This window comes from Budorcas taxicolor, chromosome 7, assembly GCF_023091745.1.
Source record: "Budorcas taxicolor isolate Tak-1 chromosome 7, Takin1.1, whole genome shotgun sequence".
Lineage (NCBI taxonomy): Eukaryota > Metazoa > Chordata > Mammalia > Artiodactyla > Bovidae > Budorcas > Budorcas taxicolor.
The window spans coordinates 41,273,850-41,345,938 of NC_068916.1; the positions used below are offsets into that span (position 1 = coordinate 41,273,850).

The following is a 72,089-nucleotide window of genomic DNA, read 5'->3' on the forward strand; positions in this document are numbered from 1 at the left end:
ATACATGACCACAGGAAAAACCATAGCCTTGACTAGACGGACCTTAGTCGGCAAAGTAATGTCTCTGCTTTTGAATATACTATCTAGGTTGGTCATAACTTTTTTTCCAAGGAGTAAGCGTTTTTTAATTTCATGGCTGCAATCACCATCTGCAGTGATTTTGGAGCCCCCAAAAATAAAGTCTGACACTGTTTCCACTGTTTCCCCATCCATTTCCCATGAAGTGATGGGACCGGATGCCATGATCTTCATTTTCTGAATGTTGAGCTTTAAGCCAACTTTTTCACTCTCCACTTTCACTTTCATCAAGAGGCTTTTTAGTTCCTCTTCACTTTCTGCCATAAGGGTAGTGTCATCTGCATATCTGAGGTTAGAACATTACAAAAGTAAAAAAATTCTTAATGAATTCAATAGATGTTTCTCATAATATTAGCAGTCCTTTCAAACTAAAAAAGAATGACACGTCATATTTTAATAGGTTTTTATTATAAAAATGTTTTGCTATTTATATCTTCAAAAACCAATCAATTAATGCAGCAATTACCTATTGGATGAGAAAATTATATTATTGGATGCAGAAAACAGTTAAAAACATACTACATTCTACAATGTATATATATGTCAAATTATTAAATTGCACATGTTAAATATAATATGTATAAAACTTTTGTCAATTATACTTCAATAAAACTTAAAAGAAGCTAGTTGTCATGTGGAAGGGGATTTGGGATAAGGAACTTTGTATGATGCAAATTAAGAGTGCCCAAGCCTTTCCCAAGTCCTTTTTCTAAAGTAACCATGAATGTTCATATTCAGCCATGAAACCAGTGAGAAATAAAAAGTACATCCACCCTTATTTAAGGGAAACCTTCAGTGGCTAAGTGGTAAAGAATCATTCTGTAATGAAGAAGACTTGTAGGAGATGTGGGTTCGATTCTGGGTTGAGAAGATCCCCTGGAGGAGGAAATGGCAACCCACTCCAGTATTCTTGCTTGGATAATCCTATGGACAGAGGACCCTGGCAGGATACAGTCCATGGTGCTACAAAGTCAGACATGATAGCAGCTGAGTACACATGCACATAAATTAATTAAGGAAATATCAATATTACTGCAGTATTCCACAATAATGAAATAAGCTTATGATTCACATTTCAACTTTGTTATGTCAATTCAGTTCAGTCACTCAGTCATGTCCAACTCTTTGCAACACCATGACCCTCAGGATGCCAGGCCTCCCTGTCCATCACCAACGCCCAGAGTCCACCCAAACTCATGTCCACTGAGTTGGTGATGCCATCCAACCATCTCATTTTCTGTTGTCCACTTCTCCTCCTCCCCTCAATCTTTCCCAGCATCAGGGTCTTTCCAAATGGGTCATCTCTTAGCATCAGGTCATCAAAATATTGGAGTTTCAGCTTCAACATCAGTCCTTCCAATGAACTCCCAGGACTGATCTCCTTTAGGATGAACTGGTTGGATCTTCTTGCAGTCCAACTTTGTTACGTTGCTTTATCCAAATCAAGTTTCCTATCTTAGTGACATACCTAGGTGTAACTTGATATATTAAAAACATAATGTAGTAAGAACATATATAGTCATTTTCTTATGTTACAGTTACTTTTTAAAGAATTAAAAATTTAAAGTTAGTAGCAAGAAAGAAATTACAAAGATCAGAGCAAAAAGAAAAAGAAAAAGAAATGAAGGAAACAATAATAAAGATAAATAAAACTAAAAGCTGATTGCTGGGGTCCAGCCCCCACAGGATCCAGGGAAATCCGAAGGAGAAACGGCATCAGAGATTGATTTAGAGAGAGAGATAAGGAAAGAATGTTGTAGATAAGAAAATAGAGGAGAGAAAGAGACTGATATTCCTTGGTTTACATAGAGAACCAATAGAACTCCAAGACAAGAAGTTTGCCCTGTTCACGGAGGCCGCAGGTGCCCTCCCGGTCTCCCGAGGGAGTGAAGATGCAGAACGTCTTCCCATTCAGGTCTTAGAAACCCGGGCAGATAAGTGAATGCAAGGAGCCTCTATGCTCCAAGGGATCAGCCTGAAAAAGAGACGGAGGGGGAGAGACAGAGAATGATTGACATGGGGAGACCAAGCTATTTCGGTAAGTGAGGCCCAATAGCTTTATTTTCAAAAGGTACTTATATACTTTTTTGTACATAGAGGGAAATGAAAGATGCAAGGTCATACAGAGTCAGCCCAAACATTCCACCAGTTTTGCCCTTATCGAAACCAGGATTTTTTCCTGCATACCTTTCCCACAAATGATGTTGTGTACAGTATCTTCTGGCCTTGGAGGCCTGTGAACATTTTATGACCCTCTCTTGATAAAGGCTGCTCAACCAGAAAACTTATTTTCCCTCAAAGTGTTTTTTCTTTATATTTCTTATCCATGTCAGCCACAGAAAATGCCAAACAGAGTTACATTTTTCACAGAGTAAGGGTGTAGTGAGCTACAAAAAAGAACCAATTAGCTCAAAGATCTGATGTGGTTAAATTCAAGGCTACACTTGTATTTCTTACATTCTCACTATGTTAACTAATGCATTCCCAGGTGCACGGTGGTAAGAGATATGGGAACTTAGCAACAAGCATTGGCCCAATAATGAAATCCTACACCAGCACTACTCTAATTACTTTTAACTCTTTCAAAGGCTCTATGTTTTAGGCTTTCTGTGCCTCTCACAGTTGGGAGGCTGTAAATAATCACATGCATAGCTGTAAGAGTCTGGATATACCTGCTGAGCAAGCTAGAATGCTAACAGAGGGGGTTTGATTTGAAATATTCCTTTCATGTCCAGGAGACTTATTAGCTATAGCCCTAAGTTGATTTTCTCCAGAGAAAGGTGCTCAGGGTTAGCCCCCTGTTAATGTCAGAGGAGTTGGTGAAAGTCATGAAATAGTAAAACAGACAGATTATGGTTTTGGGGTAGATGCTCAAGAAAGCCTAGGGAGCCCCTTGAGTTCTGAAGCCTTGATTAACAGTTCTCTTCCACATGACCTTGTCATGGGTGGGATCTCCCATGGTGGCTCCTGGCAACAGATTCTTTGAGAAGATAAACAAAATTGACAAACCATTAACCAGATTCATTAAGAAAAAAGAGAAAAGGATCAAAATCACAAAATTAGAAATGAAAAAGGAGAGGTTACAACAGACAAGACAGAAATGCAAAGAATCATAGAGATGATTATGAGCAACTATATGGCAATAAAATGGATAACCTGGAAGAAATGAACAGTTCAACCTTCCAAGACTGAATCAGGAAGAAATAGAAATTATGAACAAGCCAATTGCAAGTCCTGGAATTGAAGCTGTGGGGGAAAAAAAAAAAAAAAAAAAACACCTCCCAAAATACAAAAGCCCAGGGCAGATGGCTTCACAGGTGACTTCTATCAAGCATTTAGAGAAGAAGTAATGCCTATCCTTCTGAAATTATTCCAAAAAAATTGCAGAGAAAGAAACACTTCCAAACTTATTCTATGAGGCCAACATCACCCCTATACCTAAAAAAGATAAAGACATCACAAAAAAAGAAAAACATAGGCCAATATCGCTGATGAACACAGATGCAAAAACCTCAGCAAAATTTTAGCAAACAGAATTCAGCAGCACATTAAAAAGATTATACACCATGATCACATTGGCTTTATCCCAGGGCTGAAGGATTCTTCAATATATGCAAATCAATGAATGCAATACACCATATTAACAAACTGAAAATTAAAGGCATGTGATAATCTCAAGAGATGCAGAAAAACATTTTAACAAAATTTGGCAATAATTATGAAAAGAACTCTCCAAAAAATGGGCATAGAAAACCCTACCTCAACATAATGAAGGCCATACATGATAAACTCACAGCAAGCATTATTCTCAATGGTAAAAAACTGAAAGCATTTCCTCTATAATCACACCCACTCTATTATTTAACATATTTTTGGAAGCCTTACCTATGATGATTAGAGGAAAAAAGAAATAAAAAGGAAACTGGATTGGTTAGGAAGAAGTGAAACAAACATCCTGTACTAATGTGTATAATCATGAAGATGTGATCATTGACATGACATTTCTTTTTGGGGCCTCCACAATCACTGCAGATGGTGACTGTAGCCATGAAATTAAAAGAAAGCTGTGGTACATATACACAATGGAGTATTACTCAGCTGTTAAAAAGAATACATTTGAATCAGTTCTGATGAGATGGATGAAACTGGAGCCAATTATACAGAGTGAAGTAAGCCAGAAAGAAAAACACCAATACAGTATACTAACACATATATATGGAATTTAGAAAGATGGCAATGACGACCCTGTATGCAAGACAACAAAAAAAGACACAGATGTGTATAACGGAATTTTGGACTCAGAGGGAGAGGGAGAGGGTGGGATGATTTGGGAGAATGGCATTGAAACATGAATACTATCATGTAAGAATCGAATCGCCAGTCTGTGTCCGACGCAGGATACAGCATGCTTGGGGCTGGTGCATGGGGATGACCCAGAGAGATGTTATGGGGAGGGAGGTGGGAGGGGGGTTCATGTTTGGGAAAGCATGTACACCCGTGGTGGATTCAAGTCGATGTATGGCAAAACCAATACAGTACTGTAAAGTAAAATAAAGTAAAAATAAAAAAAATTTAAAAAAAAAAAGGAAAGAAAGAAATTAAAAGATGCTTACTCCTTGGAAGAAAAGTTATGACCAACCTAGATAGCATATTCAAAAGCAGAGACATTACTTTGCCAACAAAGATCCATCTAGTCAAGGCTATGGTTTTTCCAGTGGTTGTGTATGGATGTGAGAGTTGGACTGTGAAGAAAGCTGAGCGCCAAAGAATTGATGCTTTTGAACTGTGATGTTGGAGAAGACTCTTGAGAGTCCCTTGGACTGCAAGGAGATCCAACCAGTCCATTCTGAAGGAGATCAGCCCTGGGATTTCTTTGGAAGGAATGATGTTAAAGCTGAAACTCCAATACTTTGGCCACCTCATGCGAAGAGTTGACTCATTGGAAAAGACTCTGATGCTGGGAGGGATTTGGGGAAGGAAGAGAAGGGGACGACAGAGAATGAGATGGCTGGATGGCATCACTGACTGTATGGACATGAGTCTGAGTGAACCCCGGGAGTTGGTGATGGACAGGGAGGCCTGGCGTGCTGCGATTCATGCGGTCACAAAGAGTCGGATACGACTGAGAGACTGAAATGAACTGAACTGAACTGATGCCATAAATAAGCTAAACAACAAAATTATTTGTCATATTACTGTGCTGAAACAGTCACCCAAGTTTAGTCAAACTTGTTTTCTTCAGCTAATTATTTTGGTTTTATTTAGTAAAAATCTAGCTGATGTTCTTGGTGTTAACAGCCCTACATGAAAGTACTTCTCTGGGGAATCTCTCTTTCTTCCAGGAATTCTCCCCAAGAGCTTTCCAAATAAATTCAGAGTACTTATTTCTCCTGGCAGTTCTATCATCTCAAACAATAAACAGGATGACTTCTATTTTCATATTCTCTTCACCTTAGGCCACAAGAGGGTATGATTTTACTTTATCAACTAGTTCTATAAAGTTTGTCAGAAATCATATATCTATAAAGGAATTACCACACTATCAACATATTTGGAAAGTTCAATTCATATTTAAGAATTAGAAAAGAATCACCAAGAGGATGATGATTCACACTAAATTAAATGCTAGTTCTCTTCTTAAAAAGCACACACACATTACATCACCTATCTTTAGAGAATGTACTTATAAGATGGATCTTGTTTAATAAACAATATTGACTATGTTTCTGAAAAGTAAATGCAAATTAATAAAAAATTGAACAATTTAGAAATGTATATTTTTATGGATTTTTCCTCTGAGATGAGAATGTATTTGTAGTCTCTACTTAGTCCCTTTCATATTATACTGTATGTATTTGGGTTTTGTAATTTCCTTAGAAGAGATACCTAATGTCTCGTCTGTACCAGTACCCAGTGTTTTTCATTTTTCTTTTCCTCTTTTAAAATTTTTATCCTGGCCAAGTTGTTCTAACTTCTATTTCTATTTTTGAGAAGCAGATGCACTTTTCTGTAGATAGGAAGTAGACAATGAAAACTGTTATGAAACTTTTCACTCCTACAGGAGAAAATAGACTTTAATTCAACTGTTATGAATAAAAGTGATAGTTTTAATATATTATTTTTTAAAAGTTTCTCATTAGGCCAAATGAAACACTGAAGAAATATCAACAAATATCTACGTTAATAAACTGAGTGGACATAATTTCCAAAGGAGTTATCTACCCTACAATTGTATATATTACTAATGGAAGACATCAGTAAGTTCAGTCTACTGTTGTGCATCTGTTCTTCCCTCAGATGTGTGGATGTTTTGAAAATAAAGGTTATGCTTAACTTGTGTACACAGGTTTAAATATGAGCCTACTGTGAATAAAAAAATATATAAAACTGTACAAAGAAGCTGAATAACATTACCTGGACAAAAAAGTTTATCTAACTAAATTGTTAGTTTATTGCATGGCTTGATGATGCTTTGAATTATTAATTTTATCAATTGATACAACCTGCTTCAGAGTTAGATACAATGTTCTCAAAGTCTGCAGCAGAAATGTCACATTTATTCAGAAAGAACACATCATATTTTAAACTCTGAAAAATACAGCGAAGTACCTCCTGAACAAAGCATGTATGTTTTAGGTTAATTCCACAAACCAATATCATAATTTTATAACTCAGATTTCTGAAAATCAATAGTACTGATTTATAGAAGTTTGAGAGTGTTGGAAACATAAAAGAGTATTTGTACGTATGCATTTATCTTAGTAATGATTCTAAAGCTCTGGAATATATATTGTATATTTTATTCAAAATATTCTGTTTAGTGGAAGGTAACAGTTTTAGATGCTCAAAATTCTCCAAGCCAGGCTTCAGCAATATGTGAACTGTGAACTTCCTGATGTTCAAGCAGGGCTTCTAGCCGCCGCATTTCACCAGATCATCCGCTTCTTGGTCAGTAGCTCTCTGCAGGACACAGGTGCCCAGGGCCGAACTCCAGCGAGCGCCTGGAGCCGCCGCCGACTAAGGTCCGTCTAGTCAAGGCTATGGTTTTTCCAATGGTCATGTATGGATGTGAGAGTTGGACTGTGAAGAAGGCTGAGCGCCAAAGAGCTGATGCTTTTGAACTGTGGTGTTGCAGAAGACTCTTGAGAGTCCCTTGGACTGCAAGGAGATCCAACGAGTCCATTCCGAAGGAGATCAATCCTGGGACTTCTTTGGAAGGAATGATGCTAAAGCTGAAACTCCAGTACTTTGGCCACCTCATGCGAAGAGTTGAGTGTTGGAAAAGACTCTGATGCTGGGAGGGATTTGGGGTAGGAGGAGAAGGGGACGACAGAGGATGAGATGGCTGGATGGCAACACGGAGGCGATGGACGTGAATCTGAGTTAACTCCGGGAGTTGATGATGGACAGGGAGGCCTGGCGTGCTGCAATTCATGGGGTCGCAAAGAGTTGGACACGACTGAGTGACTGAACTGAACTGAACTTACTGAACAGTTTTAGATATATGTTTATTTTGTATAAAACCTTTTGTCTTTGTTGTATATTGGTTTTGATTATTTAGCTATTAAAATATCTTTTAAAATTCAATTACTCCTCTCCATTGTTAAGAAAAATTAGAACAAAAGAATTTGCAGTAGCAGTGCTTGAACTAGTTGAGGATTTAAGCAAAATCAGTGACTGTACAGACTCCATTTATACTCTGATTGCTAATTATATTGCAAAGATTCATGAATCCATTAAACAAGGAAGTATCAACCCCAGCATCTATGCTACATAAATATATGATTTGAAGCAATTTTTATTGACTCAACATGTTACTGTCAAAATTATACTAGTGATGCTATAAATTAATTTTCAAATTTGATCTGTGTATTTACCATGGTGAGTAAAGTTTTGTCCTTCTGCCTAATTCTACAGTTCATTTAATTCTATCAGTAATACTTTTCATTAAAGAAATTTATTAAGAAAAATTTATATTTTTAGAAATGTCAATATGATATGAATATTGAATTTACTCAAATCATAATTATATGACTATGACTAACATCCAGGGTTTTTATTCCAGGAAGTATCCTATAATGGATGTAGGAAGAAGAAATAAAGTCATAGTTTTTAAAAAGGTAGCATGTTAATTCCAATAGTACAGATATATTAAAAACATTGGAAGCCAAAGGAGATTAGTTAATAACTTTGAGTGGGGTTGTAAGAAAAGTACCCAGATGTGCTGAAATATTTAGTCTCAAATTTTAAGGGATGTGTAGTCTTGTTTGATATAGATAAGAAAATTAAAAGAGTAGGCAGTGTATAGTGAGGAGTGATTTCTGAAGGGTCCTGAATTTTTTTGATAAAGACAATAGTTATTTGTTTGAGACACATAGTTAATTTGGGACTTAGTTGCTCATGACCAGAAAAGAATATTAGAACCAGATGCTGAGAATAACTTTCTGATATCACCTGGAGTGTGTAATAAAAAGCAGAGGATTTACATATTAGGTAAGTTTCTCACTGTAGATCATTTCAGTTTAGTTCAGTTGCTCAGTCGTGTCAGACTCTTTGTGACCCCCTGGGCTGCAGCACACCAGACCTCCCTGTCCATCACCAACTCTCAGAGTTTACTAACTCATGTCCATTGAATCAGTGATGCCATCCAACCATCTCTTTCTCTGTCGTCCCCTTCTCCTCCTGCCTTCAATCTTTCCCAGCATCAAGGTCTCTTCCGATGAGTCAGCTCTTCGTATCAGATGGCCAAAGTATTGGAGTTTCAGCCAAGTTTAAACCAACTTTTTCACTCTCCTCTTCCACTTTCATCAAGAGGCTCTTTAGTTCTTCTTTGCTTTCTGCCATAAGGGTGGTCTCATCCGTATTTCTGAGGTTATTGGTATTTCTCCCAGCAATCCTGATTCCAGCTTGTGCTTCATCCAGCCCAGCATTTGTAGATAAGAGCAATGTATAATGGTACAACTATTTTAATCAATTAAATAGTAATAGAAATTATTGTCTGAATAATGTGCCCTTCATAGTTAAAAGAAAACTTGCATTGTCAGCATAACCAGGATGCTATGGGGATGTTATCTGTATGAGACAAATCTAGTTACTCATGCCTAGGGTTGCCTGTGCCTGGATTCATTCCAGAGGTCCAGTGACTCAATGAATCTGATCCTTCATTGGGTTAGAAATCCCTATTTCTGCATCAATCAACCTCCTATTAGTGAGGTTTACCAGTAAATATGGAGGAAAGTAGAATCATCTCCCACAAATAGGGCACAAGAGAGTCATTTCTATCTAAGAACCTTCTCCAACTCATGTCCATTAGAGAAAACAAAATGGCAGCTACACTTCATGATCAACATAAAGTCTGAAGATAAATTATAAGTCATTACAATTTTGCAAGATAATTAGGACTTTAAAGGAAAACTGTTTACTAAAAATGGACAGAATAGATGAGAGTTGAAAAATATTTTTATATAATTTATTTATTTCAATTGGAGAATAATTGCTTTACAATATTGTATTGGTTACTGCCATACATCAATATGAATTAGCCATAGGTATGCATATGTCCCCTTCCTCTTGAACCTCCCACTCTATCCCACCCCTCTACATTGTCACAGAGCACCATATTTGAATCATACAGCAAATTCTCACTGGTTATTTTACATATGGCAATGTATAAGTTTCAACGCTACTCTCCCAGTTTGTTGCATCCTCTTTTTCCCTCACTGTGTCTACAATTCTGTTCACTGTACCTGTGTATCCAGTACTGTCTAGCATATAGGTTTACCAGCACCATCTTTCTAAATTCCATATATATATGAGTTAATATAGGATATTTGTTTTTCTCTTCCTGACTTACTTAACTCTTTATAATAGGCTCTAGGTTCATCCACCTCACTAGAACTGTCTCAAGTGTGTTCATTTTTACAGCTGAGTAATATTCCATTGTGTATATGTACCACAACTTCTTTATCCACTCATCTCCTGATGGATATCTAGGCTGCCTCCATGTACTAGCTACTGTAAATAGTGCTGTAGTAAACACTTGGGTACTTTTTCAATTATGGTTTTCTCAGGGTATATGCCCTCATGTGAAGAGTTGACTCATTGGAAAAGACCCTGATGCTGGGAGGGAGTTGGGGAGACAGGGGATGACAGAGGATGAGATGGCTGGATGGCATCACTGACTTGATGGACATGGATTTGGACGAACTCCGGGAGTTGGTGATGGACAGGGAGGCCTAGCGTGCTGCAATTTATGGGGCCACAAAGAGTCGGACACTACTGAGCAACTGAACTGACTGATTGAGATTACTCGGTCATACGGTAGTTTCAGAGAAACATTTTTGAAGTCGTTTTATTAAAAAGTGATCATTGGTTGAATGTAGACGTTCAAGATATAACCAGAGGAAAATGGTTGGAGATGTCTATCAACAAATTAGGGTCATGATGGGATATGCAATAGACCAGCAACAAAAATAAAGAAAGAAGAATAGGGCAGCCTGTCAAAATGCACTCTGTCCATTTAAATGCGGTAAATCTCCTAGTGTAAAAGAGACTGGGTCATAGATCTGGAACTCCAAAGATTAAAATAGGAGAGTTTGGTAAACTTGAAACCTTGAGAGGAGATAAAATTATTCACAGAAAGCATTAACAAAACCATGAGAACAAAATGTATGATTTTCCATTTTAAAAGATAGTTTGGATTATGTATGTGATTTATATAAAAGGCATACAAATAGACAGTTTTTTGTTTGGCAACCTTGTGTCAACACTTACTATTGAAGCTAAAAGTCTTTCTAAACCTGGAAGAAAATGGTCTAGAGGCAATATTGATTTCCTTTTCTGCAGATAATGTTTTCACTGGGCAATCACCTTTAGCAACAAAACTACAACTGTGATGAAATTCATCCTCCTTGGTTTTCACATTACCTGGGGCATGAAGATCTTGCTCTTCTTTACATTCATGACTGTGTATGTGACAGTTTTAAGTAATGCTATGATCATCCTACTGGTGTGGAGTTATAATTGCCTTCACTCACCCATGTATTTGTTCCTTTTAAACCTCTCACTTTTAGAAATCATGCTCACTTCGGTGAACACCTAAGATGTTGGCCATTACAATTTCACAAATAAACACCATATCCCTTGAAGGCTGTATCACTCAGTCTTTCTTCTATTTTCTCTTTGGGACAGTAGAGTTCTTCATCTTGGCAATTATGGCACTTGACTGCTATGTTGTCGTCAGTATCCCTTTGAGATACCTAACCATTAGGAGAATCCAGATTTGCCTGAAGATGATCATAGCCTCTTGGGTGAGAGGATTATTGTATAATCTATTGCCTTCCATTGCAACCATAAAATTACCATTCTGTGGTCCCAATATTATGGATCACTTTTTTTGTGACACTGCCCCCATGTTGCAACTGGTATATAGTGATCTCCAATTGGTAGAAATGGAGAATGGTTCATTTTATCTGTTCTGCAGTTCTCCTTCTGAATTCTCTCTTCTTTACTCTAACTCCTTATATCTTCATTGTCTTTTTGAAAAATTGCTTAAAAAAAAAAAAACAAAAAAACCCTCTCCCATGCCCTAATTTTGAGGAAGCCACTGATCTGCTTGAGCCATGCAATGAATGGTGTACTTCAGACCCTATGCACAGCCATGGAAAAAGTGTTTGTGCAGTATACAACATTTGCAAGTGTGCTTACTCACTTCAGTATCATCTGACTCTTTGTGACCCTATGGACTGTAGCCCACCAGGCTCCTCTGTACATGGGATTCTCCAGGCAAGAATACTGGAGTGGGTTGCCATGCCCTACTCCAGGGGATCTTCCCAATCCAGGGATTTAACCTGTGTCTCCTGAGACTTCTGCACTGCAGGCTAATTCTTTACCACTGAGTCACCAAGGAACCCCAATACACAACATACTCAATCATAAACAGCAGTCTAGATACACTATAGGATTTAGCACTTTAGATTTCTGTCTGTGGGGGAAAAAAAAACTTTCCATCTATTTGCCATCTATTTTCCCTTCTATTTGCCATGAAGTGATGGGACCAGATGCCATGATCTTCGTTTTCTGAATGCTGAGCTTTCACTTTCATCAAAAGGCTCTTTAGGTCTTCTTCACTTTCTGCCATAAGGGTGGTGTCATCTGTATATCTGAGGTTATTGATATTTCTCCTGGCAATCTTGATTCCCTGAGCTTCATCCAGCTCAGGGCTTCTCATGATGTACTCTGCATAGAAGTTAAATAAGCATGGTGACAATGTACAGCCTTGACGTACTCCTTTCCCTATTTGGAACCAGTCTGTTGTTCCATGTCCAGTTCTAACTGCTGCTTCCTGTCCTGCATACAGATCTCTCAAGAGTCAGGTCAGGTGGTCTGGTATTCCCATGTCTTTCAATATTTTCCATAGTTTATTGTGATCCACACAGTCAAAGGCTTTGGCATAGTCAATAAAGCAGAAATAAATGTTTTTCTCGAACTCTCTTGCTAACTCCATTAACCACAGTAAAATTTAAAGAAAGCGTTAGTAAAAGTTTTAATTTTGGAGAGTTGACCACTTTAAGTATCTAAAAAACTAATAAATAAATTCATTTTGATTTCTACATTCCAGCAGCTGGTATTGGTTGAAGTGAGCAATCCACTGTCAAGAGTTAACCATGCAAATTTAGATTCAGCACCTGCTTGTATGTCCCCTGATGATTTCAAGCTAAGTCTTTGTGCTAATTGGATGGTAGCTCAAATATATAGTGCATGCCCATTTTTCTGAAAGTGAAAATCAGTTACAAAATTAAATTATGAAGTAATTACTTAAAGAGGTCTATTTATTTGCTACATTGCTTAAAATAATTACTTTACAAGTAATCAAGGACGTATATAGACAGGATGTCAATACATTGTAGTTACTGCCTTTTCATCATTTGTGTTCTGAAATAGAAATACAAGGTTAATAAAGACTACATTAGGAAAGTTGATTTTTATATACATTCTAATTATTAGAAACTGGTTTTTATATATTCTTATCTGAAGATTATAAGAAAAAAGGAACTCATATTTTTCAATCATGTAGTTTATTCTTGTGAAGAGGAAGCATAAGTAAAATGACCTAAACTCCATATAAATGAAAATATTGAGTTTTAATTATTGGCAAATCCTGTTTCTTCCTTTTTCTTGACTTGTTTTAGAGAATCCTTACTGAGAATGGACAGGGAGAACTGACCTTGATGACAGAGATCAGCCTTACAGGGATCCCAACCACAAGAGCCTTTGGGAATTTGCTGTTCTTGCTCTTTCTTTTGGTCTACTTGGAAATACTCTCATTATTACCTTGATTCTGATGGATTGCAGGCTTCACTCACCCATGTATTTTTCCCTCAGCAATCTCTCTTTCAGTGAAATATTAACCACAACTTGTGCTGTTCCACAATGCTGCCGAATTTCCTGTTAGGTAGAAAGAGCATCTCAGTTGGTGGATGCTTTGCCCATATGTATTTCTACTTCCTGTCTGGATACACTGAGTTTATCCTTTTTGCTGTCATGTCCTATGACTGCAAATGTGGCCATTTGCAGCCCCCTTCAGTACCCTGTGATTATGACCAGTTTACACTGTGTTTGTCTTGTCATCCTCTCCTGGGTGGGTGGCTTTCTCCTTATCCTCCCATCCATCATCCTTAAGGCACGACTGCCATACTGCGGCCTCAATGTGGTTGATCACCTTTTCTGTGACAGTGGCCCCTGTGCTGTCACACACACTTGGCCTGTGCTGATATCCATATCATTGAGCTGTTGGATTTCTTCACTTCCCTTGTCCTGCTCCTCAGCTACCTTTCTCTTACAGTGGTCTCCTATGTTTACATCATCTCCACCATACTGAAGATATAATCAGGCCAAGGTCATCACAAAGCCTTTGCCATCTCTGCCACCTATTTCACTGTGGTCTCCATGGTCTATGGGGTCTGTATATTTGTCTATGTCTGCCCCTCACAAAAGGGCACCCTGCACCTCAACAAGGTATCTTGTCCTCTTCAGTGTCTTCACACCACTCCTGAATCCGTTCATTTTCAGTCTATGAAATGAAACCATGAAAGAAGCTCTGAAGGACTCATTAGTCAAATGCCAGAACTCTGTTAAGGGACTCAGGTTCAAGTGACAGGATATTTGAATATGATCTCAAACCTGAGTGTTTTTGGCTTTACAGAAAATGAGTTCATGAAAATGGGGTAAGAATTTGTTATCTTTTTTGTATTATTTGCACTCATAAAAGTATAGCTAAACTGAATTTATGTACAATTTACTTTTCAAGTTGGCTGAATAAGTTTTTTCTTTTCTTTTTTTTTTTTTTTTTACTTTATTTTACTTTACAATACTGTATTGGTTTTGCCATACATCAACATGAATCCACCATGGGTGTACATGAGTTCCCAATCTTGAACCCCCCTCCCACCTCCCTCCCCATACCATCTCTCTGGATCATCCCAGTGCACCAGCCCAAGCATCCTGTATCCTGCATTAAACCTAGACTGGAGATTCATTTCTTACATGATATTATACATGTTTCAATGCCATTCTCCCAAATCATCCCACCCTCTCCTTCTCCCACAGAGTCCAAAAGTCTGTTCTAAACATTTGTGTCTCTTTTGCTGTCTCACATACAGGGTTATTGTTATCATCTTTCTAAATTCCATATATATTCGTTAGTATACTGTATTGGTGTTTTTCTTTCTGGCTTACTTCACTCTGTATAATCAGCTCCAGTTTCATCCACCTCATTAGAACTGATTCAAATGTATTCTTTTTAATGTCTGAGTAATACTCCACTGTGTATCTGTACCACAGCTTTCTTATCCATTCATCTGCTGATGGACATCTAGGTTGTTTCCATGTCCTGGCTATTATAAACAGTGCTGCGATGAACATTGGGGTACACATGTCTCTTTCAATTCTGGTTTCCTAGGTGTGTATGCCCAGCAGTGGGATTGCTGGGTCATAAGGCAGTTCTATGTGCGATTTTTTAAGGAATCTCCACACTGTTCTCCATAGTGGTTGTACTAGTTTGCATTCCCACCAACAATGTAAGAGGGTGCCCTTTTCTCCACACCCTCTCCAGCAATTATTGCTTGTAGACTTTTGGATCACAGCCATTCTGCCTGGTGTGAAATGGTACCTCATTGTGGTTTTGATTTGCATTTCTCTAATAATGAGTGATGTTGAGCATCTTTTCATGTGTTTGTTAGCCATCTGTATGTCTTCTTTTGAGAAATGTCTATTTAGTTCTTTGGCCCATTTTTTGATTGGGTCGTTTATTTTTCTGGAATTGAGCAGCATGAGTTGCTTGTATATTTTTGAGATTAACTGTTTGTCAGTTGCTTCATCTGCTATTATTTTCTCCCATTCCGAAGGCTGCACCAGAAAATTACTAGAGCTAATCAATGAATATAGTAAAGTTGCAGGATATAAAATTAACACACAGAAATTTCTTGCATTCCTATACACTAATAATGAGAAAGTAGAAAAAGAAATAAAGGAAACAATTCCATTCACCATTGCAACGAAAAGAATAAAATACTTAGGAATATATCTACCTAAAGAAACTAAAGACTTAAATATAGAAAACTATAAAATACTGGTGAAGGAAATCAAAGAGGACACTAATAGATGGAGAAATATACCATGTTCATGGATCAGAAGAATCAATATAGTGAAAAGGAGTATACTACCCAAAGCAATCTACAGATTCAATGCAATCCCTATCAAGCTACCAGCGGTATTTCTCACAGAGCTAGAACAAATAATTTCACAATTTGTATGGAAATACAAAAAACCTCGAATAGCCAAAGCAATCTTGAGAAAGAAGAATGGAACTGGAGGAATCAACCTGCCTGACTTCAGGCTCTACTACAAAGCCACAGTCATCAAGACAGTATGGTACTGGCACAAAGACAGAAATATAGATCAATGGAACAAAATAGAAAGCTGAATAAATACTGAAACTCATAATTTGGTAATGAAGATAATGGTGCTTATAGTACTGCATGTTGCACTAAATCGTCATGTGGTGATGTTACCGTCAGTAAAGATGATCAAGGTAATTAATACTAGTGTAGTAAAGAAGGTTTCTATGTGTATATTACTTTATACGAAATCAGGAAAATGAAACTGTTTAAATCTCTGAGGAAGAAGGCACATGCACACACAGATATATGATTAATAAAAGAATAATTTCTGAGATATTTAAGCTTCAACTGTAATCTTGCATTAACTAACATTACCAACTTCGGATTTTTATCATTTTGTTAAATCAGGTTTTGTCTCTGCACGAGGTCTTCTTTGTAAACCTCGTAGAATTACTTCATTGATAGATAAGCAACAAAATCAAATTCACTTCTTGAATTTGGTTGCATTGAACAATAAAGAGAGGTTGAACTAGCTCAAGTTTGAAATATCCCAGATATTCAATTTTATTTTTTACCTTTAGCCATATTTCTTGATCAGTTCAGCTCAGTCACTCAGTCATGTCTGACTCTTTGTGATCCCATGGACAGCATCACACTAGACCTCCCTGTCCATCACCAACTCCTGGAGTTTACTCAAACTCATGTCCATTGAGTCAGTGATGCCATCCAACCATCTCATCCTCTGCCATCCAACCATCTCATCCTCTGTCATCCCCTTCTCCTCCCACCTTCAATATTTCCCAGCATCAGGGTCTTTTCAAATGAGTCAATTCTTCACATCAGGTTTCCAAAGTATTGGAGTTTCAGCCTCAGCACCAGTCCTTTCAATGAATGTTCAGGACTGATTTCATTAAGATGGAATGGTTGGATCTCCTTGCAGTCCAAGGGACTCTCAAGAGTCTTCTCCAACACCACCGTTCAAAAGCATCAATTCTTTGGTGCTCAGCTTTCTTTATAGTCCAACTCTCGCATCCATACATGACTGCTGGAAAAACCATAGCTATGACTAGACAGACCTTTGTTGGCAAAGTAATGTCTCTGCTTTATAATATGCTGTCTAGGTTGGTCATCACTTTTCTTCCAAGGAGCAAGTGTCTTTTAATTTCATGGCTGCAGTCACCCTCTGCAGTGCTTTTGGAGCCCCCCAAAATAAAGTCTGTCACTGTTTCCATTGTTTCCCCATCTATTTGCTATGAAGTGATGGGACCAGAAGCTCAACATTCAGAAAACTAAGATCAGGGCATCTGGCCCCATCACTTCATGGGGAATAGATGGGGAAACAGTGGAAACAGTGTCAGACTTAATTTTGGGGGGCTCCAAAATCACTGCAGGTGGTGATTGCAGCCATGAAATTAAAAGATGCTTCCTCCTTGGAAGGAAAGTGATGACCAACCTAGATAGCATATTGGACTTCCCTGGTGGCTCAGACGGTAAATCATCTATCTACGATGCAGGAGACCTGGGTTCGATCCCTGGGTCAGGAAGATTCCCTGGAGAAGGCAATGACAACCCACTCCTGTACTCTTGCCTGGAAAATCCCATGGGTGGAGGAGCTTGGTGCAGGCTACTGTCCATGGGATCACAAAGAGTCGGGCATGACTGAGCAACTTCACTTTCACTTTCACTTTCAGATAGCATATTCAAAAGTAGAGACATTACTTTGCCAACAAAGGTCCATCTAGTCAGTTCAGTTCAGTTCAGTTCTGTCGCTGTCATGTCCGACTCTTTGCGACCCCATGAATCGCAGCACACCAGGCCTCTCTGTCCATCACCAACTCCTGGAGTTCACTCAGATTCACGTCCATCGAGTCAGTGATGCCATCTAGCCATCTCATCCTCTGTCATCCCCTTCTCTTCCTGCCCCCAATCCCTCCCAACATCAAAGTCTTTTCCAAAAGTCTTTTCCAACACTCAACTCTTCGCATGAGGTGGCCAAAGTATTGGAGTTTCAGCTTTAGCATCATTCTTTCCAAAGAAATCCCCGGGCTGATCTGGCTATGGTTTTTCCAGTGGTCATGTATGGATGTGAGAGTTGGACTGTGAAGAATGCTAAGGGCTGTAGAATTGATGCTTTTGAACTGTGGTGTTGGATAAGACTCCTGAGAGTCTCTTAGACTGCAAGGAGATCCAACTAATTCATTCTAAAGGTGATCCGTCCTGGGTGTTCTTTGGAAGGATTGATGCTGAAGCTGAAACTCCAGTACTTTGGCCACCTCATGGAAAGAGTCGACTCATTGGAAAAGACTCTGATGCTGGGAGGGATTGGGGGCAGGAGGAGAAGGGGACGACAGAGGATGAGATGGCTGGATGGCATCAAACTCGATGTACATGAGTTTAAATAAACTCTGGGTGTTGGTGATGGACAGGGAGGCCTGGTGTACTGCGATCCATGGGGTCACAATCAGATATGACTGAGTGACTGAACTGAACTGAACTGAACTGAACTGAGGGATTATGCCTGCACCTCTTGTGTCTCCTGCATTGGCAGGCAGATTCTTGACCTCAGTTCCCCCTTGCCAGTGTATATTCATGGTCATCAAGTATTTTATTTCCTTCACTCGGTGATGGTTTTAACATCTGTAAAGGAGATACTTTTGAGAGGAGCTAAAGCAAAGGATATAGGGGAGGGGATGACTTTGGAAGGCCTCATAAGATGCTGAAGGAACAGTGGGTTCAATTGTGAGGACTGTTCCTGTTTAATCACCAGCCCTGGAGTCATCAGAATCTCCTTTGCTCACCATATGGTTCACCAAAATGTTCAGTTCAGTTCAGTTCAGTTGCTCAGTTGTGTCCGACTCTTTACGACCCCATGAATCATTTTAGCATGCCAGGCCTCCCTGTCCATCACCAACTCCTGGAGTTCATTCAAACTCATGTCCATAGAGTTGGTGATGCCATCTAGCCATCTCATCCTCTGTCATCCCCTTCTTCTCCTGCCTCCAATCCCTTCCAGCATCAGGGTCTTTTCCAATGAGTCAACTCTGTATGAGGTGGCCAAAGTATTGGAGTTTCAGCTTTAGCATCGGTCTTTGCAATGAACAACCAGGACTGATCTCCTTTAGAATGAACTAGTTGGATCTCCTTGCAGTCCAAGAGACTCTCAAGAGTATTCTCCAACACCACATTTCAAAAGCATCAATTATTCAGCACTCAGCTTTCTTCACAGTCCAATTCTCACATCCATACATGACAACTGGAAAAATCATAGCCTTGACTAGACGGACCTTTGTCGGCAAAGTAATATCTCTGCTTTTCAATATGCTGTCTAGGTTGGTCATAACTTTCCTTCCAAGGAGTAAGCATCTTTTAATTTCATGGCTGCAATCACCATCTGCAGTGATTTTGGAGCCAAAGTAAGTAGACTTCTAGCTTTTTCTCCAGCAAAACTGCGTTTATTTGGGATCAGTAGAGACTTGCATTTCAGGGTCTGCAACCATAATAATGTTACTGAAAGGTGTGGGCTCCACTTGCTTGTCACTCAAACTCCAATAAACAGGCCAGGTTGGTGGAAAGGAAAATTTGCTTTGTTTCAGATCCGGCATCTGAAGGGGAGGGCAGGCATCTGTCCAAAAGTTGACTCCCTCGACAGACAATCAGTGGATAAGAGCTTTTATAGTCAGGGGAAGGGAAGAAGGAGTTGATAGGTTACATGCAGAAAGAGCATAGTCAGCTCTGACAGTCATCTTCAAATTGGTCATCAGTGGTCTGATCTAGTATCATCATGGTTGTTTTTAGTAAAGTTAATATTCAGTTCCAGGGTCAGTTATTTCCAGTTCTTGGAATTGTGGCAGCTTATGTCATGGATATAGTCTAGTTATCATGTAGTTAACTTCTCCACGTGAGGTTTCAGTATCTATAAAACATCTCACTGGATATGTCTCAGAATATTATCTACAGCCCTTAGAAGGAGTACAGCCCTAAAGGTCATTGTCTATGCTTATTGACTACATTATTATAATTTGGTCTCCTTTAACTGCTTTCCTTTATTTCTGCATGCTATTGTTTCTGTGATTAAACATTCTTTGACTAAAGTTTTCCACGGACAAAAAGCAGGCAGAGGACATGGGGAGGTAAAGACCATAGGGTCCTGCTCCATTTCAATGAGGCACATGCAAGTGCCCACACAGCAAGAGAAGGAGAACTCCTTTACAGAGGGGAAAAGGAATTTGTGAGGGTTATATAATAAATGAAGAGTCCATGGCTTTTCACTGACTGAGTTGTTGCCAGGAAAGAAGAGGAGGCCATTCTTATTGGGCACTGCTATTGTCACAGGACGTGAGAGTTCCACTTTCTAGTCTCTTGACCCTATTTAATTGAGACTCTGCTTATTGGTACTAGAGAAGACTCTTGAGAGTCCCTTAGAAAGCAAGGAGATCAAACCAGTCAGTCTTAAAGGAAATCATCCCTGAATATTTATTGGAAGGACTGATGCTAAAGCTTAAGCTCCAATACTTTGACCACATGATGTGGAAAGATTGATTCTGGGAAAGATTGAGGGCAGGAGGAGAGTGGGTGACAGAGGATGAAATGATTGAATTGCATCACTGGCTCAATGGACCTAAGTTTGAGAAAACTCCAGGAGATAGTGGAGGACAGAGGAGCCTGGCATGCTGCAGTCTATGGGGTCACAAAGAGAGGAGACCAGTTGGTGACTGAACAACAAAAATAATCTATTTTTACACTTACATGTTACGCTGGATTCCATTTCTAAAACTGATTTTTTGAGGGAACATGGAGGAGATGTAACTATTTACACATTATACTGCCACTCAACCACACATTCTGTCATGACAGTGCATGTGATCTATCAATCTCCTTCATAATGCACATGTTTTCTCATTATCTGTCTGTACTATTTTTTTTTTTTTTTGCTGCAGAGTTTAAATATATGAGTGTGATTGCATGCATTGTTTGTGATAGCAAAGGTATTTTTCCCACATTAAGTGAGATCTTTTGTTGCATTCTCTCATTCTCTCCTCTCCAATTTTATGCCACCTGGGATTGGTATAACTAGCACTGTGTTCTGTTTAGAGGTAGTTCTCTGATGGATAGGAACCAGGGGATTGAAAGACTGTTAGAATCCCTATTAATAAAGTACTACAGAAAGTGACAAAGGCAGACATGGGCCAAGGATGAAGCTGCCCTACAAGGCAGTTGTTTCTGAGGCCTCATGCATTTTGTGAAGAACTAGTGCCAAAGGGCGGGTCTCTGTATCCAATCAGGGGTTATAGGCTGTTCTGGGGAACATCCTATAGATGGGTGCAACTGTGAGTCATCAGTAGTGAATGGGTGTTTTGGCCTGAAAAGAAAACCTAAAGAGAATATGAACATATTCACTGCAGATAAGAGCCCAATAGTTATTAATTACCTAATTTACTCAGGGCTCCCTTAAGGATTTTACATAGAAACTACTATGGGGTGGATATTGTTTTCCTTCTTTCAAAATGTGAATTACTTAAGGGTGACATTAATTAATGTTACATGACATGCTATGCTCCCTGTGTGTAGAAGAGCTGGAATGTGAAAGAATGACTCCCTGATTGAACAGTATGTCCTTTTGACCACTATATTATATAATAAGTATTTAATTTTAACACCACATTGTAAATGAACTGACAATCTAATCATCCAAACTCCAAATGTTGCAAAACAGTGGGTGAAAGGAACACCATATATTGATATGGGGCCAGTAATGTCTTGACCCTCCTGAGCACTCCATCCTGGTTCTTCATCTGTATCTATTCATTTGGTGCCTGTTGAAAGGAAAGCTGTAAGTTATGTCAACTAAAAAATTAGTCACAGCCTGAAAGTAGCTGCTGCTGCTGCTGTAGGGAGTTACTTTATTCGGTGGGAATGTGAAGGACTTTGAGCTTGGGAGGTGGCATCTCAGTGGCCCTGAGGAAACTGCTCCAAGGAGGCAGGAGAGGAAGTCAGTCTATATACAACTTTATAATAAAGGGGGCAGGCAGTCTGATCAAAGATTATGTTAAGTAGTAAAGAAAACCAGATATCAATTTTAGGAATTTAGTGTTCTTCTATGTATGAGAAGATTCAAGCCTCTGGGCTCACTGAATTCATTCCTTTTATATGCACCTCAGCTATCTGGGGTCAAATCCTGTTTTCCGATTGTTTAAATGCTTAATTCTTTGTTCACTTTAAAGGATGGCAGCTGTGGTAGATGGGATGGCTGCTTCCTGCATTCCCCCAGCTCCTCAGCAATCAGTGGGGTGGGAAGCGGGGTTGGCGCCATCTGCTGGTTCACAGGCATTGTATTCCATTATGGGAGTCATTCACATTTGGAGGCCTGAAATCGAAATTGCTGACGGCTGTGACATTTATTTATTGATATGGCAGGAGATATTTCATTTCACCATTAAAAACCAGGGATAAACTAATAGTCCCTACTCTCACAGGACAGATTTAGGGTAATTAATCTTTAAGATAACCTATATATGACACAGCTTCCCTGGTGGCTCAGACAGTAAAAAATCTGCCTGCAATGCAGGAGACCTGGGTTTGAACCCTGGGTTGGGAAGATCCCCTGAAGGAGGACATGGCAACCCACTCCAGTATTCTTGCCTGGAGAATCACCATGGACAGAGGAGCCTGGCAGGCGGCAGTCCATGGGGTTGCAAACAGTGAGACACGACTGAGGGACTAAGCACACACACAGACACATACACACACACACACGCACGCACACATGACACATGGTCACCCAAACATGACACATGATCACACAAACATACGGTAAAATCTAGTTGAAGTTAATACAAGTTAAGGCCAATTTTAATTTTGTGTGTGTCAGAGACAAAAACAAGCAATAACTTCTTTTATGAAACCACACATTGCTTGCTAATAACATAAGAAAGGATCCATTTTATAATACTTTATTTTGTTTTGGGTATGTATATGTGGTTAAGGGCTTACTGGGAGATGGTTTTCAATCATCAGAAAGTATTTTTAAGGATCCAAACTCAAGTTAAAAATTACAGAGTTGGACAGATTCCTTAAGACATAAACTAAAAACAAGGGCAAGAGGGAAAAGCTTTAAATAGAACAGAAGATACTGCTTGAATTACATTCCTTGTATCTAATTAGTTAAAACAAACACATGGACAAACAAAGTTATAAGAGACAGAAGTCCAACAGAGAATTTAGATTCACATCCCACTCAACTTATTTATTTTTGTAATAAGCATGTTGGTAGTTAAGAAGAGTAAATGTAACAGGAATGCTAATAATATTAATTCTCCATCATTTTCATGAAAATAAATTGTTTCCTCTATTTGCTCCCTTTTCTTTATTATTATTAAACTGTCAATAAGGTAGTATATTTAACAAAAATGATGCTTATGGCATAATGAATGTATTTTTAATATTTTTTATTTTGTACACTTAATAGGTCAATCACATGGTTCAATTTTTAAACAACAATCAATAATATGATGTATTGTTTGATTCCATTGGCAAAACACACAATAACAGAATTTATTTACAGTAGGACAGTCCATTTATAGATGGACTAAAGTGATGGACTAAGTTGAAACTTCCATCTAATTTTCCTAGCCCATGCTATGACAAAATCACTGCACATTTATGAAATGATTCCTTAAAAAATGATACACTTAAACAACTTCTCAATTCTTGAACTGAGAATAATTGAAAAACATGTAATATTGGCTCCTTTATCTTTATAATACAGTGATGTGATCCTTTTAAAGGAAGTGATATTTAAATTGTGTTTAATTTAAAACATGTTAAATCCACATTCATCAAAGTTAGGGACTCTGAGATATTCCACCTGGCATGTTCCATGAAAGGCTGGAGTAACATCTTTAGAGAAGAGTGATAGCCCCACCTCAGGAGGGGTCTTGAAATGTTCTAATGGCTCTAGATCAATCACAGTAATTCCTCCCTTTGAAACTTATGTTTCTTGTTTAGTCATCAGTTCTTTATTAATCTTATACCACTTCCTTGCTTAAATGGAAACTGACCACTAACTCTCTCATGTGGAATTTCTTCACATCTCCCTCCCCTTGATTGAGAGTCAGTCTGTAGAATAATACACTCTTTGTTATTTAATGCTTTGCCCTGAATATTGCTCTCCTGATTGTAAAAAAAAAAAAAAAAAAAAAAAAAAAAACGAGAGAGAGAGAGAGAGAAAGAGAGAAGAAATCCTTTAAAGTTCATGCTAGAAAAATACACAACCCACCCACCTCATTGAGACAGTTCACTAAGCTACTGGCTACTCCCTCTTATTTACAGACAATACAGGCATCATGACTTTCCTTCCTTCCAGAATTTTTGCCCTCAGTCATGTGGCCAATTTATCCTTCTTCTCAAGACCTAATTTATCTCAATTTTTTTTTTATACTTTTGACTTTTTTTGTGATTCAAAACTAAACCTTGTCTTATATTTCTATTTCAAGTCAATAAATTTCTACATATAACTTCCTATCAATCCACATAACATACACAAATAATCCTATTACAACTGTATTTTTAGAAAACTCTGAACTTCTAGTCAATGTTTGTTTCATTTCCCTCCTATGTATTTATTTCCCTTGTTGACAACCTGAGACTCTAATGTCCATTATTTCCTTGCATATACCTCTAGTTCTAACCATAGAGCTAAGCCTCAACTCAGGGTGAACTTTGTCTTTCACCATATGGGATTGAGCTAAAGTAGCTGAGTGGTCTTAAAGTTGAATACACAGACAAGTTGCTTAGATCACAATAAATTAGCTATAGCCTACTTTCCTAGGGGGCTTCCCAGGTGGTGCTAGTGGTAAAAACAAAAAACACCCACCTGCCAATGTAGGAGATGTAAGAGACAGAGGTTCAATCCCTGAGTCTGTAAAATCCCCTGGAGGAGGTCATGGCAACCCACTCCAGTATTCTTGACCCAAGAATCCCATGCACAGAGGAATGTGGGGGGCTAAAGTCCATGGGGTCGCAAAGAGTCATACACTACTGAAGCGACTTAACATGCACACACTTCTACTAGGAACAAATCTTTGCTTCCAAATTCACCTATCTGCCTTCAGTCAGCTATCAATCCTATTAAAAAGGAGAAAAGAAAAAAAAAAGTGAGTCTAGACTGCTTTACTACTTTTTTCTGATCATTTCCCTGGTGGCTCAGCTGGTTAAAAATCCATCTGAAATGCGGAAAACCTGGATTCGCTCCCTGGGTTGGGAAGATCCCCTGGAGAAGGGAAAGGCTACTCACTTCAATATTCTGTCCTGGAGAATTCCATGGACTGTATAGTCCATGGGGTTGTAAAGAGTTAAACATGACTGAAAGACTTTTTTCTTTTCTTTCTTTTTAAACCTTAACCTACATTCTTTATGGTAAATAAGAGCTTCTGATCTTGTCTCAGAAACAAATCATATAAGTCCTTCAATGGAAATTTGTAGAAGTCCTAAATCTATTTATTTGAACTCTCATCAAATTAAAATGATTCTCTCACTGCTGTCTCTCACACTAAATAAAATGCTTTCCCTATTGAATACTGATCTCCTCACATTTGCCCCCAGATCCCAACCTCAAGTTGTCACTAATTACTCTCTATATTCATTCCTCAAATTTTTGCTCACTAGTGGTCTCTTGCTGCAAGTCTTCAAACAATCAGATGCTAAAATCTTGCATCTTACAAAAATACAACAACCCCTCCACTATAAGCATATTTATCTCATTTTTCCACAGTTTCATTTCTTAGGGTAATTATTTGCATATACACAATTGCTTCTGTCTCCTTATAAGTCAATCCCTCCTCCACTGTAATCAGTTTGATGTGTACTCTTTCCAGTCCAAAGATGCTGCCCTTCCCAGAAACAATGGTATCCTCTGTGTTGAGAACTTTGAGAAAGGCACCTTAATCCTCATCTTCCATGCCCAGTGCCTCTTCCTTCAACATTCTCTTCCTTCAGCAAAGTCTATATAATCACTTCAGAAATGCCCTTCCATCCCTGTGATTGTCCCCCCTTAATGTCTTTTCAGATTCCTCTTTTCTACTTAAAACTTATGAAGTTATGTTTTGAAATTCTTCCACACCTTTTTTTTTTTTTTGGCTTACACTCTTTCCTTTGGAAATCTTATTCATTTCCATATTTTCAAAAGTGATGTATATGTAAAAATTCCCAATTTTTATCTTTCAGTCAGGTTACTCCTCTGAGCTCCAGATCTATATATCCAAATGTCCATTGGGTATCACTTTTTGAAGTTCCTCATATGTGGATCAGCAATCTTTTTCTCTCCATAGTGTAAGTGAAAGTGAAAGTTACTCAGTTGTGTCCAACTCTTTGTGACCTTGTGGACTATAGAGTCCATGGAATTTTCCAGGCCAGATACTGGAGTGGGGAGCCTTTCCCTTCTCCAGGGGATCTTCCTCACCCAGGGATCAATCCCAGGTCTCCTGCATTTCAGGTGGATTCTTTATCAGCTGAGCCACAAGGGTAGCCCAAGAATATTGAAGTGGGTAGCCTATTCCTTCTCCAGGAATAGGCTCTCTATTCCCGACCTAGGAATAGAACCGGGGTCTCCTACATTGCAGGGAGATTCTTTTACCATCTGAGCCACAAAGGAAGCCCATAGGCAGAGTCAGGCACCCATCAAATTTAAAATTAGAAAGCATCTTCTGGTAAGATAATTTAAGTCTTGTTAAATACAAGGCACAGTGAACATAATCAAGGACAAAGGTTTGCAAGATAAGACATCTCGTTGTTTTTGGATACTCTGCCCCCAAGGCCCAGATAAATGATGTTTTCCTACCTATATCATGCAGTGCATTGTTTTCCTTCTACCTAATGTTTGAACCAGATGGATCTGATAAGGACTAACAACTGTTCTTACAAGTCAAGTCCCTGGAAGAAGTGTGAACTTGAGCACTGGAAGAAGGAGGGGAAGAAACACCAGGGACATGTGTTGAGATGAAATTATATGAGCTAAAGCATCAAACAACACTTACTTCTGAAGCTCAGGGGTAGATGCGGAACATAGCACAAGTGTGCGAAAAGACTGCAAACTGGTGTCACTGGACAGGAATAAATGATTCCAGATTGTCTGTTCCCAATATTATGATTGGGAGGCATTTCTGTGATGGGTTACAATACATCATCAAACCTAAATCAAACCAACCTTGCCTTCTGTGGGGACTAGTGCTATGGCTCCAGAAACTCTTGTTCTCTTTCAGTCTTTTCTCTAAACAGTAGTGAGATTTGCAAATGCAAAATATATCCTGACTTTCCAAATGGATATCATTTTATAATCAATTACATTTCTTAGTGTAAAAACAAAACAAAACAAAACAAAAAAACAAAACAAAACAAAACCTTACAGGGCTTTGAAAGGCCTACATGGGCAAGCTTCTACCTTCCTCTCCAGACTTGTCTATTTCCTCCATCCTCAGATTCTCCTGGCTGCTTCACCATTCATGTTATATTCTCTTCATGGACCACTATTTCCATTCTTATTCTCCTCATCCTTAAAGTGTAGGTTAAAGCACTATATAAACATATCAGTAGAAAGCTTTTCTAGCCTTCTGTGATAATTTAGACCTCATTGTTCTATATTAATGCATAAGACTACACTTTATCATTTCATAGCAATCATAATAAATATCAAGAAGTCAATTTTTTCTTTGATGACTCATTACATATTTCTCTCCCCCTCAAGACAAGAGGCTGCCTTAAGGCAAAGTAGTCACCGGCCATTTTTTGAGTAACACAGACTGCAACAAGCAGACTGGCATATACCAAGTGGTTGAAAATATGTGTGGAATTAATCAGTGGAATGGTAAGCAAGATGAGCAGAGGCCTTCTTTTTTTAATTATAGTATAGTTGCTTTACAGTGTTGTGTTGGTTCCTGCTGTATAACAAAGAGAATCAGCTGTATGTATACATATATCTCTCCCTCTTGGACCTCCCTCCCACCCCCACTGTGCCACCCATTTTGGTCATCACAGAGCACCAAGCTGAGCTCCCTGTGCTACTCAGCATGTTCCCACTAGGTATCTATTTTACACATGGCAGTGTATATATGTCAATCTCAATCTCCCCATTCATTCCACTCCCCCTTCCCTCCACCTTGTCCACACATCCCTTTCTCTGTGACTGCATCTCTACTCCTCTCCTGGAAACAGGTTCAAGTGTACCATTTTTCTAGATACCACATATATGAGTTGATGTACAGTATTGTTGTTTTTTCTTTTTCTGACTTACTTCGCTCTGTATGATAGATTCTAGGTCCATTCCTCTCTCTGCAAATAGCACAATTTCATTTCTTAATATAGTTGGGTAATTATGCCATTATATATATGTGCCATATCTTCTTAATCCACAGACATCAACTGACTTAAAAACAATATGAAAGACAATATGAAAGCCTTTTGATGTACAGTCTTTGACTTCTAGGGCTCACAAGAATATATATACTTTGGATTTTTCTTTTCCTTCCTTCTTTTTCTCTTTTCCCTTGTCATTCCTTTCTTTCTTTTGCCTTTTTCTCTCTCCTTTTCCTTCAAATTTCGAAAATGCAGCAGAGGCCACAGAACTGGAAAAGGTCAGTTTACATTCCAATCCCAAAGAAAGGCAATGCCAAAGAATGCTCAAACTATCGCACAATTGCATTCATCTCACATGCTAGTAAAGTAATGCTCAAAATTCTCCAAGCCAGGCTTCAACAATACATGAACTGTGAACTTCCAGATTTTCCAGCTGGTTTTAGAAAAGGCAGAGGAACCTGAGATCAAATTGCCAACATCCACTGGATCATGGAAAAAGCAAGAGAGTTCCAGAAAAACATCTATTTCTGCTTTATTGACTATGCTAAAGCCTTTGACTATATGGATCACAAGAAACTGTGGAAAATTCTGAGAGAGATGGGAATACCAGACACCTGACCTGCCTCTTGAGAAATCTGTATGTAGGTCAGGAAGCAACAGTTAGAATTGGACATGGAACAACATACTGGTACCAAATAGGAAAAGGAGTACATCAAGGCTGTATATTGTCACCCTGCTTATTTAACTTCTATGCGGAGTAAATCATGAGAAATGCTGGATGAAGAACAAGCTGGAATCAAGATTGCTGGGAGAAATATCAATAACCTCAGATATGCACATGACACCACCCTTATGGCAGAAAGTGAAGAAGAACAAAAGAGCCCCTTGATGAAAGTGAAAGAGGAGAGTGAAAAAGTTGGCTTAAAGCATAATGCTCAGAAAACTAAGATCATCGCATCTGGTCTCATCACTTCATGGCAAATAGATGGAGAAACAATGGAAACAGTGTCAGACTTTATTTTGGGGGGCTCCAAAATCACTGCAGATGGTGACTGCAGGCATAAAATTAAAAGATGCTTGCTCCTTGGAAGAAAAACTATGACCAACCTAGACAGCATATTAAAAAACAGAGACATTACTTTGCCAACAAAGGTCCACCTAGTCAAGACGATGGTTTTTCCAGTAGTCAGGTATGGATGTGAGAGTTGGACTATATAGAAAGCTGAGCGCCAAAGACTTGATGCTTTTGAACTGTGGTGTTGGAGAAGACATCTTGAGAGTCCCTTAGACTGCAAGGAGATCCAACCAGTCCATCCTAAAGGAAATCAGTCTTGAATACTCATTGGAAGGACTGATGCTGAAGCTGAAACTCCAATACTCTGGTCACCTGATGTGAAGAACTGACTCACCGGAAAAGACCCTGAAGCTAGGAAAGAAGAAAGGTGGGAGAAGGGGTCAACAGAGGATCAGGTGGTTGGATGGCATCACCGACTCAATGGGCATGAGTCTGAGTAGTGTCCGGGAGCTGGTGATGGACAGGGAGGCCTGGTGTGCCACAGTCCATTGGGTTGCAGAGTTGGACATGACTGAGTGACTGAACTGAACAGAATTTTCCTCCCCCCAGTTATTCCTCTTCTATCTCCTCTCCCTCCCTTCCTTCTTTTCTTTCATATAATTTCATTAAACAATAGAAAAACTCTAAATCACTATACTTAATCTTTGGCACTTCAAAAATCCTCCTTTGCTTTTTCCTGTCACTAGAAGATAATTCAGGTCAACACATATTTCATTTATCTTTTCTTTTTTCATTCATTCATTTCACAGATATTTAACAAGAACCAATAACATCAGAAGCTGAGTCTACATGACCAATTTCCTAATAGTATTTAAAAGATGCATAATTTTCTGTACACAGGGTTATAAAATTAAGAGTAACCCTTTTGTAGAATCTGAAAATATTATATATGTAATCTTCATGCATTGGAATTACACAGTCAGATTCCCATCAAAAATGAAAGAACGCATCTAGGACAAAATTGTACCCAAATTAGTTTGAAAGAGGCAATTTATCTTCTGAGCAGTTGTTGGCAAAGGGTCATGCAGACACTCTTTTATTATGACTTGTGGAATTTCAGTTCAGTTCAGTCACTCAGTCATGTCTGACTCTTTGTGACCCCATGGACTGCAGCACACCAGGCTTCCCTGCCCATCACCAACTCCTGGAGCCTGCTCAAACTCATGTCCATCGAGTTGGTGATGCCCTCCAATTAACTTGTGGAATTTAATGTAATGAAAATGATGGCATTCATGTTTCAAGGCTCTGAACCCGCCACTCACTTTTCTTGAACTTTCCTTCACTGTGTATTCTATGTTGATTTTGTTTATCTGATAAAGAGATTTTCCTTCATTCTTACCCCATAGATGCCACAATTTCTTCTCATGACTTTTCTAAGAGCATCTTTGAAGTCTTTGTTCCTCAAGCTGTAGATGACAGGGTTCAACAGTGGGGTGACCACAGTATAGAAGACAGAAATAATCTTGTTGATATCTGGTGATGGGTGGGCACTGGGGTGAACATACATGGAGATCATGGTTCCATAGTAGATAGTCACAACAGCTAAATGGGAGCCACATGTGGAAAAGGTTTTCATTCGGCCAGAGGCTGAAGGAATTCTCAGTATTGATGACACAATAAAAACATAGGACACCAGTGTAAGAATAAAACAAAGGCACAGCACAGCAATTGACAGGGTAAAGATGACCATCTCAGTGACATAAACACTGGAACACGAGAGCTGCATGAGGGGAGGGAGGTCACAGAAAAAATGATTGATCTGGTTGGGCCCACAAAAGTCCAACCTGGAAATCATTAGAGAGGGCAGAAATCTTGTGCCAACTCCTGTCAACCAGGAGATAGCCACCAACTTGGTGCAGATCTCAGGACTCATCAAGAAAGAGTAGTGCAGTGGACTACAGATCGCCAGATATCGGTCGTAGGCCATCACAGCCAGGAGAAAGCACTCAGTAGCCCCGAAGAACACAAAGAAGTAGAGCTGTGCTATACAGGCATGGAAGGAGATGGCTTGGCCCTGGGAGACCAGAGTGGCCAGGAGAAGGGGCACAATGGTGGATGTATACCAGATCTCCAAAAAGGAGAGATGTTTGAGGAATGTGTACATAGGTGAGTGCAACTGCTGGTTCTGGCTCACCACTACAATAATGACAATATTCCCTGTCACTGTGAGGAAGTAGATGAGCAAGAAAATGATAAAAAGCAAGGTCTGCCACTCAAGAAGGTTCTGGAATCCCAACAGCTGAAACTCAGTAACAGTGGACAAATTTTGGGACTTCATTGCCTGTAGAAGAAGAAAACATTTTGGCAAAACATTGTTTGCAAGACATAAAAATATTTATAAATACTGACATCTGGAACTTCAGAGACTAACTTTTAAATTAGTTCAGATCTTTAGGTACTGCATTTTAGAAGAGCAAATGCAAGATTTCATCTTTCTTTTAAAGAATACTTTTGAGATCAGAAGCTGAATGTGGATATGAAGTCTTGGAAAGAACTTCCAAAAACTTCATTTGTTGGATTTTCTGAATTCTACAAGTGGTCTCAGGTTCAAAGACATAGGCCAAAAAGGACTCTGACTGAAATCAAACTTCAAAACTAACAATAATAGCAAAGTTAAAAAAAGTCAATCACATAAGGAAGCAAATACCTTCCTTTTCTCATATGTGGGCTTTGTCTGAGAAAGAAGTTAGACACAGCATAACTCCTAAGATACCTTGGGAAAGTTTCCCCTTTCAAACAATATTTAAGGATAACCTGCTCTCCATGTGCATGAGTGTGTGTACAGCTTTATGAAGCCTTGTACTGAGCTAACTTGCACCTTCATTGCTGTCCTTGTCCAGTTGGATACCATGCTCAGCCACTGTAATCACTCCTTTCTGTATACACTTCAGTTCAGTCACTCAGTCATGTCCAACTCTTCGTGACCCCATAGACTGCAGCATGCCAGTCTTCCCTGTCCATTACCAACTCCTGGAGACTACTTAAACTCATGTCCATCGTATTGGTGTATATATTCAACAGTAAATTTTTTCCGTTGAAAGTGAAGTGAAAGTGAAATTCACTCAGTTGTGTCCAACTCTTTGCAACCCCATGGACTATACAGTCCATGGAATTCTCCAGGCCAGGATACTGGAGTGGGTAGCCTTTCCCTTCTCCAGGGGATCTTCCCAACCCAGGGATCGAATTCAGGTCTCTCGCATCGTGGGCAGATTCTTTACCAGCTAAACCACAAGGGAAGCCCCAATTTTTCTTTTGCTTTCATTCAATTCATTGTCATAACCAGTTTTTGTTAATCAACATTCACCTGCCATACATGAGTTTTCTTTCTGTAAAGGAGGTGAGAGACAACAATGTAGCCGTTTTGAAATTTGCAACCAATACATTCCAATGCATCCTTATTGCTTGGAGCATTCATTCTACATTTCCTTTATCTATTCACTTTCCATTTTCCTTAGTGATTGTATCATAATGTTCTTCTCTTTTCAAACTCCCAACACTTTCTTGTTGTGTATTTATATCCTCAGCAAAATATTAATACCTACTGTACTATTAAACAGCAGCAACAACAACAAAATAACCAGAAAAACAAAACTGAAATCCTCCAAAGGGAACATCCAAACTCTCAGGCCATTAAATTCCCCGACTACCTACCTGAGTTCCTGGGCATCTGCTCCCTATTTCTTCCTCTGAATAAACAGCCTAAGCCCAGGTTAAGGCAAATCCCTCTACAGGTGCTTCAGGTGTTGCATCCTCCCACATAGTTGAAGGTATTGCTAGTATTACTCCCCCTTAGTTCTCTTAATAAACAGTGGCCCCCTCTCAGTTGGGTCATTTCCTCACCTTGTCAGCATGCTGGCGTTCTCTCTCTTTTATAAAGGCAACCAGAGCAATAAAAGTTCTTGATGCTTTTCTTTTCTCCAAATACTATCTGCATTTGTCTGTTCATTTTAACCTCCTCCATTCTGGAAGGGAGTCTCTCTTCACTGCCTGTATTCCCTCTTGAATCCACTGAATTATGCTTTGCCCTCTTCACGACACCAAAATCATTCTGCTGCACTATTGCCCTTCAATCATTCATCCTCGTTCCTAATCGTCCTGATGTGTTGATGGTATGGCACATTTGATTTTTCCCTTTCTGGGGCTACTGTGCATGACCATGTGCTCTCTGAGTTCAGCTATAGACTTTTCTTTCCATATTTTATCCATTTCCTTTTTCTAGCATCTCCACATCTTCTAACCTGTAAAATATATCACTATGAGGCTGAACACCTCTCAATCTACCTCATTTCCCTCATGATTTCAAGCAGTCTCTTGATTTTAAATGTCATCGCTTGGCCTTTAACCCCCTAAAGTGTGAATCAAGCCTGAATATAAGACTCATGTAAACAACTGCCTTATTTGAAGTGCATACTGACACATTCAATCAGCATCTGAAACAAAACAAACTATCCTGTATTCCTGCCTCACCCCCCAGTCTCCTCTAAGCAAGTCTCTCTCATCTCATTAGGTCCCTCCATCCTTCCACTTACTCAAGCCAGAATTAAATTTGATTCTTGTTTGTCAAAGACCCAGTATCGGATTTCTCACCAAAATTGCCTGGCTTCACCTGAAAGTATATCCAGAAACTGCTCACCATTTGGCAACTACATCGCATCCTCTCTGGGGGAAAAAAAAAAGTTCCACTTACTCTTCTTACCTGGATTGTTCAACAGACTCCTTGCAGTCCCTGCACAGCTCCCTGCCCTTCCTTCTTCAGTAAATCCTCAGTAAAGCAGCCAGAGTAAAACTTTTAGCACAGAGGATGCCATTCCTCTGCTTAAAGCCCACAGCAACACCCAGATTCTACAGGAAACATAAATATCCCTGAACTGTTCCTGATAAGTAAATGAAACAATGTGGCCAATCAGCTTATTCTTAAGTTTCATAGTTCTCCATTTTTGCTATGTTTTGTTTTCACTTCTTAACACTTGGCTAAAGTCACTAGGAATATTATCTTCATTTGACAATTAAATAGTCATATAGAGTAAAAATGGTATTTTAACAAAATCCATGTTGGGCTTTCCTGGTGGCTCAGACATTAAAGAATCTGCCTAAAATGCAAGAGATTTGGATTCAGTCCCTGGGTTGAGTTGACCCCTGGAGAAGGGAATGGCTACCCACTTCACTATTCTTGCCTCGAGAATTCCATGGGCAGAGAAGCCTGGTGGGCTACAGTCCATGGGACTGGACTGCAAAGAGTTGAACAGGACGGAGGGACTCACATTTTCACTTTCATGCATTTGTTACCAGGGACACACTAACGGATCTCTTTTTTTTTATCTTTTCATTTTTTTGTAAGTATATTACCATGGGACTCAATTAAATATAAACAATGAGTAGATTAAAAAAATAAACATGGAGAACAATAAGGACCCACAGGGAGCTCACAGGGAAAGCAAAGGAGCATTGTATTATGATTGACTAAGTTTATAAGGCATTTGGCCCAATTTCCTAGTCATATAAAATTTCTCCCATAATTCACATCCAAGGGAACAAGGAAGCTGAACTTTACTTATCACCATTCTTTGGTTAAATACTTTCAGAAATGAGGAACTCAACCCCTAATGAAATAATGATCACTTACTGTTTATTTCCAAGAGTTAGAGTCACCTTAACTGCATTAAGATATAAAAAAAAAAAAATCTGTTTTCTAAAATGCTGTACTGAGTTTACTTAGCACTAGAATAAACAGCGTAACCTCAGATCAAATGCTGTAGCTTTATCATGAGAATTATATGTATGAAATTATACAAAAATAAATATAATCAAGAATGTTATTGTTTTTATATGTAATGTCGCACAGTCATCTAAATGGCCTTTGGCATCTCAAGACATTTTTGATTACTTTCAGTTTTATATGTTAAACAATTTAGGCAAGATAATTTGTTTCAAAGTAGATAGAGTATCAGCAAAGCCTAAAATTGCCTTGGTAATGAAGAATAGTCTTTAAAATTCAATATATTCACTCACAACAACCAAAATAAAATTTGTGTCATCAACACCAAATGTACCATTTAGATTTCTTTAGGAAAAACTTCAAGCCTGTCCATAAGAACCTCCCCTACCTGTCAATAACCACAGCATGAAGAGCCCTAAATCATGGATACCACATCCACCTTGCCCTCCTGGAACCCAAATGTGGGCTGTGCTTTTTTCTTGAGTGGAAATTTGCCATCTTCTGTTGGAGTTTGATGCTGTAGAAAGCAGACTTTTCCTTTCAATAATTCTGTGTTTCTTAGGGACCTGGCTCTTCCAAGTACTCTGTTCCCCAGATATATATATATATATATATATTTTTTTTTTCCCTGTAATTTGCCAATCATGCTAGTAAACAATGGAACCAACCTTCTGAGATTCAACTCTGCCCACTGAGGTTTATATGTCAGTAACACTCAGGATAGATGCAATTATTAAATTCTTTTGAAAGTATATTTTTAAAATTTAACTTAATATCAATCCTAATGATGTTTGACTAAAAGTTAAATCAAATTAAGAAGTGTTTTTAATCTAACAAGCAGGTAATCAGTGAGAGGACTGAATGTATGACAGTTGGGTTTTGTTGCATGGTATTTCTTCATCAAACTAATTACAGGTGTGGCTAAATTTAAAAAAAAGTCATGACTGAAATAATTGTTTCCATTCATTCAATTAAAGCAATCTATACACAAGTTCATTCTGAGTGTTACTCTGTCAATCTAACAAAAAATATACAATATGTGAATCTGAGAATTAGGAGATAAGCTGCGAAAGAAAAAGGTTTTAATCCATCCATAATATAGCAAGATTAAAAAGTCAAGTGTATTAAAGTCTGTTTAATTAAGAAGATCTAATTTATTAGGATCCCCTGGAAGAGGGCATGGCAACCCACTCCAGTATTCTTGCCTTGGGAATCCCATGGATAGAGGAGCCTGGCAGGCTATAGTACATAGAATCACAAAGAGTGGGACATGACTGAAGCAATTTATTAATATTTATTAATATCACATGCACTTGATTAATATTTTAGTTGTTTATATCTTTTAATTTAAAATAACATATTAAAAGATTGAACAAATGAAAAAGAAAACAAATTACAATTTCATTTATTTTGGATGGGTTTATGATTAATTTATTCAGCAAGTATGCATTTGGTACTTACTATGTGCTTGGAGCTCATCCAGGCATTGGAACTCACCAGTGAATCACACAAACACTATAGTCTGATGAGGTAGGCTGACATAATTATTTATTGGTATTTGACTTACTTAATATAATTTAAAAATATTTAAACTAATGATTTTAAAATAGTGTGATTCCTGTGTATATATATTTTATAAGACTTTGAGAAGGAAAGAATATGCAGATTAAAAATGTATTCTTTTAAATATCTATAGTACTGTCTCCCAGAATTAGACACCTCATACTTTACCTTCCATACTTTTTTGTGTCCCACAAGTGGTGTAGTATAATTGCGTTACTACTGTATAGCCTGGGCTTCCCTTCCGGCTCAGTCCGTAGAGAACCTGCCTGCAATGCAGCAGACCCAGGTTTGATTCCTGGGTCAGGAAGATCCCCTTGAGAAGGAAATGGCAACCTACTCCAGTATTCTTGCCTGGAGAATCCTATGGACTGTAGCCTGGGGTCACAAGGGTCGGACACGACTTAGCGACTAAACCACAACCACCACCACTGTATAGACTATATCTTGGCATGCACGCATGCGTGCTAAGTCAAGTTGCGTCTGACTTCAGCTGTGTCCGACTCTGCAACCCTATGGACTGTTGCCTGCCAGGCTCCTCTGTCCATTGGTTCTCCAGGCAAGAACACTGGAGTGGGTTGCCATGCCCTCCTCCGGGGTATCTTCCTGACCCAAGGATCAAACCTGCGTCTCTTATGTCTCCTGTATTGGGAGGTGGGTTCTTTACCTATAGTACCATCTAGGAAGCCCCAATATCTTGGGGTATTGACAAATAACTTTTTAAGCCTGAATCTTGCCCTTTTTTTGCAGAAAATTTTACAGATAATTTACATCATAGGTCTTTTCACATGCTGTTGAATTTGGGGAAAATAATTAACATTTATGGACTGCATGATAGTTTACTCTTTGGGGTTTGGTTTTCATATCTGATCCCAAATCCAGATCTTGTAATTCCTGCATGTTTATAGAAAGAAGATGTGAGACCTGATGGGGTGTGTAGAGCACACCAGAAGCATCATCAAACACTACACCTAGAATTAGAGCTAAGACAAGGTAAATTTGTATACCTTGGATTTGCTCACATCGCAAATTTCTCATATTTAGTATACAAATGTGGTTTAGGATACCTTCTTTAGACAGTGATTGCAAATCTCACACAGGACATTGCATATATTATTTAATTTCTTCCATCAGCTATAGGGGGCCCTTACTCTATGAAACCCAGAGTAAAAGACTCTGGAATTAAAATATGAATGAGATAATATTCTTTTCCTTGAATCTATCAAATAACCTTCAAAATTCTTAATGTAAATCCATTTTAAAGTATAACATTAGGGAGTAAATCTACTTTTGTTAACATGTACATGTGATGATTGATTGGAGCTCATATGCACAGAAAACAGCCCACGGGCAAGCATTTTTTCCACTGCATAGATCAGTACCTTAGAAACCCTAGGTTCTCACTCACACTCACAAGGAAACTTCTCTGCTTCACATTTTCTTTCTGAATTCCCTCTAAGAAACAAAGAAGTACTCTGGATGTCGGCATCCTTTACAAAGCCAATGATGTTGAGGTTGTGTCTACAGAGGATATTAGACAACCTTAGCTCAGTGAATGATCAATATAGACTCGGGGAAAAGGAACAATAAAAATGCAAGATACAACTGCTGAAATGAAAATCAACAATGGGATACTGCTTAGCCATATAAATGAATGAAATGATGCCACTTGCTACATCATGGATGGACGTAGAGATTATAACACTAAGTGAAATAGCTTAAACAGAGAAAGACATATATCATATGACATCACTTATATATGGAATCTAAAATAAAATACAAATGAACTTATTTATAAGACGGAAACAGAGTCACAGGCATAGAAAACAAATTTATGGTTACCAAAGGGGAAAGAGGGGGATAAATTAGGAGTCTGGAGTTAGCAGACATAAACTATTATATATAAAATAAACAACAATGTCCTACTGTATAGCAGAGTGAACTATATTCAATGTCCTATAATAAATCATCATGGAAAAGAATATTAAAAATAATAGTTATGTATATGTATTTATCTATATCTATACCCATATCCGTATCTAGCTATCTAGCTGAATCACTTTGCTATACACCAGAAACTAGCACAACATCATAAATCAACTATATTTAAGTAAAAGACAAAAACTGTTTTTAAATGGATGGAAAACTGAAAACAAAAAAAAGGCAAAAACAAAAAACAGAGATCCTTTTAAAAACCACGAACAGGAAGGAAAGTGATGGCTCAGTTGCTTTTGAGGTTTGTTCTGGCTGGCTTTTTTTTTTTTTTTTTTTTTTAGTACCGAGTGGGCTGAATTTGGGACTGCTGCTGCTGCTGCTAAGTCGCTTCAGTCATGTTCAACTCTGTGCGACCCCATAGACAGCAGCCCAACAGGCTCCCCCGTCCCTGGGATTCTCCAGGCAAGAACACTGGAGTGGGTTGCCATTTCCTTCTCCAATAAATGAAAGTGAAAGGTGAAAGTGAAGTCGCTCAGTCGTGTCTGAGTCTTAGCGACTCCGTGGACTGCAGCCCACCAGGCTCCTCCATCCATGGGGCTTTCCAAGCAAGAGTACTGGAGTGGGGTGCCACTGCCTTCTCCGAGATTATAAATTCTCAAAGCTGAGGCAAGGGTATGGTCAGAAAGAGCTGGGAGCCCTAAGGACTCAGGCTAGGAAAGAAAACGTGGATGCCCTGGAGAGATGGTTTCAGGAGCCCAAAGCCACTATGTCAGGAAGTCAAGAAAGAAGCAAGGAGAAATGGTCAGAGGAGGAGGATCCTATATCCTTAGAGAAGGCAGAATACATGTGAAGTGTAGTATTAGAGAAGGATGATGGCAGGAAGAGAGGATGCTAGCGAAAAGATTTAGAACTATGCAACCTGAGACTGAGTCAGAGAATGGAGTTAGGGTAAAGATCTTGGAGTAGGTACACCAAAATGTGATTGTATCAGCACAAAGGCATATTTTATTCACCCAGGAAGAATGATTGTGAGAAAATGCTTCTCCGGAGGCTCAGACAGCAAAGAATCTGTCTGCAATTCGGGAGACACCTGGGTTTGATCCCTGGATTGGGAAGATCCTCTGGAGGAGGACATGGCAACCCATTCCAGTGTTCTAAAGTAGGTGCATCAAAATGTGATTGAATCAGCCAAAGACATGTTTTATTCACTCCAGAAGAATGATTGCAAGAAAATACAAATTTAATTTAGACCAACTCTATTAAACAAGAAAGTATTCAGGGAGGCATTTCACATAGCATCTGTAAATGCAATGACATCTGAGTATAACGCAGCTTACTACTTACCACAAATGGGCTACAAGGAAATTTTGTTTTTTTTTATGGACAATCGTACAGAGGTCATTCTTATCCTCCCAAAGCTAGAGACAAAATAGAGTTTAATTTCAGTGACCGAAGAATAAGTCAGGGAAGAAGTACCATTTGATATTAGCTCACTCAGTCTCCTGAAAATCACTTTGACCTCCACATGCAAGGCTACTGACCGTCCCTTAAGCCTTTTGTGTGTGTTCAGTTGCCCCACTAGTGTCCCACTCTTGCAATCCTATGGACTGTAGCCCTCCAGGCTCCTCTCTCTGTCCATGAAGGTCTTCAGGCAAGAATACCGGAGTGGGTTGCCATACCCTCCTCCAAGGGATTACGTTGCATTATAATGTTTTCAAATAAAACAGAAATGTGCTTCAGCATCTTTGTAAGTCACAGTAACATAAATCAAAGTCAAAATCATATATGTTAATTGTAGAAAAATATGGATCTCACATTGAACATATAATGGTCATTGAAAATTTTCCTTCATTAGCTTCTTAGGATGAACTGTATTGATTCTATTCATTCATTCATTCACTTATTTATTCAATCAGTATTTATTGGGTATCTTATGTGCCAGTCATTCTTCAAGTTACTGGGGATACATTATTGAGCAAAGTAGGAAAAAAAAAAAAAAAACCTCCTTCTTACTTTCTAATTATCCATCCCTTTTGTTATTTTTTCTTTTTCTTTAATTAGATATATTTACTACATGCCAGGACCTGTATCAAATGTGTGACATTGTTTAGCCCATTTAATCCTTTGAATAGCCCTGTATGAGAGGCATTAGCAAAGTCAGTCCTCATATTTTAGAGGAAATTTGGTACAGAAACTTTTTTCAAGCCTCTTATCTAGAAAGTAGCACAGTCTTCAGCCTTGGAGCCAGGGTTTGCTTTTCTACTAAGGAGCCCTCTGCCCTTTTCCTTTCTCTTCTAAATTCACATCTTTTGTGTTCTACTCATAACTGTTTCTGTTTGTTCTCAAAGAGTCTACTGTATTTATTTTTAGAATCTATTTTAATTATCCACCTGGAACTTTCAGCAGACAGCCTCAAACTGTTTAGACCTTTCCATTTGCCAAAGTTCCAGGCCAAGCCCTGGTCCTTAGAATAAGGACCTGAAAACCTCTCAGGCCTCTTCATCGATACTGCCTTGTTCTGGTGAAAGGGCTTGAGTAACTCAGTGAAGCTAGGAGCCATGGTGTGCAGGGCCACCCAAGATGGACAGGTCATAGTGAAGAGTTCTGAAAAAAATGTGGTCTGCTGGAGGAGGGAATGCCAAATAGAAGGGGGAAAAGTGGAAGCAGTGACAGACTTTTATTTTCTTTGGCTCCAAAATCACTGAGGATGGTGATTGTAGCCATGAAATTAAGACACTTGCTCTTTGGAAAGAAAGCTATCACAAACCTAGACAGTGTTTTAAAAAAACAGAGATATCAGTTTGCTAACAAAGGTCCATACAGTCAAAGCTATGATTTTTCTAGTAGTCATATACAAATGTGAGAACCGGACCTTAAAGAAGGCTGAGCTTCAAAGAACTAATGCTTTTGAATTGTGGTGCTGGAATAGACACTTGAGAGTCCCTTGGACAGCAAGGAGATCAAATCAGTCAGTCCTAAAGGAAATCAAGACTAAATACTCTTTGGAAGGACTGATGCTAAAACTCCAGTTCTTTGACCACCTGATGTGAAGAGCCAAAAAAAACCCTGATGCTGGGAAAGATCGAAGGCCAAAGGAGAAGAAGGCAACAGAGGATGAGCTGGTTAGATAAGATCACTGACTCAATGGACATGAATCTGAACAAACTCGGCGAGACAGTGAAGGACAGGGAAGCCAGGTGTGCACTGGTCCGTGGTGTCATAAAGAGTTGAACATGGTTTAGTGACTGAAAGACAACAACAACAAAACCTCTCAGGAGCTGCAAGGACCTGAGTCATCTGCCCCTGCCTCTCACTGGGAACTTATCTACTGCCACTCATCCTCATCTTACACATACATCAGCCTGCCTGGCTGCCTCATGTCATGGGGTACCTCCTGCTCCCTCTAGCAATAGTTCAGCTTATATACTCCGTGCCCTCTGACTGTTCTCCTTGCCAGAGCTTCTTTCATTTCAACTTCTATTCACACTTCAGTTATTACCTCAGAAACTCCCAAGGGCCCAATCTGACCCCCCCCCCCCTTAACCCCAGCTTGTTCAGAGCCCTGTTATATTCTTGCAGCACTGGTGAGTGTCTTTTCTCCCAGTTTTTAGTTTATAATTATATGAGTTCTACTGACAGATTTTAAGACTCCCTTGAGAGCTGGGCCATTTGTTTTTTGCTTACTCTTGTGTCTGAGATTCTGGCAGCTTGTGCTGAAGAATAAATTGAATGATTTGCTATAGGCATGTCCATCATCCCTTCAAACTCAACAAAACAAAAATTACATTTTGTGTAGATGACAGATGTTTCCCACATTTGTCTACTTTCCTGATGACCTAGTGACCTCACCATATTCATCCCAAGTAGGGATCACACCCTTTCTGTCAAATCATCTTTCTTCTATGTGTTTCTCAGCCTCCCCCATTTCACAAGTGCTGCAGCACTGATAGGCTGAAGTTAGATTATTTTTCCTAACCAATGCCTTAGCCTACAGCTTTGCCACTTCTAAAATGTGCTTTACAACAATCATAACACATGTGCAATCATTATGGGACTCACTGAAGTTGACCAGATTTTATTTAAATGCTTTGAATTGTTGTTGGGCTATAGACTTATCATTATTATACACACATTTTTTGGGGGGGCATCTCCTTATTAACTTACCAACATATTTCTTTATTAAGAGCTAATTAACAGGAAGTAGAAAAAATAAATTTTGACAAAAAAACTTTAACAAATCAATATGTCATAAAAAGATAATACGGTCATGGAGCGCTTTAGAAAATAATTGAAGGAAGGAGCTTAGCGATTCTTGAAATTTACTGACACTGAAAATATGTACAGGCTCCAATAAGCTACACTGCGAGGGATTCTGTTAGAAATGATGTTTCCTAGGAAGCTAGGATTGCTAGAATGTTAATTTTATCCTTGTGGTTGACTGTGTCTGAGTTGCAAGTTTTCGCTGGGCGTGGCTCATTTGGACGCTAGCCAGTGGATAAAGCCCATCTTGTGTCTGCTTCTCTGCGGGGTTCCTCCCTTCTGTGTCAGAACACCAGGAGAGATAGTGCCAGCAGCTGGGGAAGACAGCTCTACTATCGGCGGGGCCAGGCAAGGCCCAGCCGGCCATGGCCTCGGGGTCCCCTGGGGAGCGGCTCTGCGAGGAGGCCCGGTGCCCAGTGTGCCTGGATTTCCTGCAGAATCCCGTCAGTGTGGACTGTGGCCACAGTTTCTGCCTCAGATGCATCTCCGAGTTCTGCGAGAAGTCCGACAGCGCACAGGGCGGCATCTATGCCTGTCCGCAGTGTCGGGGTCCCTTCAGGCTGGAAAGCTTCCGGCCCAACAGGCAGCTGGCCAGCCTGGTGGACAGTGTGCGGCAGCTGGGGCTGGGCGTGGAGCCTTCGGGGGCACGCTTGTGTGTGAGGCATGGCGAGGAGCTGACCCGTTTCTGCGAGGAGGACCAGGAAGTGCTGTGCTGGGTCTGTGACACCACTCCAGAGCACAGGAGCCACCACACAACATTGCTGCAGGAGGCCGCCAGGTGCTACCAGGTGAGAGGTGTTACCATGTAATGTGGAGGGCTGTGACTCCTGATCTGGAAATGCCGCTCTGTAATGGAAGACACTGACTGGGTCAGAAGTGTTAAAAATCCCTTGCCAGAGATAGAGCCAAAAGATACCCCCTGATCTGAATGAGCAACCACCCTCCTGGCTCACATTCACCTTGGGATCTGTACGCCTTTGCTCCATGGAAATCCCATCGTTTGGGACTTCTAATCAGGAGCTCAAACATACTGTTATTTAGACTGCTCTTCTCTGCCATGAAACTCTGTCTGGTCATTTCATTTCGTGCTGGTCTTAATTTTCCTGATATAGGTAATCTGAGTTTCACAACTAGTGTTCCCTGGTGTAGGAGGCTATGTTGTCCAATTGCCTCTTAGTTACAAGTGCACAACTGTTATCGGAAACACTTCCTAATAACTATCATTTGTATATTTTGCTTTTGCATAATATTTATATTAATTAATGCTACTGTTGTTTAGTCACTAGGTTGTGTCCAGCTCTTTGCAACCCCATGGACTGTAGCTGGCCAGGCTTCTCTGTCCATGGGACTTACAAGGCAAGAATACTGGAGTAGGTTGCCATTTCCTTTGCCAGGGGATCTTCTCAAACCAGGGATCAAACCCAAGTCTTGTGCTTAGCAGGAGGATTCTGTACCACTGGGTCACTTAGGAAGCCCATGTTAATTAATATTGTCATCAAAACAATCTTAATTTTTTTTCATTTTTATTTTACATTGGAATATAGTTAATTTACAGTGTTGTGTTCATTTCAGGTATACAGCAAAGTGATTCAGTTATACATGTATCCATTCTTTTTAAAAATCTTTTCCCATATAGGTTACTTCAAAATATTGAGTAGTTTTCAGCGCTATACAATAGGTCCTTGTTGATAATCTGTTTTATAAATAGTTGATAATCTATTTTATATGTATATATATAGCGGTGTATATATCAGTTCAGTTCAGTCGCTCAGTCGTGTCCGACTCCTTGTGACCCCATGAATCTCAGCACGCCATCACCAACTCCCAGAGTTCACTCAAACTCATGTCCATCGAGTCGGTGATGCCATCCAGCCATCTCATCCTCTGTCGTCCCCTTTTCCTCCTGGCCCCAATCCCTCCCAGCATCAAAGTCTTTTCCAATGAGTCAACTCTTCGCATGAAGTGGTCATAGTACTGGAGTTTCAGCTTTAGCATCATTCCTTCCAAAGAACACCCAGGACTGATCTCCTTTAGAATGGACTGGTTGGATCTCCTTGCAGTCCAAGGGACTCTCAAGAGTCTTCTCCAACACCACAGTTCAAAAGCATCAATTCTTCGGCATTCAGCTTTCTCACAGTCCAAATCTCACATCCATACATGACCACTGGAAAAACCATAGCCTTGACTAGATGGACCTTTGTTGGCAAAGTAATGTCTCTGCTTTTCAATAGTGTATATATGTTAATCCTAAACTCTTAATTTTTTCCTCCCCCTCACCTTTTCCTTTTGACAATTTTAAGTTTGTGTTTGAAGTCTGTGAGTCTATTTCTGTTTTTTTCTTTTTTAAAATATAAATTTATTTATTTTAATTGGAGGCTAATTACTTTACAATATTGTATTGGTTTTGCCATACATCAACATGAATCCACCACGGGTGCACACGTGTTTGTAAATACTTTCATTTGTATCATTTTTTTTTAGATTACACATGTAAGCAATGTATGTGGGTATGTGTGTGCTAAGTCGCTTCAGTCATGTCTTCTTTGTGACCCTATGGACTGTAGTCGGCCAGGCTTTTCTGTCGATTGGATTCTCTAGGCAAGAATACTGGATTGCCATGGGTTGCCATGCCCTCCTCCAGGGGATTTTCCCAGCCCAGGGATTAAACTTGTGTTTCTTACGTCTCCTACATGGCAGGCAGATTCTTTACTGCTGACCACCAGGGAAGCTGGTGATGTTGTATGTTATATAAGCTGGTGATGTTATATAAGTGATGTTATATGACATTTATTTTCTCAGTATGACTTAGTTTATTTAGTATGATAATCTTTAGGTCCATCCATGTTGCTGTAAATGACTTTGTTTCATTCTTTTTAAGCCAGAGTAATTTTCTATAGTGGGCTCCCCTGGTGGCTCAGTGGTAAAGAACCCACCTTCCAACGCATGAGAAGCAGGCTTCATCCCTGGGCTGGAAAGGTACCCTGGAGAAGGAAATGGCAACCCACTCCAGTATTCTTGCCTGGGTAATTTCCCAGACAGAGGAGCCTGAAACTCTACACTCCACTGGGTCACAAAAGAGTCTCAACAACATCAACAACAAAAATATTCATATATATATATACACACACATATATATATATACATATATATATATATGCCACATTTATATTTTTATCCTTTCATCTGTCAATGGCCATTTAGGCTGTGTCCATGTCTTGAAAGAAAGTGAAAGTGAAGTCGCTTAGTCGTGTCTGACTCTTTGTGATCCTGTGGACTATAGCCTACCAGGCTCCTCTGTCCCTGGGCTTTTCCAGGCAAGCATACGCAAGTGGGTTGCCATTTTCTTCTCCAGGAGATCTTCCCGACCCAGGGATTGAACCCGGGTCTCCCGCATCGCAGGCAGACCCTTTACTGTCTGAGACACCAGTGAAGTCCATGTCTTGGCTACTCTAAATACTGAGGCAATAAATATAAGGGTGCATAAAACCACCTTAATGTTTGAATGTTTGCTATGAATGGTGTCTGGATGGGCACAAGGTTCTGATCCCCTTTAAAGTTGCCAATACATGTTACTCTGCAGTAGGAATCCAGTGGTTAAGCTGACAGATTCCTCTCTATTCAATACATATTTCTGGACTTATGATATGAGTATCCTCAGTGAAGAGGTGACTAATATTGGAGTATCTGGCTCACAAAAGTGGCATCCATGAAACTCTGTGAAGAAGATTCTTTGTACTGGTGCTCATCAAAAGTTTTTGGACATATTCAGAACACATTTAAATTCCCAGTATCTGGAACAGCTGCTTGCACAAAGAGAGTTAAAGTCATCTTTAATCTAATGACCTTACCTGAAGTACTATAACAATGAAAATAAAATGAAGATATTAACTTTATAAAATAATAATTTAATAAATGATTAATAATATAGAGCCTATAATTTTGTATATTTATATCATACATTTTAACTTAGAATAATTAGTAATGTAATTATTATTATTATTTTAACTTTGTTTTAAATCAAGGTTGTGATTTTTTTTTTTCCTCTCAAGTACCCTCTGGACCTACCTAGAAATATCTCTTAGGTTGTCGTCTGCAAAATTCAGGTGCTAACTATTTCTTAACTAGACTTCTAGAGTATATTCCTGCCTTTTTTCTTTAATCCAGAGGGTACCATACAGTGCATGGATAATGTCATATTCTAAGGAAGTTTTCTCTACTTCAGCAGTCCTTCAACTAAGTACCAAATAAATATCTTTCAAACTCCTTAGTCTATCAATCAGTTTTAGGACCGTAAGTGCTCTTACGGGCTTCCCTGGTGGCTCAGATGGTAAAGTGTCTGCCTACAATGCACTATAACTCTTGCCTTAACCATTAATTTTTAGATTCCGCAAAACTAGCCTAATCACTGTTGTCCCCAAACGTGACACAACTTTCAACCTCTTTGCTTTTGCTTACAATTATTTTTGTCTGTTAAGTGTCAGAGTGTTCTAGTCCTTCCAGATTCTAAAAACAATTGCCATTTTCTTCATCTTATTAAATGCCTCATTGGTGTCTACTGCTATTTTATGTGTTCTACCTTAGAATCTTATCATTAAAAAAAGAGAGAAAGGAAAAAAAAAAGACTGGTGTGTGGGACTTGTTGAATGACTGTGGAAAGAATTTAATTTTTTGTTTGTTTTTATTTTTTCCTGAGACTTATTGAATGACTTTGGGAAGACTTTTAAAATGTGTATATGTGTCTATCTTTGTGTATGTTCTCTGTAAATAAAATATATGTACTTACCTCTAGCAGGAGTCCTAGGGTTGAAAAGAGATTTAGTTTTCCTTAAATTATTTTTCTATCCCGTGTGAGATTTATGACTTTCTGTATTTCTTTTTCATATAATAAATACTAACTTACAAGATTTCTTCTGTAAAATAAGAAATACACTTCTGGTTATAAAGTAATGAATAAATTTAAGAAGTTGAAATATATAGATGAAAGGAATAGCATCACCTTTTCAGCCAAGCATAGGAGATGAGATTTTGTTTATTGAGTATATTTTCATTGGTCTCTGCCTAATTTTTATATATTTATTACAAGAACTTTTATTTTTAAAAATTGGTGTCAGGTTACATAAAATATGCTTATTTTAATTTTCTTAATAATTGTATTTCTTGCCATTAAAAATTCTGCAGCACCTTGTTTTAATTCTATCCAGTGAATAAAATAATTTTTTCCCCACTGTCCTATTTTGATTACTTACTGTTTTGCTATTTATAATGCAATGAACATACTTTTTAGATACATCTTTTATTATATCTGGCATTAACATTTAAAACATATCTATGTTTAACAGTCATTAATATTAATGAGGTCGAACATTTTTGTATGCTTTCTACTGCCTGTTATAGCTGATCTTTGTATTTCTTCCTGTGCTTGGTCAATTTAAGTACTGAATGAGAGTATCCTTAATGGCTGCGGCATATCTTCCCAAACAGATAAAGCTCCAGGTGGCACAGGAGCTTGTGAGGAAAGAGCTGGAGGAAGCCTCAACTCAGGAGGCCAATGTGGGGAAGAAAACTGTTATTTGGAAGGTAAGAGAATATTGGGGCTTCAGGTGGCTAACCTATCTGAAGGATCCTTATTTAGACCATTAAGTCATTCTTCCACCATCTTCCCTATTCTGGCACTTTTGTTCCATTTTCCTGGGTACTCAAGAAAAACCGATCTCAGCATCACCCTGGACCATCTCATCCCCTCAGATTATATTTGCACAATTGTGTTCTTTCTAATCTCTGTAATACTATCCCCAATCTAAATTATAAAAAAAGACTTTACTCATCTTGATCTTACCAACTCACTTGATCTTACTCACTGAGCTTCACTCACTGCATCACGTAGAACAGAGTCGTACTCTCACTACTAGTTCAAAAAATGTTTATTTGTCGGATGAATGAAATTTTTACTATTTCACAGCATGTATATATATATATATATATATATATATATATATATGAAATACAGGCTCATAGTCATCATCTTACATATAAAAATAATCTGAATTTTCTTTTTGCAGTCAATATATTGATATAAATATATGTCTTTTTTCAGTCAATATGTTGATATATTTCTGCCATCATCAGCTCTTTTTTCCTTTACCTATTTATACATACACACACAAACAGACACACACACATACACAGAGTGATTCTGAACCTGGACCAATGTTGCCTTCCAAGAGATATTTTGCAGTATCAGTAGATATTTTTGGTTGTCACAACTGGGATGCCTTACTAGCATCTCATATGTAAAGGCAAGAAATGCTGCTAAATATCCTATAATACAAAGGACAGTCCCCACCCCCGCCCCCCAAAAAAAATCACAACAAAAAATCACCTGGTCAAATATCAATAGGATCAATACTGAGAAACTGTATATAGAAATGACATAGGTGTTTATATTTTTATATTATGTATTACAATATATATAGACTCTATTTCCAAATACTTCTCTGTCTTTCTCCAAGGAACCCTTTTTCTCTGATTATTCTCTATAATTTTGTAATTCTTTCTTTCTTTTCTTGAAAATTTTGACTTGTATTTATCCTCTGGCAGATATTTTCATGAGGGTTTTTGCTATATTTTTCTCTGTGATGTCTTAATTTTTCCCATAGTTATGTATATCATATGTAAAGTTAATCAATAGTGACATTTATTAATAATTTTTAAGTTAGTAATCCAAGTCAATTGTTTTTAATCCTGACCTGACCACAAATTTATGAAATCAGGAACTCTATATCTGAGATCTGGTTTCATGCATGTCTTGAACCCTCCACTGATTATTCTTAAAGTAGAGATGTTTCCAAGAATCTTGTTCTAAGTCAAGTCAACTTGCATAATTTTTACCTTTAAGAATGTATGTGAGCCAAAATACAACAAGCATGGTTTTAATAAACTAAATTATAAATTCTGTGGAAACCCTTAGTCCTTCTATATTTATAGGTGTAATTATAGTATTTAAAAGGGTGATGTGAGAGAACAATGAATTGCAACTAAACCCCTTTTCACTATGTTATTCCCCATGTGTGTGTGTTTGTTAAGTCGCCTCAGTCCTGTCTCACCCTTTACAGCCCTATGGACTGTAGCCCACCAGGCTCCTCTGTCCAAGGAATTTTCCAGGCAAGAATACTGGAGTGGGTTGCCATGCCACTCTCCAGGGCATCTCCCCGACCCAGGGATTGAACCTGGGTCTCTTACACTGCAGGCAGATGCTTTACCATCTGAGCCGCCAGGGAAGGCCCCCCCCCCCCACACCCCCCCCCCCCCACCCCGTCCATACATGAAGGTAGAGGCCAAATACTCTGCCCCAGCTGCTGATGATTTGTTGTACTGTCACTCCAGGAAAAAGTGGAAATGCAGAGGCAACGCTTCAGGTCGGAGTTTGAAAAGTATCGTGGCTTCCTGGCCCTGGAGGAGCAACTGCAGCTTAGAAGACTGGAGGAGGAGGAGCGAGCCACGCTGCAGAAGCTGCGGGAAAGCAAGAACCGGCTGGTTCAGCAGAGCAGGGCTCTGAAGGAACTGGCAGAGGAGTTGGAGGAGAGGTGCCAGCGACCAGCCCTGGGTCTGCTGGAGGTGAGGCTGGGTGCCTGGGAGAAGACGGATGGGCACACCTGAGACCAAGGGGACAGATGGCAGCTTTCAGAGATAACTCCTTAAGCAGTTTTGCTCTTTAGGACAGGATCACCCTAGAATTTCCTTGGAAAGCATGTTATTAAAAATCCTCAATCTTAACATCAGAATCTGAAGGGAGCCTAGAGAATCATACATAATAGTTCATACTAAAGACAAAACCTTAAATATTTTCAAAACTAAAATTAATTTAATGATTTACATATAATTAAATAAAAACAGACTATCTATACTATGTTGCCTGGAAAGCATTTTATAAAAACCTCATAGTGGGTCAACAATGATATTGCTGTATTTCAGTCATGGCTAATCCAAAAAGTCATGTTAACCCATTTTAATGTCAGTAGTCAAATGTATGAGTAATATCTACAATTTTCCACTTTGAAATTGGCATGCTAATTTTCAAGGCAAATATTAATGTTCTAGCCCGTAGTGCATGCCCATTCCAGGCATCGTGGGGAGGGATTAATTTGGCTCACTACAGCTTGCCCACAATATACTTGAGATTATAGAACAGAGAGACAAATAAATAATAATCCTCCTTAAAGGCATTAAATCCCAAGTGAATTGAGAAAGTCATCATTGTTGGTGGATGCTTTTTCTCAAGCTAGAACTCACTTGCAATAGAAAATTTCTGGGCACGTTTCATTGTGTTTCAATCCCAATGACTCATTTAGGAATGTCTGAAATAAGTAATTTCTATCTTCATACAAGTTCTGTGATTAAATAGCACTGGTCACAGAGTGGGGGGGGGAGGTCATTAAGCAAAAGCATTTGCAAAGCTTTTATATTAAATATGTCCCATTTTCTTCAATATATTTATGCATCAGTAAAACATTGTTGTTATTATTGTTTGTATTATTATTACTATGCCTACTTCCTACTAAGCAAACTGTCCCAAAGGAATAAATTTTCAAAATTTTAAACAATAAATAAACACAAGAACTTTGGCATTTTCAACAATATTCATTGTCACATCTTACCGTATCTTAAAATACTGCATATTTGAAATTATCATTTATTAGCACTGAATAAATGTTAAAATGTCTTATAACACAAACCTTGAAGTTTGAAGTGAAGTTGCTCATTTGTGTCTGGCTCTTTGCAACCCTATGGACTGTAGCCTACTATACTCCTCTGTCCATGGGATTTTCCAAGCAAGAGTACTGGAGTGGGTCACCATTTCCTTCTCCAGAGGATCTTCCTGACCCAGGGATGGGACCCAGGTCTCCTGCACTGTAGGCGGACGCTTTACCATCTGAACCACCAGGGAAGTCCTTAGGGAGACTGTTCCTCAAATAATTTGCTTTGATTTTTATACTCATTTCTCCCTTTCTTCCTCAGTACCAGTAAACAACATTTCAACCTTAATGGACCAAAACAAGACCTGTTGTTCTGATGAAATATAAAGCTAATCATTTCCCTGTTTTTATGCCCTGTTAAAATTAATCTGACTGGTGGTCATTTTTTAGAGGGATAGGGGAAATAAAGTGCAGGTGATTTGTTTAATAATCTACTTTGACATAGACTTGCTGAATTTTAATGACTTCTGTTTTTTTCTACTTAGATAACTTAGACAAAGTATGTTGGTTCAGAGAATAAGGAAGCTAGGATTTTCTTACAAGAACAGTGAGATTATCATTTTATGTCCATACCTTTCACTATTTCTCAAATAAATTCTTCAGATATTTAGAATCTATTTTTACCTTAATTCTGTTCACAGAAAATAACTCCCCATAAAAACATTCAATTATCAGAATTATCAATTCAGAAAACAGCTAAACCAATAGGTATTATAGGAATTAACCTAAAGTTTGTGTAGTCTGATTTTGTTTTAATAGAGGCAAACTGATTATATTATTTTAAATTCATGAGAAAACTCAATAACAGTCTGTTTTAGATTTTTTAGAGGGAGTCATATCTCTTATAGTTTTACATCAATAAGTAATGATTTTCAATAATTCTTAAAGAGATGTTCTTGGTGTGTCCCCAGTCTGTCAAAAGCAGTTCAGAGGTCTAACTCACACCTGCTTGTGTTTCTCTTTCATTTTCAGGGTGTGGGAGGAGCCTTGAGCCGGTATGTTTACTTTCCGAATCAGAGAATGGTTTGGGAGAGGCTGGGGAGGTTGGTGGATAACTCTAATGAGAACTGCAGGTTTTGTGCTCTTCTCAGAAGTAAGAATGTCACACGCCTGGAACCCGAGTCCATCGCTATGGAGCTGAAGACAATGTGTCGCATCCCTGGCATGAGGGAAATGTTGAGGAAGTTCCAAGGTAGGCTGCATTTTAAACCTTGAGGAACTATGACTTCTGGAATTTGGCTGTTGTTGCAATTTGTTACTGCACCAGTCAGGCTACAGTAACAAGCACAACCCAAAGTTTAGTGGCTAAAATCAGCAAAGTTTTATTTTGAGATCATGTTATTGGTTAATTACTGGATTGTGGAGGCTTTAATTTCACATAATCTCACTCCATGCAGACAGAGCCCCACCTCCTTCCTGTTGCTGATAGGCACAGAACTGAGCAAAGTCATGGTGAATCATGCACCACCCTAAGGGACACATATAGCTTTCCTGAAGATATTATTGATGAAAGTGAGTCACATAGTCATGTCAAACTACAGGGGGGAAGGGAGAGAGCACTAGGCTCAGATTTTTTTTTTTTTTTAAGAGTATTGGGATATTTGTGAATAGTCCTGAAGAATATCCGAGTAACTGACACCCATATAAGCTACATTTGGTTAGAATAGTGGGTTAAAAAAATGATATTATCTGTGACATAAGCAATATTAGTTCCAATCTATGTCTATTTCCTTTTTTATAAAATGGTAAAAAGTTGTATAGTTTGGAGGACAAAATGAAACATATTTGAAAACAGAGAAAAAAAATCTTCAATATATGAAAGCATTGCAGTGTATCAGATAATATAAAGTTTGGATTATTTTGTTATCTGGCAGTTTGATAAATTTCTTAAATTAGATAGTCAATAAAGCCAAAAACATTCAATTATATTTAAGAGGGAATAACTGTAATTGTTGCGTCTTAGTATTTTGTTTTTTAAAACAATATAGATTCAATGTTTTTAATTTTTTTATATTCAATTAATGCCAAATAATGAAAATAGACTATGACTTAATAGTGGGTTTATTACTTAGAAGGAAACTGCCGTCTATGGGGTTGCACAGAGTCAGACACGACTGACGCGACTTAGCAGCAGCAGCAGCTTTGTCTCATGATAAGAAAACCCATCTTATCAATCCTGTTCAATGATTAATCCATGATCTCACAGGCAGAGAGCCTGTGAGAAATTCCACAAATATTGTGTATTTTATGCCAGTTACTCTTCTAAGCGTTAGAATATAAAACTGAACAATAACATCAAAGATGTTACAGATATGGAGCTTCATGTTGTAAATTTTTACTTAAATTATGGAAAGTACACGAAATGTGAGAAGATGAAATATATTGAAAAAATAAATAAATAAGTTTGGCCAGAAGTTCTTGAGTTAGCACATCTAATCTGGAATTTTTGATGATCAAGGAAGACTTCATTCATAGGGGAAAACACAGCAAATATCTGATCTAGAAGAAAGCATTTCAGGAAACAGAAATGAGTTCTAAGACCTGAGCTTAAAATATGGAAGATGCATTCCAGGAGCTATGAGGAGGTCTGTGTGGCTATTGTGGAGTGAGTGACAGAAGAACTGTAGAGGTCAAGCAAAGTCCAGGTAGCTTAGGACCCAACAAGAAGGCCACTATGAGCAGAAGTGAAATAGGGCATCAGTTATAAATGGAGGAATAGCATGATTGGACTAATGTTTCGTGAAGATCACTGCGTGGTTTATTGAGAATAAATTACAGAGGGGCAAGTCTTGATGTGGAAAAGCCATTAGGAGCCTTTGTAATAACTCAATTAGAGGCTATTTTCTACTGGACTAGGGAAGTCGTACTGGAGGTACAGAGAAATAGGCAAGATCTTGCTATATTGATATTTTGAAAGCAGAACTGGCAAGATCTGCTGTTGGATTAGATATAAGGTGTCAGAAAGGGAGAAAAGTTGTGAATAATTCCAAAGTTAAAATCTCCTGAATGGGCATAATGAAATTATTGTTTACATTGACATGTAAAGCTACAGGCAAGGTAGAAAAAAGGACTTGGGTTTTAGACACATCAATGTTGTGATGGATATTAAATATCCAAATGCTGATATTGGGTAGGCAGAGGAATTTACAAATATGGAGTTCCAGGAGAAAAGTCTAGGCTAAAAGTATTTGGAATTAGTAAAGCACATGAATGGAATTTAATGAAAGTAATATACCTGCCAGCCCAAGAACATATCAAAAGTAATCTAAGAGAGAGGCAAGAGGTCCCAATCATTAGACCATTGGTTTCTCCAATAGCAGTGATGGAGGAAGAGAAGAGAAAACAGCAGAGGAGACCAAGAAGGGGTGATCAGCAGAAAGGGAGTGAAAGAGTGATGACTGGTGTCTTTGGGAGAGAGAAATGTTTTCTAGGACAAAAGGATTCTCAACAGTGTTAAGTGCTATAGAAAAGTCATTTAAGGTGAACTTTAAGGACTGATCATGCATGGGGCGCTGAGAAGAAGGTGCAGTTTGGTTAGGGTATTATTCTATTTGGTGATAGCTTAAGAAATTTTAAGAGTTTAAGAAGAAGTAGGGAGAAGAATTAGAAATAGACGTATTCACAACCTTTTCACAGATTTATTTTCTTGAAGTGGGAATGATATATGAAGACATGACATCTGTTAAATAGGTCTACCACAACATCATGGAGACCTGCTTTTCAGTTCCTGTTATTTATGACCTCTAGAGTTTGGAGGTGAAGGCAATGGCACCCGACTCCAGTACTCTTGCCTGGAAAATCCCATGGACGGAGGAGCCTGGAAGGCTGCAGTCCACAGGGTCGCTGAGGATTAGACAGGACTGAGAGACTTCACTTTCACTTTTCACTTTCATGCATTGGAGAAGGGAATGGCAACCCAATCCAGTGTTCTTGCCTGGAGAATCTCAGGGACGGGGGAGCCTGGTGGGCTGCTGTGGGTCACACAGAGTCAGACACGACTGAAGTGACTTAGCAATAGCAGAGTTTGGGAAAATCATATAATCGCTTGGGCTCATCCTGCTATCTATAATGTGAGAAAGATAATATCAATCTTGAGGCTGGTTCTATGCTATAGCATAGATGATGTACCCACTTAGGTTTGAGTAGAAATAAAAGATAACTAGAAGTGGTTTGAGACAAATAATAATGGGAATCATCATATTAATATTTGTTATATTAAAAATTAAAACATGATTAATTATGAAATTTGTTTTTGCTTTCAAATTAATGAAATCAAATTTACTAGTTTTGAGTGTTGACCAAGAAAAAAAAAAGACATGAATATTTTACATCCTCCTTGCTTCACTGAGGTCATTTCATTAGTAGATGTATTTTTAAATTATATGTATTAATAAAATGTCATATCAATATACTGAGACTTCACAGTATAGGTATTAATAGTAGTTTTCAGTAATTTTCTTTGCTGCATAGCAAATTACCATACACTTAGCTACTTAAAATCACATCCATTTACTTCCATTCTTCAGATCTGATAATCATGAGGGATCAGCTGGTTTCTCTGTTTAAGGTTTTATAAGATTAAAATCAAGATGTATGCAAGACAGGAAAAAAGACGCAGCTGTGTATAACGGACTTTTGGACTCAGAGGGAGAGGGAGAGGGTGGGATGATATGGGAGAATGGCATTCTATCATGTATACTATCATGTAAGAATTGAATCGCTAGTCTATGTCTGACGCAGGATACAGCATGCTTGGGGCTGGTGCATGGGGATGACCCACAGAGATGTTATGGGGAGGGAGGTGGGAGGGGGGTTCATGTTTGGGAACACATGTAAGAATTAAAGATTTTAAAATTAAAAAAAAATAATAATAAAATAAATAAATAAATAAAATCAAGATGTTGATCAGACTGGACATCTCTCAGGGGTCTAGGGAAAGGTCCACTTGCAAGCTTATTCAGTCTGATGATATAAAGCAATTCCTTGCAGTTGGAGGACTGACATCCCCATCTCCTTGTTGATTATCAGTTGGAAGTTCTTCCCCTTTCTCCTCCACTGTGGCCCACTCCATCTTCAAAGGCAGCAATGATATATCAAATGCAAATCTCCCTGATTTTTCCTTCTACCACCATACCTATAAGCAAAGAACTATATCTGATTTTAAAGGGTGGTTATATTAGAACCCACTCATATAATCTCCCACTTGTCACATAACAGAATCATGAGAAAACCACCTGGGTTTGAAGGTCATAAAGTTCCTCTTAGAATTCTTCCTACCATAGCTTTGAAAGTGGTGTGTTTTAGACCAATGTAATTTTTCTATAGGCTTTGGTAAGAAAAAAAAATCCCAAGGGAGTTATGAATTTTATTTTAAATGCAGATATTCCAAAGAGTACCCAAGTGCTCTGGATAGAGATAAAAGGAATCTAAGTGGTTATGAACTTGGTTTGTCTTATCATCAATGGTTATGATTTAATTGGGTCAGTAATTAGTCCTAGATTATGTAGACATAACACAGGAATATACTCAAACTCAATAAAGCATCTGCAAGATGAAATACTTATTTTTTATCTCCATGAGTTATTAGAGGGAGAGTAAAAATGGTATGACAGTCATCAATATCATGGGTTCTTAAGTTTTCACCAGTCTTTTCTGTTCTTTTACATGTTTCACAAAATTGTTTCTACAGTTGACATAAAATTGGATCCTGCCACCGCACATCCTAGCCTCCTCTTGACTGCTGACCTGCGCAGTGTGCAGGATGGAGAACTGTGGAGGGATGTCCCCAACAACCCTGAGCGATTTGACACATGGCCCTGTATCCTGGGTTTGCAGAACTTCTCATCAGGGAGGCATTACTGGGAAGTCATGGTGGGAGAAAGAGCGGAATGGGGCTTAGGTGTCTGTCAAGACACAGTGTCAAGAAAGGGGGAAATCACACCATCTCCTGAGAATGGGGTCTGGGCCTTGTGGCTGCTGAAGGGAAGTGAGTACATGGTCCTTGCCTCTCCATCAGTTCCTCTCCTCCACCTGGAACGGCCTCGCTGCATTGGGATTTTCTTGGACTATGAAGCAGGGGAAATCTCCTTTTACAACATCACAAGTGGGTCTTTTATCTACACGTTCAACCACCTGTTCTCTGGATTTCTTCGACCTTATTTTTTCATCTGTGACACAACGCCTCTTATCTTACCACCTATGACAGAAGTGGAGTTAGAAAATTGGGCATCCAGGGGTCATTTTGACTCTGCCTCTGATATCAGAGATGATTCTTCCTAAGATTGTGTTGCTGAGATACACCCCAAGCCTAGCAAAGTCTTCTGCAATAGAATGGAGCATATAGTATATACATACGTGAAGGCTCAACAGATGTCCCTATTTAGGTCAGCTGTTTACTCCTTGTCCCTATGGAAATTTTCCCATAGGAACAAAAGGGAAAGTATATGTTATATGTGTTTGGATAAGGATTGTGTAATAATTTTAGAAATGGAGCAGTCTTATCACTGTTTTCCCAAATGGCTCCACATACTTTTTTGATGAGGTTTTCTTCAAACGAATGGACCTTGTATTAAACAAAGATATCTATACATTTATTTTAATGTCTCATTCCTTTTAATATCTCTTCAATCCAAGTCTTCCACATATTAAGAATTAGAAATAGTGATTCTTAAATTGGTTCAAAACAGTCCAATATTGTTCTAACGTCAGATCCCTAATTGTTTCATCTTTTCTTACTCTCTTTCTCCTCTTTTTCTCACTCTGGGCTCTGCTTCTTTCTGTCGCTGTCTCCCTCTCTTTTTTCTTTATTGCTTCTTACTATGTTTTTTTGCTTTATATCTCATCATTTAACCTCCATTTCCTTCTAGATTAATATATTCAGAACCATCCCTTTATCCATGATTCCTGTGACTATTCAATTATTCTTTAAATCCTCTTTATTTAGGGGTCAATTTTTGAGAGTGATGCAATTCATTCCTCTGATTATATCACTGAGTCCAATGCCATACCTCTCGCAAGAACATTTTCCTTTATCTTTGGATATATTTTTGATTGAAATATAATTGGTTTATAATATAAACCAATGTTAGTTTCAGGTATTCAGCATGGATACTTTTTTATTTTTGAGTAGAAATTTCTCAGAATTATGATTCAACTAGTTCTTTGACCTAGTCATTTTCTAGTTGTAAAACTTCAAACAATTATTTCTTTCTCTCTCAGACTCCTTTACTTAGTACAATTTTTATGATGTGGGACAATGATATTGACATTACAATATTTTGGGAAATAATTGAGGTTGTGATTTATAGGATTGCTCTCAACTTTGCCTCTTAAATAACAATATGAAAATGACCATAAAGATGAAATGATAATAATATTTGACCTATTTTTAGTGTACATTCTATATATTCCAAACAAAATTCTTAAAAATTATTGAAAGTTAATTATGCTTCCATCTTCTATATATATATATTTGATAAATACTTGCTAACCAAATGCTTAAATGCTAAATGTTGAAATGTTAAATAAGTATTAATTAATAGAAACTTTAGATGACATTATCTGACAAGACTTTTTGATTTTTAAGGAGCTTTTCTCTTCCAGAGAAGTTTCTTTGTCTAAAATCTTTCACATACTTTACAATAACATTAATGATGTAGCTTTCTGTCTATATTTTAAACATATTTCTTTTCAGACATTTTTATATTTGGAGGAGCATTTATGGATTATAATAATTTTAGCAATGGGGAAATTTCATCAAACTGTATTTCCAGATGGTTTTATGTATTCTAATGATGGGGCCTTGTATTAAACAAAGATTTCATATTTGATACATTTATGTTTGATCACAAGCAAACTATTCCTCTGTCTCTTTTAGAAACAGAGGTAATAATAATGTACCTTACATCCCTCTTGTTGATATTTTATACACCATGCACACCCTAGGCCTTTTCCATTCATGGTCTAAATAGAAAGCTGGGTCAGTTCATGCTTTCCCATCATCAGGGCTTAAATGGGGCCTGGAACGTTATGGTAACTCCTGAGTGTTCATGTCACTATAGGGTCAGCATCTATGACAGGAGTTTGTGACAGAGAACAAACACTCAGGACAGTAGAGCCCTTTTTCCAAAAAGATCAAGAGAGACAGGGTCACTGGTCTAAGATCATGTCACCCCTGGGGGCTCCACCCATTCGCCAGGACAAGGAAGCCTCATGATCTCAGGCCTGCTACCCTCTTCAAGGGATGAAAAGGGAATCTCAAGAATGCCTCCTCCCCAGGAAGCTAACATCCTAGTGTCTACTGTCTCCTTTTAAGCCTATTATCTCATTGTGCATCCTCTTAAGATTTATGTCAGCTAATAAGCCAACTTAAATCTTTCTTCATCCCTTGCATTCCACGTTTCACAAAGCTTTGCGCATCTCCTATTATAACCCCTGTTTTTTGCCTTCCCAATTCCATACACACGCACACACTCAAACGCAATACACAGAGGCTTTTCCGGTGGATGACAACTCCATTTTTTTCGGTTACTCAGGCCAACAATCTGGTTAACTCCTTGATTTTACTTTCTCATACTAGTCTAACAGTAAACTCTGTTGGCCCTACCTTCAGAATGTATCTAGAGTGCAGCCCTCTCTAACCACTCTACTGTTGTAACCATGGTCTGAACATCCATTCTTTCCCTCTAAGTTATTAGTTTCCTAATAGCAATCCTGGCTATACTTTGGCCCCTTCCATATCCCTTTTCAATGCAGCAGCCAGGCTGATCCTTTTAACACCAAGATTGTAGTACCATTGCAATTACCTTCTATTCAGTTTAGAGTTAAAGCCAAAATCTTTACAACGAAACTTCAGACCCTAGAAGATCTGAGCACAAGTTTCTCCTCTGATTCTGACTTCCTCCCCTTACTTCCCTTTTTATTCTTCTCCATCTCTTCTGGTATCCTGGCTGGGTTTACACCAGACCAGGCACTTGCTACCATCGGGCCTTTCTCCCAACTGTGCCTTCCTTCCACCTGCAGTTTCCTTTTCCCTGATATTTAATTCATTTGCTTTCTTCCTTAGTTCGTGTTAGTGTTAGCTGCCCAGCTGTGTCCATCTCTTTGTGACCCCTTGGACTGAAACCTGCCAGACTCCTCTGACGATGAAATTCTCTAGGCAAGAATACTGGAGTAAGTGGCCATTCCGTTCTTCAGGAAAGAGAAGGGATAGAACCTGATCCAGGGATAGAACCCTTGTCTTCTGCATTGCCGACCTATTCTTTACTGCCTGAATCACAAGGGCATGGTCAAATCCTGCTTTTTAGTGAGAACCATACAACCTGACCTGTCCCAGAGCTCACCCAGAGTTCACCCTCCAATTTCCCTTTTTTGGGCACAATGAAGGCACTTTTTTTCAATATACTACTTATTAGCTTCTAATATATTATATTGTCCTATTTATTAAATATTTATTTATTTAATTGCTTTTGCCTTTTCTGGATAGATTGTAAGCATCCTGAGGAGAGGGATCACTGTCTATTGATAATGATATGTCTGACATATCTCAAACAACTCACTGGTTTGTATGTGGTTACAACTTAATGCTCATTTGTTGAATAAATAAATGATTAGCTTTTGTTAGGCAGAATTAAGTGATGGATCTGAAAATATTTTGTGAAATATAATGGTATTATTACTAATTTATAACTAGAGAAGTACTGATCAATAAAGCTTAGTATCAAGTATTAAAAGAGTAAACCAATTTTTAAGTGTAGAAGAAATTTGAATAAATTTGTAGAGATACTGGTTCCAGTGACATGATGCATTGTTATGCCCAGGTTCCATTGAGCCACCTGTAGCTTTGATTCCCTATGATAATACAGTGACAACTTTAACTCATTCATTGCCTTGTATGCATTCCATATGCAAATTCTCATACTCACTAAGAATGTGGGGAGCATTATATAAGTTATATGGAATAAAAATTTTGTAGAAACCAACTTTTCTATGCTTTATGAACTCCTTTTTTGTTTTAACTGCACTATAGAGCCACCTCCTCTCCCTCCAGTACTCTCCCCACTGTCATTTCCCTTCAAGCATCTCTCTCTAGTTATCTGCTGGACTTTTTTTTAAAGCCCAAATCATTATAAAAAATGACTAAAATTATAAGGAATGATTACAAAGTCAATCTCAAACATTAGGTTCTAGTTGTTCTGAAGCTATAACTCTCCAGAGTTATGTTTATAGTTTACCAAAAGACTAGATGGTTCAAATAACTAATTTGATCATTTTCCCCATGTCCCAATCCTGTGAGTGATTTGTCTTGTGAATTAACTAGTTAAGCTAATTATTCTAGCATGTTGAGAAGGCGCTGAATGAAGGGAACTAGGGGGACAATGATGTGTGGGACTGATTGGGAACAGGAAGTGAAAAAGTTTCATCCTCAGGCAGAAGGAACTGAGCTAATTTACAGTGGTGATATTGAGGCCTATTGTCCCAAAGGGCAGATAAATTGGGAACACTGGGATTTATTAAATCTGTCTGCGCTCCAAGAACTGACTCCTCAATGTATATTTTGTGTGTGCTTCTGGGGTCTTCTGCAAATTTACCTTTTTTATTATAAGAGGGAAGGATGGAAGTGATCTGTATCTATATAAAATACATATTCTACAAACCTATAAGTTCCACACATTTTCCTATATTGAATATTTCACTCTCTACTCTGTGGCTCTCTAGCTATGTCTTCTCAAAAGGTCCCAGATTATTATTTTGCTAAATCCCCTAACCAGTTGATTCAAACTAGCCTGGTTTTCTCTGATACTGTCTGACTGTTTTCAGGGACTCAATTGCTGTTCATTTACTGACTTTTTATTATTTATATTTTGAAAAAAATTTAGCCTTGGTGTGTCACATCCCTTAAATAAGAACATTAAAAGCACAGTCATATATACACAGTCTAATAAATCAAGAGTTCCTGATACTTGCTCAATTGTACCCTAGTTACTTTTTGAAACTAAAGTATAAATCCACTATACTGACATCTTCCTTTCAAATCCTAAGTAAATAAATAAAATTAGTTGCCCTACTGGTTCCTTAAATTAATAATAAAGTTCTAAATTAACCATTGCACCTATCCAGTTTTTCAGCTGTCTAGGTCAATGAGTCCTTTCTTTTTCATGAAAAAAATTCTCAGAAAAAAAAAAAAAAAGACAAAATACTTTTGCAATATTATCAATAGAACTAAGGGGAAAAAATTATTCTTTCCAAGTAGGATGGGACTGATTATACCTTGGCTAATTTTTAGATACATAATAATTCTCAGGAACAGAGAAAGGAAGCAAATATTCCATTAATATTTATATTTATGGAACAAAAATTGAGTCTCCAATTTTACTTACATGAAGTAATAAGTCCTTTTCATATCAAGGAACAAATATTCATAGTCCTCATTTTCTGTCTGTACCCTATGGGAGATTATAGAGTTTGATGTGATGTATACCTACATCACACCTCAGTGTATATACTAATGACCCCTATGGGTTCAGAAATTTCCCTAGAGGTTGGGGCTGTTGAGAAACCCAGACCACTGGTCCCTCTCCAGTCTTTCTCAGGAGAAGTGCATCTTATTGTCATTTCCATAAACTCCTCTGCACAAATATCATGGTCCACCTCACTTACAGAAGAATGGGCCAACCCAAGAGAAGTGCCTTTATTTCCTCCCGCATCTGGAATTGCACTTGGCTGGAGCACCTGTGTGCACACAGGAGGGAATAAGACAACCCACAATCCTCCTATAATAAGATCCACACATTTTGACTTCGACTTTTAATGATACCCGGTAGCCTACGAGTAAAAATGGTGAGTAGATTTCTGGATTTAGGAGCTCTGGCATTATAATTTGTAAGTTTTTTTAATGTTTGGTCATTCAGATGACCAAACATGCATTCCTGACTTACAGCTCCCTAAGCCTTGGAATTTCCTAAGTGTTGAGAATGATAAATATCTTTTGTTATGTTAGTGAGGTGACTCTGGAAAGTACTTTAAGGATGGGGACAGTTATGGTTGGAATTTTCAGCCCCACCTCTTGACCTCTGGGGAGAGGAGAAGGGATAGAGGTTGAATCAATATCCAGTGGCCAATGTTGTAATCAGTCAATGATATTTCATGAAACCTCCATGAAAGCCCAAAAAGACAGGACTGGGAGAACTTTATGGTCGGTGAACATGTGGAGATGCAGGGAGAATGCCCTTCCAACATGCCTTGCCCTCTACATCTCTTTCACCTGGCTGTTTCTCAGTTATATCCTTCTCAAAATATACTAATGATCTAGTAAGTAAAATGTTTTTCTGTGTTCTATGAGTCATTCTAACAAATTCATCTAACCTGAGGAGGGTGTCATGGGAATCTCTGATCTAGAGCCATTTGCTCAGAAGCACAGGTAACAACCTGGACTTGTGGCTGGTGTCTGAAGTCCAAGGAGGGGATTGATGGAACCTTCAATCTGTAGCCAGTTGGTCAGAAGCACAGGTAATAGTTTGGGCTTGCAACTGGCTTCTGAAATGGTTAGGCAGTGGGAGAAGTCTTGTAAGACTGAACATTTACCCTGTAAAATCTGATACTTTCTCTGGGTAGTATCAGAATCGAGTTGAATTCTCAGACACTCTGCTGGTGTCCAAGGTTTGTTGGTGTGGGGATCCTCTTATCTAGCACATTGGAAACTAGGTCTCAGAACATCTAACAAAGGAGTTCTGCTCATCAGTCTGCACCCCTTTGTTGGCTTGTTAAATAAATTTAAAAAAAAAACCATGAAATGTATCAAAGAAATAGAAAAATAAAAAATGAGAAACATCCTCCTTGCTCTTGGAAAATGTATGGATTTTGACTGACATTTGTTGTTCAGTCGCTCAGTCATGCCCAACTCTTTGCAACCCCATGCCAAGACACAAATCTACAGACAAATAAATATATGAAGCTCTTATTTTTTAGTCATAAGAAAGAAATAAATTTACCAATGCAAAATAATTTTTGAAGTATAATATATAAAAGTACTGAGGGACAAAATATGAATAAATGCAGCATAAAAGTTCTTTTTTTTTTTTTTTATTAGGGCTGGAGTTTGTTATCTGTCAGGCAAACATTAGAAAGTAAGATCTAAGATGTGTGTTTCATTAAAAAAGGATAGCATTGAAAAAGATATTATAGCCTCATGGGAGGAGATGGAGAAATGCCAGCTCTTGACTGAGAAGATCTAGGCCTGCTGTCTACTCTGAAATCGTCAATCCCATTTTCTTTCATATGCCAATATAGCTACCCTTTGTGTGAGTTTGAGATTATTGAGTCTGCAAGGTTAGACATGCTTTGGAAATAAATTAAAATTTGTAATTGTATAACTTCCTGCTCTCTAGGAGCTGAAAAAAAACTTTTTTTTTGCTTTGTTGTTTATGTCTGTGCATTTCTGAGGTAGAAGGGTGCATTCGGGGACCACAGTGTTCACGTGCTAAGCAGCACCTACAAGGAAAATAGATTTTACCTCTAGGTACAGTGTCAGTGCACACTCTCCTAAATGCTCAATTTAAAACATGTTTCAAAAATCAGTAGGCTTTAAGCGGGTGATCTGTTCTGGTATCTCCAACTTCATGCAAAATTATATCTGAAAAACTGTGAGTTGTCAATAATTGGATTAATTTACTGACTTTTCTATGAGTCATCACCCATGTGGGTAGGGAGAGCTTTGATCTCTTTACCACTTGTTCAGTTCAATTCAGTTCAGTTCAGTTCAGTCGCTCAGTCATGTCCGACTCTTTGCGACCCCATGAATTGCAGCACGCCAGGCCTCCCTGTCCATCACCAACTCCCAGAGTTCACTCAGACTCACGTCCATCGAGTCAGTGATGTCATCCAGCCATCTCATCCTCTGTCATCCCCTTCTCCTCCTGCCCCCGATCCCTCCAAGCATCAGAGTCTTTTCCAATGAGTCAACTCTTTGCATGAGGTGGGCAAAGTACTGGAGTTTCAGCTTTAGCATCATTCCCTTCAAAGTAATCCCAGGGCTTATCTCCTTTAGAATGGACCGGTTGGATCTCCTTGCAGTCCAAGGGACTCTCAAGAGTCTTCTCCAACACCACAGTTCAAAAGCATCAATTCTTCGGCGTTCAGTTTTCTTCACAGTCCAACTCTCACATCCACACATGACCACTGGAAAAACCATAGCCTTGACTAGACGGACCTTTGTTGGCAAAGTAATGTCTCTGCTTTTGAATATGCTATCTAGGTTGGTCATAACTTTCCTTCCAAGGAGCAAGCATCTTTTAATTTCATGGCTGCAGTCACCATCTGCAGTGATTTTGGAGCCCCCCAAAATAAAGTGTGACACTGTTTCCACTGTTTCCGCATCCATTTCCCATGAAGTGATGGGACCAGATGCCATGATCTTCGTTTTCTGAATGTTGAGCTTTAAGCCAAGTTTTTCACTCTCCTCTTTCACTTTCATCAAAAGTCTCTTTAGTTCCTCTTCACTTTCTGCCATAAGAGTGGTGTCATGTGCATATCTGAGGTTATTGATATTTTTCCCAGCAATCTTGATTCCAGCTTGTGATTCTTCCACTTGTTACTGTCTTTCTTTTTCTTTTATTTTTTTTAGACCATTGAACAATAAATAGGAAGTGTTTCTCCAAGGTAGGGAAGACTTGAACTACAACATTAAACAATGAATTGTTTATTCTTTGATCTCCCAAGCTGTGCCCATGTATATAAAATGAAAGATAACTGGGTTAGTGCCCATTCTCTCCCCTCACCAAGACAGTGGTGACAAATCCACATAACATACAATAAAATTCATTGTTTGCAAAACACAAGTGCACGATTGCATTAAATATGAAGATATTCATAGTGGCTGTAAAAGGTTCTTACGAAGTATAAACCACCGGTGGAGAGGTGAGAAGGTAGGGGAGGCTGTTAACACTGAACCAGTATGTTAAGAAGGACCTCAAACAAAGAAAAGAAAACTTATTATATTCCTTCCAAAGTTTGAATATAAGGGGAGAAAATGTTAGTTCCTTCCCAGAGCTGCTTAGAAAGTGAAGGTACTCTGGATCCCATCTGAGAGGTGAGTTTCTTCCATGGAGAAAGGTGTGTGATAGAAGCAAGGCTTGTGAACACTCTATCTCAGGTCCCCAGTGTTTAAGGCAAGTGTTCCGCTTGAACAGGAGAAAAGGCACAGCTTCTTGATTGAAAACTAGCAAGAACATTCTCTTTCAGCTGTCTCTAATCTTCCTGTGAAGAAGCCATTCTTACTTCTACATCAAAGTTGTGAAAGCAATTCAAGAGATTGAAAACCAGACTCTTGCCTTGTCACTGCATTTGGCTCATCTTCAGCTCCTCATGCTCAATTTTCTCATATCCCAGGATTTACAATTTTAAGAGTATGCAACTGTGCATCAGTTTGTTTCAAAACACTGGTATCATTATGTAGACTGAAAATTTCTTTTAGTCTTTTTTTCTTCCTAACTTCCTTTCTTCCTACTTTTCTTCCTTTTCAGTTTGATAATTACATATATATGTATATGTATATATGTATATATTAAGGGCCATGAGGCAATGATTTCTGTAAAGAAGGAATAACAGTTAAAAAGACACATTAACTGATTTAAAAAAAAGACAGAATCATTTCTAGGGAAATTTCCTAGGTATATAATCCTATACTCATACATGTATAAATATTCTTTTTAAATTTTATAACAACTCATGATTACTATTTCTTATTTTATGTACAAAGGATGTGTAAACATTAAAATCGCCCTTAAACTCCATCTCATGTTCTAGAAGTGAGTCTTTTTGATAATTCAATGTACATATTTCTAGATATTGGTTCTATTTTGATATGAATATTTATATATAGATTTAATGACCAAAAACATGGGACCAGATCACATATAAACTCACTATACGTTACTTTTTGCCTTTTCCTTTTTCAAAATTAGTAAGATTTTTGGAAAAAATGCCAAGTGAAGCCACATATATATAATATTTTTATTTAGTAGTTATTTGTTTCAAGTTCACAAGGCTGTTATTTATTAAATCATTCCTATAACTGAACATATACATTATTTCTGAGTATTATCTGTCTCAATCAATACTATAATGAAGACTTTGGAGGAATTCTATTACATGTTGTGGTTAATAAATGCAGGACAGATTCCAATATTCAGAATTAATGAGTCAAAAAAAAAAAACCACAGGTGATTTAAAATTTTATAAGGTATAATTGTTTTTGTTAAAATAACATGAAGAATGTCAGCATATATGTTATTTATAATTAATGATCTCTTCTAAGATTCTGCCAAAGATACTATTCCAATTTAAATTCCTATCAAGAGTTAATGGGCTCATTTCCCCACACTTTGCCCAACTCTGTATATACCACACCTATAAATACTTATATATCTAAGAAGCAAATACATTTATATTTATACTTTATATACTCAATCATCAGTGAGAACAATTCTGATGTTTTGTCACATTATTGTAAATAATTGTTTTTCTGTAAAATGCTCAAATTATTATTATACATTTACTTTGTTACATATTTTCTTCTTAAGGCAGCTTTCAGTTTTCATGTTGAAGCTCTATAGTATTGACATTATTCTTTAGACTTTGTTAGTTGTCTTTTTGCAGTATAGATTTTTTAAAAAATATGGAATTAAATATATATTTTGCTTCATACTTTCAAAAATTGCAACTTATCTAGTGAGATCTACCTAAATACAAGATGATCAGGAAAAAGAAAAATGAGAAAGAGAGAGAGAGAGAGATGTACTGAGCAATGGTTGACTTTCCTATAGTGGCTGTATTTTTAACACTTTGAATATTTGATTTGTAATTAGTTTTGGTGAAAGGAGTAATTTAAGTATCCACACTCCCCAACCTCAAATGCCTTTTCAATGATCATGTTTTTTATGTTGTTGTTATTTTCTTTTTCTTTTTTTGTTGTTGTTTTTACTAAATATTGATTTATTTGGCTGCATCAGGTTTTAGTTGCAGCTTTCAGGATCTTTCTCAGCAGCCCAATGTGGGCTTAGTTGCCCACAGCATGTGAGATCTCAGCTCCCCAACCAGGGATGGAACCCATGTCCTCTGCATTGCAAAGTGGACTCTTAACCACTGGACCACCAAGGAAATTCTGATCATGTTAAATTATTATATTTTCAGTGTATGTTTGGATATATATAAAGTATAATTTCTCCTCATTAGACTTTTTTTTTCAGAATTTTCCTGCCTAGTGTCATTTTTTTATATGTCATGAGTTTTATATAGCATGCATATAAACTTTCATATTTACTAACTTTTTTATATTAATAAAATAACAGAACATAAGTGTAAGTAGTTTGAGTATTACCATATTAGATGGGAAAACTATGTAAAGGTAAGTGATCTTTCAAATAGCTTGTATTGGTTAAGAGATTGTAACAGAGGAGATTGGAATTGCAACTCAAATTGTTTGCAATCTACTTCTCTGTATCTGTCAGTAAGACTTGTGGTTGTGTCCTCAAACAGTCTTTGCTCTGAATGCGATAGGTTCTTGGAATTGCAATTTGATAGAAGTTCTGAACATATACGTGAATAATTGCATTAAAGTTGCCTTATCCATTGCAAAATGTTATATTTTTTCCTCAAGCGGTATATAGTATTTTGGAAGAAAAAAATTATTCCTTCTATGCAAGACCTATCTGAGAGAGAGAGAAAGACATGCACACATAAGGACAGAAAAATAGAGACAGAGATGGCAGGAAAGAGACACAGAGAGATTAATTTTATGTGCATTTTAGTAATATTTTATTGTCTTATACATTATCTATAGAGACACTTTAAAATTACCTCAAGAATAATAACCAAATGAGTGAAGTGTGTCTTTGGGATAAAGAATAGATAAATATTCTGCATAAAATGGATATGTCTTTTTGGGCCTTTGAGGTTACAGCAGGAGCTTAAAAACTTGTGTCTGAAGAAGAATCAATAGTTGGGCCATGGCAGGATTTACCTTTCCTGACTTTGGGATTAGAGGCACTACCATCAGTGAAAGATAAAGACTCTAAGCCACATTTTCTGTATTCAAAATTCATTCTGCCCCTTCTAGAATATGACAATTTACTTAACACACATCTGTCTCAGTTTCCTTTTCTGTAGGTCAAGGATAGTAAGACTGCCAACTTCTTACCATTCTAGTTGGAGTTAAATGAGTAAATAAGTGTAAAAAACATAGAAGAATGCTTGTAAACACTCATAGTAAACACTCCATTTTATTGGCTTTTCACATTATTAGTATCAGTATTCCTCTTCAGGTGCAGTAGAGATGGATGGAACCAATGAGAGCAGCCAGGGAAATTTCATCCTTTTGGGATTTTCTGATCGGCCCCATCTGGAGAGAATCCTCTTCGTGGTTATCTTGATCGCATACCTCCTGACCCTTGTGGGCAACACCACCATCATCCTGGTGTCTCGGCTGGATCCTCACCTCCACACTCCCATGTACTTCTTCCTCACCCATCTCTCCTTCCTGGACCTTAGTTTCACCACCAGCTCCATCCCTCAGCTTCTGTATAACCTGAGTGGAAGTGACAAGACCATCAGCTACACAGGCTGTGCCATCCAGCTTTTCCTATTCCTGGGTCTGGGTGGTGTGGAATGTCTACTCCTGGCAGTCATGGCATATGACCGGTTTGTTGCAGTTTGCAAGCCCCTGCACTACATGGTGATCATGAATCCCCGGCTTTGCCTAGGTTTGGTGTTGATAGCCTGGGGCTGTGGTGTGGCCAACTCCTTGGCCATGTCCCCAGTCACCCTACGCTTACACCGCTGTGGGCGTCACAGTGTGGATCACTTCCTGTGTGAAATGCCTGCCCTGATACGAATGGCCTGTGTGAATACAGCTGCCATTGAGGGCACTGTCTTTGTATTGGCAGTGGGCATTGTACTCTCACCCCTTGTGTTTATCCTGGTCTCTTATGGTTACATCGTGAGGGCTGTGTTACAAATTCAGTCAGCGTCAGGCAGGCAAAAGGCCTTCAACACCTGTGGCTCCCATCTCACAGTGGTCTCACTTTTCTATGGAAACATCATTTACATGTACATGCAACCTGGAAACAGCTCCTCCCAGGATCAAGGCAAGTTCCTCACCCTCTTCTACAACATTGTCACCCCACTCCTGAATCCCCTGATTTACACCCTCAGAAACAAAGAGGTGAAGGGGGCATTGAGGAGGTTGTTGCTACATGACAGAGAGAAGAAAGAAGTAAGAGTGAAAGGCCCAGACGGGCATCTCTAGCCTGGTTATGAACTCCATCAGGCACCATTGATGGAATCTGGAATTGTTGGATCAGATCTGGGTCTTACCTTTGCTTCCCAATTTATATACCTTTCCCTGGACTTCTTTACAACTGGTTTAGTTCCATTGAAACAGAATATGTTTTGATGAGTGAACTGGAAAACACATATCACCCAAAAACCTCTAGGTGATCTGTAAAGCAGGTGATATAGATCTGTAAAGACACAGTGATATAGATAGTTATAGAGATGAGTTTCTCCAACTTTGTGCCAGAGTGCCAAGAAGGAAACTTCTTTTCTTAATAAGAATTTTGCCTTCGTTGTTGTTTATTTTTAATGCACTAATGCAATGATGGGTGTTTTAGTGAGAACTATCACAGATCAATCACTTCTCTTAGTCAACAACAATCAACATGGGAATTCAGCATAGGGATGCTTGCATTTTTCAAATTCCTATCCAAAGCCTTTCATTTAGTCATATGTATTATCTACACTTTGTCCTCAAACTTTGACGTTTTCCCCAAAGTTTGTTGTAAGAACTCTGGATAAACCAAGAAGTTAACCTATAACAATAATATGTGTGTCGTTTAAATCTTAAAGCATCACTATTTCTCAGGCATGTTTTTATTTTATTAGTGAGAAGAACCCGATGTTTATTAAGTTCCTGTTATGAGTCAGGTGCTCTTAAGTCACCTAAACTTCTCTGCATCTGTGGAGATCATATGACTTGTATTACCCTTATTATGCCCATATGGTACTTGAGGCTTTGAGGTTAAATCATTTACTCAAATAGAACTGAACCAAAAAACTTCTCCATGTTCTGCATGACTTTCAATCCCTGATGATTCTATTGCTACACAAATTTGTAAAGAGTAAGAATATGTAAGCATTTAATAAGTAAAGCAAGCAGCATGACTTATTTCCCTTCTTTGCATAATACAGTCCCAGATATAGGAGAGGAAAAAGTTTTCCTGGAACCTTTTTTAGTCCCTGTCTGGGTCTGAAATTAAACTTACAAAGATAGATTAATGGGAGAAAATCACACAAGTTTATTTAATATATGGTTTTCATGGCATAGGATAATTCATGAAGAAATGAAAATTCCCCAAAACTGTCTTTTTTATTTCACATTTGATGAAGAGTAGACAATGGTGAAGAAATTTGATAGG

General features: G+C 38.3%; 3 protein-coding genes across 3 annotated transcripts; 2 read left to right on the plus strand and 1 right to left on the minus strand.

Moving 5' to 3' along the window:
• Positions 1 to 30,703: 30,703 nt before the first annotated feature.
• On the minus strand, positions 30,704 to 31,675 carry LOC128051727 (olfactory receptor 11L1-like). The gene has a single exon (XM_052644365.1). The coding sequence runs from the start codon at positions 31,673 to 31,675 to the stop codon at positions 30,704 to 30,706; it is 972 nt and encodes a 323-aa protein (XP_052500325.1).
• Positions 31,676 to 43,233: 11,558 nt separating this feature from the next.
• TRIM58 (tripartite motif containing 58) lies at positions 43,234 to 57,900 on the plus strand. Its single transcript, XM_052644175.1, has 6 exons — positions 43,234 to 43,656; positions 48,350 to 48,445; positions 50,252 to 50,482; positions 52,594 to 52,616; positions 52,695 to 52,813; positions 57,311 to 57,900. Exons 1-6 carry the CDS (start codon positions 43,234 to 43,236, stop codon positions 57,898 to 57,900), a joined length of 1,482 nt encoding a protein of 493 aa, XP_052500135.1.
• A 12,049-nt stretch (positions 57,901 to 69,949) lies between these two features.
• On the plus strand, positions 69,950 to 70,921 carry LOC128050992 (olfactory receptor 2W3). The gene has a single exon (XM_052643500.1). It carries the CDS (start codon positions 69,950 to 69,952, stop codon positions 70,919 to 70,921), a length of 972 nt encoding a protein of 323 aa, XP_052499460.1.
• Positions 70,922 to 72,089: the final 1,168 nt, after the last annotated feature.

Coding starts and splice junctions, on each gene's coding strand:
- LOC128051727 (XM_052644365.1), bottom strand. CDS start 31,675: ATGAAGTCCCAAAATTTGTCCACTGTTACTGAGTTTCAGCTGTTGGGA.
- TRIM58 (XM_052644175.1), top strand. CDS start 43,234: ATGGCCTCGGGGTCCCCTGGGGAGCGGCTCTGCGAGGAGGCCCGGTGC. Junction 48,446..50,251: donor AGAAAACTGTTATTTGGAAG/GTAAGAGAATAT, acceptor CTGTCACTCCAG/GAAAAAGTGGAAATGCAGAG. Junction 50,483..52,593: donor CAGCCCTGGGTCTGCTGGAG/GTGAGGCTGGGT, acceptor TTTCATTTTCAG/GGTGTGGGAGGAGCCTTGAG.
- LOC128050992 (XM_052643500.1), top strand. CDS start 69,950: ATGGATGGAACCAATGAGAGCAGCCAGGGAAATTTCATCCTTTTGGGA.